The sequence below is a fragment of the Somniosus microcephalus genome, chromosome 17 (assembly GCF_052327205.1).
Source record: "Somniosus microcephalus isolate GS21.2 chromosome 17, FLI_Smic_1.0, whole genome shotgun sequence".
Lineage (NCBI taxonomy): Eukaryota > Metazoa > Chordata > Chondrichthyes > Squaliformes > Somniosidae > Somniosus > Somniosus microcephalus.
In genome coordinates this window covers 47,760,080-47,832,168 of record NC_141003.1, presented here as the reverse complement: position 1 = coordinate 47,832,168, position 72,089 = coordinate 47,760,080, and the positions used below count along the sequence as shown (strand labels likewise).

The 72,089-nt window shown below is 46.4% G+C and overlaps 1 long non-coding RNA gene across 1 annotated transcript; it reads left to right on the top strand.

Moving 5' to 3' along the window:
- Positions 1-41,159: 41,159 nt before the first annotated feature.
- On the top strand, positions 41,160-49,510 carry LOC147105697 (uncharacterized). The gene is made up of 3 exons (XR_015081653.1): positions 41,160-41,346; positions 42,807-42,946; positions 49,329-49,510. It is a non-coding gene; the product is annotated as an uncharacterized LOC147105697 (long non-coding RNA).
- Positions 49,511-72,089: the final 22,579 nt, after the last annotated feature.

Below are 72,089 nucleotides of genomic sequence, written 5' to 3'. Positions count from 1 at the left end.
AGCATTTTCAAATCCTGATAAGATTCATCTTTTGTTTAGCTATCAATTTGGTTTTATTTTTAAGATTCTTATTCTTAAAAGGATTTGCCTTGAAATACTAAATCGATGTATGATTATGGTATTAATATTAATTTTTATGGAGCAATATAACCCAGTTGTTCTTTTTATATATTTAAATGGTATACTGGCCTTCATAGTGAGAGGGTTCAAGTACAGGAACAAGGATATCTTGCTGCAGTTGTACAGGGCCTTGGTGAGACCACACCTAGAGTATTGTGTGCCGTTTTGGTCGCCTTATCTGAGGAAGGATGCCATGGAGGGTGTGCAGCGAAGATTCATCAGACAGATACCTGGGATGGCAGGAATGACGTATGAAGAGAGATTGGGTCGATTAGGCTTATATTCGTTAGAGTTTAGAAGAATGAGAGGGGATCTCATTGAAACTTATAAAATTCTAACAGGACTAGACAGACTAGATGCAGGAAGGCTGTTCCCGCTGGCGGGGGATTCCAGAACCAGGGGTCACAGTCTAAGGATAAGGGGTAAGCCATTTAGGACTGAGATGAGGAGGAATTTCTTCACCCAGAGAGTGGTGAACCTGTGGAATTCTCTACCACAGAAGACAGTTGAGGCCAATTCATTAAATATATTCAAGAAGGAGTTAGATATATTTCTTAAGGCTAAGGGGATCAAGGGATATGGGGAGAAAGCAGGGACAGGGTACTGAGTTTGGATGATCAGCCATGATCGCATTGAATGACGGAGCAGGCTCGAGGGGCCGAATGGCCTACTCCTGCTCCTATCTTCTATGTTTCTATGTTTCTATCTTCAGTGTTGCTGCACTTCTACCGATGAGTTTATATATACATACATATGCGCACATACACATAATTGGCATTGATTTTTATTTCTAAAGAAAATCATTATAGAAATGTATTTTTTGTACAGCATTCATTATTCCCCTTGTGCACAACTACATATAATATTGCCTTGCATTTGTTTTATTAACTGATTTTATATTTACAGTATTTTATCAATTTGATAAAAAAAATATTTTTCCTCAGTTACTTAAACAACCACACACCTTAACCCTCTTCAACGCAATAGGGCCAGAACTAGCAATACATTGACAATGAGTACAAAAATATACAGTAATGGTATTTCTGGTTGGAGAAGGATTAAAGAGTAGGGGGAAAAATTCAGTATCGCCCCGTTTGGGGCGCCATTATCGGCTGTGTGCAAAGTTTAGCGCCTGGCGCTAATTATCGCCTCCGATGGCAAACTTGGCTTTTATCGCCCCTGGAGGTGATTGGAGTGCTAAATCAGGTGCTTCACACCTGTCTTAAGGCGCAAAGGCCGAGGAGCGAGGCGCTACCTCAGAGCGCTGGCGAAGCAAGGCAGGGCAAATCAAAATGAACCTGCAAAGTGCTACTCAGTACCCAAAACTCTTTCACACAGCGTTGAATCTCTCCAGAAGTCTCTCTCTCTCTCTCTCAGAATGCGTGGTGCAAAAATGTCACCAACAAAAAAAGGCAGGAAGCGGTCGTCTTTAAATAGCGCTCCCCTAGTCCCTTTCTGACTGCAAAACGTTCCCCTCAACCTGTCGTTGCTAGCGGCAGGCGGTAAGGCAGGGGGTGCCACTCAATATCTGGTCCGGGGCCCTACCGGGGTGCTGTGCACTCGACTGACGTGACGGCAGGAGATCGTGGTGGTAGTGTTTAGCGCCGCCACAAAATGTCTAGTTAATTTCGCGAGCGGTGCAAACATCGCCACACCCGGACGCTAGTTGCTTTGTGCCACATTAGCACCCTCTTTTAAGGCGCTAATGGGAGGTGCAAACAACTGAATTTTTCCCCCTAAATCTATAAGATATAAGGGTTCTATAAAAAAAAGACGGGCTTCCATTTTACTTGTTCGACAACATTCCATAGATCACAAAGGAAACCAAGAAAAATACAGCCATATTATTGCAATTGATTTCAAAGCCACACATTATCAACTATGTATTTATTGTGACAAATTATGACTTGAAAATGTATGAGAAATGCTTAGTAGGAAGGTTTTTGGTAAATTGGCTAAAAAAAGCATTTGATTCTCCAGAAACTATGACATGAACTTTGACCAGAGTCAATGAATTATGTAAAGGGTTAAATATACCTTTGATGTTAATGAGGAGCTAATAAAAAGGAGCCAGGAAGAGCTTCCTTCAGGTAACAAAGGATCAGATGCAGCAAAAAAAACAAAGAAACATTGAAGAGCTGGAAAAGGAGGAAACTGAAGCTGCAGGCAAGCTGAAGAGTTGCTTTGTTTTTCAACTCATTAAATCCAGACAGTAACTCAACCCTGGCCAGCTAGTGAGTGGAATTTTTCAGTCCTCAATCACATGCTTAGACAACATCAACATTTATTTTCAGAGCATGTGCTGTCACTTTATAAGATGCAATTTTCTGCCAATTTAGGCCATTATTTGGTGAGGCTCTCATTCAATTCAACAAGTCAATAATCTAGAAATTCATGCCGATGCATTTAAAGGGAAGTGTCGTGGGCATTTTTGGCCTTGTTAAAGGAAACCTGAATTGCCTTCTTAATTACATTTTTTCTGCAAATGTCCCCTTTATTCATGTGGTTGATAGTTTAGTATTGATGCAGTATTCTTCAGCCAGAAAACAAGATACTCCAAGGTCATGGATTTACCCATGTTTGTGCTGTTTAGGATTGATGCAAACAATGTCAGTTTTGTTCAATTTTTCCAATGTAGATTCATCTATTATAATGAAGGACTTTCCTGATCATATGGAGTTTGGTAAATCGAAGTGCATGGGGTCCTGGGACACTTGACTTTTAATTGCAATTTAACATGCAAATTGGCAGGATTGAACTGAGTTTAGAATCAAGAGTTACAAAAATAAATGTAACAAAAGGGTTTTAGTGACTCATGTGCAGGTGAATTACATATGTAATTTGTTTTATACTCCCTGGTGATACTAAACAGCATGGAATATCTACAATCCCACACTGCCACTGTAACTATGGCAGAGAGCGAATCGCGGTGCACTGCTGTGTAGAGATTCCCAGAGTTTCTGGGATGAGGGCAGGATCAAGGAATCTGAATAAATCAGACACCCACAGCATTTTGGACACATCGACACATCCTGTGAACCTTGGATTGGGGGCAAGGTATTGACTTTGATAGAAAACTGGCTGGCAGACAGAAAGCAAAGAGTTGGAATAAATGGCTCTTTTTCCGAGTGGCAGGCAGTTACTAGTGGGGTACCACAGGGATCGGTCCTTGGACCCCAGCTATTCACAATATATATTAATGATCTAGACGAGGGAACTAGATGTAATATCTCCAAATTTGCAGACGACACAAAGCTGGGTGGGCGTGTGTGCTGTGAGGAAGATGCCGAGAAACTCCAGGATGATTTGGACAGGTTGGGTGATTGGGCAGAAGCATGGCAGATGCAATATAACGTGGATAAATGTGAGGTTATCCACTTTGGAAGTGTAACGAGACCTGGGTGTCCTTGTGCACCAGTTGCTGAAGGTAAGCATGCAGGTGCAGCAGGCGGTTAAGAAGGCAAATGGTATGTTGGCCTTCGTAGTGAGAGGCTTTGAGTACAGGAACAAGGATGTCTTGCTGCAGTTGTACAGGGCCTTGGTGAGACCACATCTTGAGTATTGTGTGCAGTTTTGGTCGCCTTATTTGAGGAAGGATGTTCTTGCCATGGAAGGAGTTCAGCGAAGATTCACCAGACTGATACCTGGGATGGCAGGTATGACGTATGAGGAGAGATTGGGTCGATTGGGCTTGTACTCGCTGGAGTTTAGAAGAATGAGAGAGGATCTCGTTGAAACTTATAAAATTCTGACAGGACTGGACAGACTAGATGCAGGAAGGATGTTCCCGATGGTCAGGGAGTCCAGAACCAGGGGTCACAGTCTAAGGATAAAGGGTATGCCATTTAGGACAGAAATGAGGAGGAATTTCTTCACCCAGAGAGTGGTGAACCTGTGGAATTCTCTACCACAGAAGGTAGTAGAGGCCAATTCATTAAATATATTCAAGAAGGAGTTGGATATATTTCTTCAGGCTAAAGTGATCAAGGGGTATGTGAAGAAAGCAGGGACCGGGTACTGAATTTGGATGATCAGCCATGATCACATTGAATGGCAGAGCAGGCTCGAGGGGCCGAATAGCCTACTCCTGCTCCTATCTTCTATGTTTCTATGTAACCTGGTTGCTTGGTTGGTTTGGGGGCGGGGGGTGGGGGTCGTGTGTGGAGGAGTAGTGAAAAATGCAGTGCTTGATTTCCGCATGCAGACAAAGCCAGCATAACTGACTATTACTGGAAGGCCAATTTAAGATTTCAGGCAGCAATCTTCTGGGGTGTTCCAGCCCACAATCGCAATGGAAGTTCCGATAAACAGCGGGGAAAAATAGTTGAATTAAAGTTAAAGGGTTGTTTGCAAAACTGCATACACACATCACTAGAAAATCTTGTAAGAAATGTTAAGTTCAAACCCCCTGTGATCCAGAACTATTTTCCTTGTCATCGCACAGTTTTCATAAAAGGTCAGCTGTGAAACAGTCTGCTGGAAGTACAAGCTTCACCACGGGAACAGTAGAAGTTTTATTTCTCATTGTTCAGCTGCTAGAACTATCCATAGGCTTGGTTCTGCTATCAGAAGATCCAGAGGTATATTTGAGTTGCAGCAAACAAGGTTCCAGGCTCTGTTTCCACAGATCTTGGAAATGTAATAAAAGATTTCCAGGTAGAATTAGTTTAGTACCTGTACATTGCTTTCAAATTAAATCATTTTTCATCCAGCACTTCCGTTGCTTCGACTTAGTTCTGAATGATGAATCGTGTCAAAATTCCACTGCAAATGATAAAAGTTCTTTCTTTCAGCCTTACGTCAATAGGGAGTGATGCAGAACTCAGATTATCAATGAATAGAATATGTTACATAGAAACATAGAAGATAGGAGCAGGAGTAGGCCATTCGGCCCTTCGAGCCTGCTCCGCCATTCAGTGAGATCATGGCTGATCATGGCAGTATCAGAAGGTCTGCACACAGTCACAACAGTTCTGCTGCCAGTGTACACATTTTAACAATAAAAATGCAATGATTGAATTAATTAACATTTGATACCAACACTTTTTGCAGATAGTTATAATTTGTATTTACTATCCATAATCTCCTCTTTCTTGCAAATCAATTGTAGCCTTTAACTTCCATCTGACGGGTACTTAATTATTAATTTCACTAAGGAGCATATGTTCAGGCACACTAGCAGGTACTGATACTTTGATCAAATAATGTGTCTGCTGAGAATAAGGGGGCTGGCATTCCTCTGTTCAGGAATCTTTCAAAAAAATAAATGTGTTTAAAGAGTGGTATGTGAGGAGAAAGTTAAAGTGTACTGATTGTCTGTCCTACCAGGCAACAATAGATATCAGAAACATTTCCAAAGTGGGAAAAAAGGTTAATTGAGCTTATTGAGCTGTTCAAAAGGTTATGAATGAACAACTGGTGCAGTCTTCTACAGCTACAGAGGCACACTGAAAGTGAATGTTTTACAGGAGTTCAGATCTGGTATAAATGAAGGGCACTCAAGAAGTTATGAGAAACAGGATAGCAGCAACAGCAGTAACTAGTATCAGATATTTCTAACTGCGAGCATAGAAGTAGCATCCATTTCCAGGCATATAATGGTGGCAGAGAAGAGAGGGGATTGGATATGATATGGAAGTCTCTTCTAGGTATTATCTCAGACAGTCGGCCAATCGAAATTAGAGTCTACTACATAGGCATGATGAAGTGTAGCGTCTGAGAGGCACAGGCTCACCAGAAAGACCAGCACTGAGATGTCCCATTTGAGCCAGGAGGATCTGCAGAACAGTCAACCAAACGCAATGCACTACCCGTGGCAGTGAAGGTCACCACCTTAAATTTAAGCCACAGGGAACTTCCAAGCACCAACAAGGAACATTGCAGGTGTCAGTTGCTTTGCCATTAAGGGAGTATTTGAAGCCTGTGTCAACATGCTTGTGTGGCATACACTTCAATAAGAACCAGGAGCAGACAAGTTACTGCAGGAAGGGTACCTGATGAGTGATGGTTTCATTAGCTTCCAATAAACACTGCCGTTCAACACTGTTTTCTTTATGGGCATTATTACAATCACAGAACTGCTATTTGCTATCCTTATTTGATTTTTTGCTATTTAGTGTACATGTTTTGTTTGGCTTATGGACAATTGGGGCAGAAGTTTCCGTTTGGTTGCGCTGTTTCTTTTCAGCGCAATTCGCCCAAAATTGGCCAAACCAGCGCAAAAGATCAAGAAATTTCAAGCGCAAATCAGGTCCGGCGCAAATCAAGTTTCCGCGATCCTTTGCGCTAGTTTAAAAAACATCGCGCTGGAAGCCGGCCCCGCCCACAAAACTGGTCAATGATGGATTACATTCTGACAAATGCTGTGGATGTGCCACTGCAGAGATTGACAACATAGCTGTAGTGTATGTGCCTTTAAGTCAGAACTACTTTTTACAGCTCCTGTATACTGTAGTACCGGCAGTGACCACACCGGTATATAAGCTGTGCGCATGCCTCTGAACCCCAGTCTAGAGATTACCCTCCTCCAGTAAAGACCTGTTGTTTGTTTATGTACAGCATCCGTGTGATTATTTATCCACTGAACCACGGATCTAACAGTGGCGACGAGTGTCGATTCGAATCTACCTGCAACATAAAAAAAAATAGTCGAGCCCAGGAACATGGGCGTCGACCGCGAGCAACCGCCCAGCAGTCAGGCAGAGATCCAACTTCGCTGGGGAGGCTGTGGAGAGCCGGGCTTGGTTCCCCAGCCACAACGAGCAGTAAGAGACCGACGACAGGTCCAGAGCAGACCCTTCCCGAGCAGCGGCGGCTGGAGCCGACCGACGGCAGAGAGAGAGAGCCGAGCAGCGTCGACGGGGTAAGAAAGAGGGTGAAGAGAGCAGGGCGCAGCCGGGGGTTGATCACCGAGCGGCGTCGAGGAAAAATACTGCAAACCGGAGAGAGAGAGGGTAAGAAACAGCCGGGTTCTAGACTGAGCGGCGTCGACAAATATCAAGAGAAGAACGCGCAGAACACAGCCAGGGATCACGGGCTGATCAGGGTCCACGGGGCGAAGCAAGGGGAGATGCCATTGAGCCGCGGAGAAGAAGGAAGAGCGCGGGAGATGCCATTTTGCGAAGCTGCAGCGGAGAAGACGGGCGAGCGCGGGAAGGAAGGAAAGCGCGGGAGACGCCATTTTGTGCCAGCGGAGAAGAAGGGGAAGCGCGGGAGGCGCCATTGGTGATAGTTAACGCACAACCAAGGATGCCAAAGAGTGGCAGTATCTCTACATTTGACAATGAAGTCGAAGATTGGGTGACATATGTGGAACGTATTAAGGTGTACTGCAGGGCGAATGAAGTGCCAGATGCTAATAAAGCACTGGTTCTGTTAAATTCCATGGGTGCAAAAACTTATGGGTTACTGCGAAATCTAATAACCCCACAGAAGCCGGTAAACAAGAATTTTGAAAGCATAGTAGAAATCCTACAGGACCACTTAAACCCCACACTGCTGCTGATAGCAGAATGATTTAAGTTCCATAAGAACCAACACAAAGGTGAAAGCAATGCTGAGTACCGAACGGAACTGCGCATGCTATCGAAATACTGCCAGTTTGGAGCGGGACGAGCAGACACGTTAAGGGACAAGTTTGTGTGTGGGCTACAAAGTGAAGGAACCCAGAAACGGCTTCTATCAGAAAAGGACCTTACGCTGGACAAAGCTTTCAGTATGGCAGTATCACACGAAGCAGCCGCAAGGGGCGCTGCAGAGATACAACAGAGACTGCAAGAATATGGCACCAACGAAATGACCTATGGAACAGGGAAGTGCTATCGCTGCGGCAGAACAACACATGACCAGAAAGATTGTTGGTTCAAGGACCAAGTGTGCAGACAGTGTGGGAAAGCAGGACACATAGCAAGAGTCTGCAGGTCTGGGAAGAAAACCAACAGTAAGAAATCTCCACAGGAGAAGTACAAAAAGGTACACCAGGTGATGGACAGTGGTTCAGACGAACAGAAAAGTGACACAGACTCCGGAAGCAAGGAGCTGGGTTGTCTGAAACTACATAATGTAACCGAAATGGAGGATCACCAGAATATCTGGGTTACACTCAAGATAGACGGAGTCCAAGTGGAAATGGAATTGGACATAGGGTCAGCTCTAACAGTCATAAATCAAAGAGACTACAAGCGGCTATTTTCACACATACTATTGAAAGCAACAGAGGTTGTCTTGAAGATGTATACGGGGCAAAAAAGTCTACCCCAAAGGGAAAATAAGGGTGAAAGTGACATATAAAGGTCAGGAAATACCTAAAATGGATATATATGTATTGCCAAATGGAGGACCACCACTGCTAGGATGTGAATTGATCCGAAAGATACAATTAGATTGGCATTCCATACAAGCACTGAAGGTTGAGGCCAAAAAGGTTGACGACGTCACACCTGGACGACTGTCAAAAATGCTAACTGACGCAAATGAAGTGTTCCAGGAGGGACTCGGAACACTAAAAGATATAACAGCAACAATTAAAATAGAGGAAAATGCAAGCCCAAAGTTTCTGAAGGCCAGACCAGTGCCTTATGCGATCAGACAAGCGGTTGAAGCAGAGCTGGAAGGGTTGGAACGTTCAGGAGTACTGTCCAAAGTGGACTGGAGCGAGTGGGCTACACCCATCGTTCCTGTAATGAAGAGGTTGTTGAGTAATACGCCTGGGGAACCAAAGAAGGTCAGCATCTGTGGGGATTTTAAGGTGACAGTGAACCCAGTCCTTCACACGGTGCAATATCCACTTCCACGAATTGAGGATATTTTCGCCTCGCTATCTGGTGGTAAATGCTTCACCAAAATTGATCTAGCCCAGGCGTACTTGCAAATGGAGGTAGAAGAAGCTTCGAAACATTACCTTACGATCAACACCCATAAAGGTCTCTATCAATACAACCGGCTGGTGTTTGGAGTAGCCTCGGCTCCGGCTATCTAGCAAAGGGCGATGGATCAGGTCCTGCAAGGGATTCCAGGGACCCAGTGTTATTTGGACGACATCTTGGTCACGGGCGAAAATGACAGTGATCACCTCGCTAACTTGGAGAAGGTGCTCGCCAGATTAAAGGAATATGGGCTACGAGCTAATCGCCACAAGTGCGAGTTTTTCCAGGAACAGATCTCGCATTGCGGCCATGTCATCGATGAAAAGGGGTTACATAAGTCCCCATACAAGATTGAGGCAGTAGTCAAGGCTCCAGCACCAGAAAATGTGTCACAACTGAGGTCGTTCCTCGGGCTGGTAAACTATTACCACAAGTTCTTACCAAATTTGTTTACGGTATTACACCCGCTGAACATTCTACTGCAAACAGGGGTACCATGGAAGTGGGATGACGAACGTAGATGAGCTTTCCAGAAGTGTAAAGAATTGATCACATCAAAAGAGGTGTTGGCCCATTTCAACCCAGTGCTACCAATTCGTTTGGCATGTGATGCATCACCCTACGGCATTGGAGCGGTGCTGTCGCACAAATTCCCAGACGGGTTGGAGAAGCCAGTAGCCTTTGCGTCTCGGTCACTAACCTCAGCCGAGCGCAACTACGCCCAGATTGACAGGGAGGCCCTCAGCCTAGTATGGGGAGTAAAACAATTCAACCACTATCTGCATGGGCAGAAGTTCATCTTGCTGACTGACCACCAACCACTTGTCTCCATCTTTAATCCTAAGAAGGGCGTGCCAGTAATGACTGCACAGCGGTTACAAAGATGGTTCCTCTTTCTAGGGGCGAATCAATATGAAATAGAATATAAAGGCATGAAACAGCATGGGAACACTGATGGGCTATCGCGCCTGCCACTGCCTACGGTGGAGGAAGCACCAGCAGTGGACCCTATTGAGATATTTTATTCGTCGATAATTGAACGATTGCCAGTAACAAACGCGGATATAGAGAAGGAGACCCGCAATGATCCGACGCTGTCACGGGTATATGAAGTGACGGTGAGGGGATGGCCAATACATGGCGACTCACTGTTGCCAGCGTTCTCATCCAGAAGAGAACAGCTGTCAGTATGCCAGGGGACAGTGATGTGTGGATCCAGAGTGGTGATTCCACCCAAGTTAAGGGAGAGAGTGCTAAATGAGCTACATGAAGGTCATCTGGAGGGAGTGAAAATGAAAAGCCTTTCTAGGGCTTATGTGTGGTGGCCGGGAATCGATCAACAAATCGAAGACCTAACTAAGAGCTGCTTAGGATGCCAGAAGGTCCAAAATGCACCACCACATGCCCCTCTACACCCATGGGAGTGGCCCTCCTCTCCATGGCAACGGGTGCACATTGATTTCGCTGGTCCATTCATGGACTCAATGTTCTTAATAGCAGTGGATGCTCATTCAAAGTGGCCTGAGGTGATAAAGATGTCTTCAACCACTACAGAGAAAACGATTGCAGTCCTACAGACCATATTTGCCAGAAACGGTTTGCCAGAGCAGATCTGCTCTGATAATGGACCACAGTTTGTGTCGGACGAGTTCCAAAAATTCATGGAAAGGAATGGGGTAAGGCATTACACATCCGCCCCGTATCATCCAGCCACCAATGGATTGGCTGAGAGGTTCGTACAAACCTTTAAGAAGGCGATAAAGGCCATGAGCAATGAGGAAATTCCACTACAGCATAAGCTGGACAATTTCTTATTAGCCTACCGAAACGCAACACATGCAGTTACCAACCAGACCCCGGCCATGATGTTCTTTAACCGAAGGTTGAGATCTCGTCTGGACTTGCTCAGACCAAATGTGCGAAGAAATGTTGAGGACAACAATTCCAGCACATCTCGAGAAGCCGACAAGGAGCTTCAATGTAGGACAACCAGTCTTGGCCCGGGACTGTCGAACAGAGAAGTGGCAACCCGGAGCGATATGTACAAGGCAGGGGCCATTAATGTACACAGTGGATGTCGGGGAGAACATTGTGAGACGCCACGTCGATCAGATCTTAGCATCACAGGAATGCGTCAACCCCATGTCTCGAGTACCTGGGGATGAACCCGACATACCGGTAGCATCTACTGCAGACCCAGTAGCAGTGGAACCCGATGAACTACCCAATGAAAAGGGGTCAGAATTGCCTCTGCACCAAGAACAAGAACCTCTGGAAAGGCGCTATCCCGAAAGGGTCAGGAAGCCGCCCCAAAGACTGAATCTATAAATGGACTTTTGTTATTGAATGTACATGTAAAAATGTAATTGTTATTTGAATGTTAAGGGGGTATTATTAATCTAAAAAGGGAGGAATTGTAGTGTATGTGCCTTTAAGTCAGAACTACTTTTTACAGCTCCTGTATACTGTAGTACCGGCAGTGACCACACCGGTATATAAGCTGTGCGCATGCCTCTGTACCCCAGTCTAGAGATTACCCTCCTCCAGTAAAGACCTGTTGTTTGTTAATGTACAGCATCCGTGTGATTATTTATCCACTGAACCACGGATCTAACAATAGCCATTTTAAGTTGGACATGGGAGGAACACCTCACACGTCACTGGTGTAATAGCTTAAGTTAAGCAAAATAAATTAATGACTTCTTCATTTGTCATTTGTGGTTACCGTCAACACGTGACAAAAACATGCATCTGCTGCAACAGAGCATCGCCTGCAAGGATACAACATTGTTGTGATTCACAAATTGGGAACAGCAACACACTATCACGTGAGGAATGGACATGGTCTCTAACCTCTCTTGCACTATGTCAGCAGTACTCACAGGTAATTATTTCAAAATGGGGATGCATTAATGTTACAAAAATGTGTAGGTTTGGTTTAATGTCTATTCCACTAAATTCCACACTGCAAAGGATGGCTATTGATGGTAGTTGAGGGGGTGCAGAGAGAGGTGCTGAAGGTGTTTGAGTCCCTGGGGGCGAAATTCATGATAGCCCTGTTTGGGCCGCTAAAACGTCTAAAGCTGAAAAATTAGTGCCAGGCGCTAATGATGAGAGGCTCCCGCGAAATTCAGTTGTAGCGCTCCAATAGGGAAGTGGAGCGCTAAATCAAGCGCTAACCACTTCTCTTAGGGCACTAAAGGTACTGGCAGAGTGCGAGACAATTTGCAGCGCATTCCAGACGGCACTCTTTCGTCACAGAGGCTGCTTCCCTTGCTTAAAGGGAAGGGACAAGACTGCACCAGAAGCTATTTGTCGGCACTGCAGTCTTGCAAGGCGACTGCCAATACAGCTCCAAACACTGTCACCAAGTGGAGGGCTTGGACATCCTGCAACAGTGAAAGAGTGAAAACTTTGCACAAGCACCAGATTGGTGCAAATAATAATGGTTCAGTGACCTGAAAAGCATTCACTTGAAATACCGCTCCCGAAGCGGCCATCCAACTTCAGAACGCTTCCTCTTGCTGGCGTTATCAGCGCGAGGCAATAATGCAGGGGGCGAAAATCAATTTCACCTCCGGGGTGCTAAAGGGGCGGTGCACACTTGATGATGTCACGCTCTACAAGGCGCTAGAGGCCCAGGTGTTAAGAGTTCACACCAGCGCTAAACATGGCACTGAATTTCATGGGTGTCACAGCATTCGCCGCGTCCAGCCGCTAACCCCTTAGCGCCCCGTTAGTGCACCCGCCAGGCGCTAACGGGAGGTGCAAACAAACAAATTTCGCAGCCAAGAATTCCTAAAAGAGGCAGATCATAAGAAAATAAGAATTAGGAGTAGAGTAGGCCACATGGTCCCTCGAGCCTGCTTCCCCATTCAATAAAATCATGGCTGATCTTCGGCCTCAACTCCACTTTCCCACCCGATCCCCATATCCCTTGATTCCCCTAGAGTCCAAAAATCTATCGATCTCAGCCTTGAATATACTCAGACTCAGCATCCACAGCCCTCTGGGGTAGAGAATTCCAAAGATTCACAGCCCTCTGAGTGAAGAAATTCCTCCTCATCTCAGTCTTAAATGGCCGACCCCTTATCTTGAGATTATGTCCCCTAGTTCTAGACACTCCAGCCAGGGGAAACAACCTCTCAGCATCAATCCTCCTCAGAATCTTATTTGTTTCAATGAGAGCAACATGCCATTTCCCTTCCGAATTGCTTGCTGTACCTGCATGCTAACTTTCTGTGTTTCCTGTACGAGGACACCTAAAACTCTCTGAGCACCAACATTGAATAGATTCTCACCATTTAAAAAATATTCTGTTTTTCTATTCTCCCTACCAAAGTGAACAACCTCACATTTCCTCACATTATACTCCATCTGCCACCTTATTGCCCACTCACTTAACCTGTCTATATCCCTTTGCAGGCTCTTTGTGTCCTCACAGCTTACTTACCCAGGAATTTTGCCAAGTTTGCCTTGAATCAGTTCTTGGAGCAGCAGTCTTCCTGGCTGCACTAAATGTTTCACAAACTATCTTCTCAAGGTCAGCGTCCACTTTATGCTCTGATTTTCATTTCACATTGACCTCCACAATCCACAATTAGGCTTCTTTCCATAGCAAAATTATGCAGCAAACAGCAATGATGTTAGAGGAGAGGCTGTACTGAAAGGTAGCCCTGATCCATCCAGAGACCTGAAATGCTTCATAATGATCCTGGTACATGGGATTTGCTTGTATCTGCACACTGACTCTGTCCAGGGCTGCCACAAGGTTGTAATTAACCAGTCTCCCAGAAGCCATCGTGCTAGTCTCCCTTTACCTTCCAAGCAGCCCGCTTGATTGGCACCCCATCGACCACCTTAAACATTCACTCCCTCCTCTGGCTGCAGTGTGTACCATCTACAAGATGCACTACAGCAAGTCGCCAAGCCTTCTTCGGCAGCACATCCCAAACCCACGACCTCTTCCACCTAGAAGGACAAGGGCAGCGGGCGCATGGGAACATCACCACCTCCAAATTCCCCTCCAAGTCACACACCATCCTGACTTGGAAATATATCACCATTCCTTCATCGTCGCTGGGTCAAAATCCTGGAACTCCCTCCCTAACAGCACTGTGGGAGTACCTTCGCCACACGGACTGCTGCAGTTCAAGAAGGCGGCTCACCACCACCTTCTCAAGGGCAACTAGGGGTGGGCAATAAATGCTGGCCTTGCCATCGATGCCCAGATCCCATTCTGCCAGCGCAACTTACACTTCATCTGGAGCCATCCTTTGTTTCTTAACCTGTTCCATTACCATCTCCTTTTGCCTTGAATATCTCTTAATGGCCCAGTAATTTCTGTCACAACGTGTGAGTACGGACGGGGCACTCACGCGTGTGCCCGGAGGAATTGCCGGTTTTCAGCATGCACAGCGCTGAAAACCGGCATTTCCTGTCCTCTGACCCAAGGGGTTAAGAGGCAGAACGCGTGCAACTTGTGATGCAGTTCATGCGCGCTGAAATTCCTTTTTTTTTTCAGAGTTGCCCGAGTGTAAAGGCCTCTGGTTTTTACGCGTGGAAAAACCAGACGTAAGCACTTAGTTTTACAGGTAAGTGGTCTTTTAGTACAATTTAGAATTTTTTTTTCCACAGGTTTATTATTTTTAAAGAATTTACAGTAAGGTAAGTTTCGTTTTAGACCCTATTTTAAAAATTTTTATTTTTTTCAAAAATTTGATTAATTGTTTAAAATATTTTTTTAAACTTATTTATAGTTAATATAATCAGTGGGATGTTTTTTAAAATTTTATTTAAAGTTTAAGTAGTGTTTTGGCAGCCCATACTTTTCATGAGTTTGACAGTTCTTACTCTCAAACTCATGAATGAAGTTGCCCCTCCCCTGATTGGCTGCACAGTGCTCACCTGATCCCAGCCGGCACATCACACTAACTACGCCGCTGGATCAGGTAAGCACATCGCGCCGACGTCTGAACCGGGCCAGTGACAGGAAATGCAAGCAGGCCCGGGCTTCAGATGTCGGCGCGCCGGGTGAGTGCACATCGGGGGCTTGCACGCGCGGCAAGCACCCGATCCTAATTTCAGGGCCATTGTCTCTCAATGTCTCTTAATCTCTCCTGCTTTCTATCCTACCACAGGCCTTCCCTTTTGTTCTTTCATCCCCTCCCCCATTTCCCAGCCGCTACACTTGCTTAAAAATCTGTTCTATTTCCTGCTTTTTTCCAGTTCTGATGAAAGGTCATCGACCTGAAATGTTAGGCTCGATTTTGTCATTGGGGCGGGCTGGGGTCGTGTCATCCGCTTTTCGTTTTAGCCACCTGATTCCAAATCGAGGTGGGAGAATGATGCGATTTTCACCTAATTGGGCAATTGAGTTCCAGCGTGTGTGAACCCATGGCCCAATTAGTTTTTTCAGTCTGAAACTCGTCTCCGATGATGTCATCATTGCTGCTGCATTTAAGGTCTGCAAGAAGCCTTGCTTCTTCTGCAGACTGCCAACCTTTTGACCTTTGCTGTGAGAGGGCCCTGGAGGCAGAATGAGCAGCGGGAGACCTAAGTCTGCTCCCAGATTTGATGATGTCGCCTTGAAAGCTTTGGTGGAGGGAGCAAGAGCTAATAAGGAGGTGCTCTTCCCTTTTTCAGGGAGGGAGAAGCCTCCCCAGCAGATGAAGGCTGTGTGGATCCAGGTGGCCCAGGAGGTCAACTCGTTGTCGCTGACCAGCAAAACCTGGCTTCAGTGCAGGAAGAGGTTTCATGACCTTCTGCGAAAAGAAAAAGTGAGTATGACTTTCCCATCACCCTCAATCTGATCCCCATTGCCTCTCCTCACCAGCACTCAGCTTTAGCAACCTCTTCCCCCACATCCCACTTGACACTGACATCCCTGCACCCTTACCCATTCCCACTCTGTCATGGTCACATTCACCTAACTATTCGACTATGCAGCCCTCACACTCCCTATCGCTGTGCTGCTATGAAAACAACTTAGAAAACACAGGGAGGGCCCTTGGTCTTGCCACCTCACTCCATCTTTGTCTCCTTCTAAGCATCTATGCTATGGATTCTCTACACTCACTCCTTCATTCTCACTCAACCTCCACTTGTCTCCCTCATTGCAGGAAAAGAGAGCTCACAATAAGAGAGAAAGAGCGAGGACAGGAGGAGAGCCACCATCAGTAGCCCACCTCACCCCCTGGGAGGAGGCGGCCCTGGAGATCGTGGGAGTCGAGGACGATACGCAAGTGGGGGATGGACAGACGGGTGCATCAGAGAAAGCTGGCGACAGAATAGTTTTTCATCTCTCTCATTGACATTGCATGAGTCGCTGATAATGATTCTGAAGCTCTAACAGATGGACTTATGATCATCTGCAATATGCAATGTGCATGTAAACTTGGCCTCAAATCTCTGACTCCTTTACTCACCCACAGGACAATCGCAAGCACCCGTCCCCACTATCCAGGAGGAACAGCCTGAGCCTCCAGACACCTCAGAGGAAGCTGCAATCTCTGAGGGCGCAGCGTCAGCAGAATTCAGCAAACCCAGCACCAGCACAGACACTCACACCTCGGTTGGACCATCGCGAGATAGAGTAGTTGTCACCTGGTGTATCACAGCTCACAAGTGAGCATCAGCAGATTGTGGAAACAGGGACAGCAGTGGAGAGTCCTAGTCGGAGGGCGCAGGACTCTCCCAGCTCGCCTCAGCTGTATGTCGACCCTCTGCCTCTGGGTCCATCCAGAAGAACAGCAGTGCTGGAACTCCAGGAACAGGTGCAGGAGTCTTTGGCAGGTTTTGTCTCTAGGGTAGCTGCGAGTGTGGAGCGAATGGTGGAGTCCCTCGCTAACATGAGCAGAGCCTTTGTGGAGGCATTGGCGCATGAACGCAGCACCACGGAAAGGATGGCTACCTCCGTGGAAAGGATTGCTACCTCCGTGGTAAGGCTGGCTACCATAGAGGAGCGGATGTCTCTGGTAGAGGAGAGGATGGCTACGGCCATGGAGGAGCTTAGTCGCCAGGGTATGGAAAACATGGTCATTGTTCAGAATAGACTGACATCTCTGGAGGAACGATGGTCAGCTATTGAACAGAGAAACCAGACCTTCATGGAAGTCCTTCTGAGTAGGACTGCCAGTGCAGATATGGGTCCCCATGGCCCCCCTGATGTGCAGCAAGGTGCTCTCAAGCCACTTGCAAACACTGAGGTGGACCTGACCCATGAGAGGGATGTTGGTGGCAGAGAAGTGGGGGCTCCTCTCCGAGCGCTCACATGACCATGCCACTGCCAAGTCCTCGGTCAGAGCCCCACCAGAGTCCCCACCCAACTGAGATCGGCGTCTCAATCCCTGCACAGCCGCAGGAACAGCAGACTGTTGACGAGCCCTCAGAGGTTCACAACCCCAGAGGACGCCCGCCAAAGGTGTCGAGACACGAGCAGCAAGAAAGTTAGCAAGGGGCCTCCACATCTGCTGATGCCAAGGGGGAACCACCACGTAGGAGCACACGTAAGAGAAAGATACTGCACAAATAGTCACAAGGGTAGTCACTTGGGTGAAATGTGATGCTTAATGTTGAAAAGCCATCAGTTGGTTATTGTAAATAAAAATTCTGATGGCAACTGTTGCAGTTGTGGTGTGTGTCATTTCGCTAATGGGACTTCCACATTGAGGGCTTAGGATTACTTGCAATTGTCAGTATGGTGGTCAGAGTGCTAGGAATCCGCTGGTTCTTGGCCATTGTCGATGCTCTGGTAAGAAGCTGCGAGGCAAAAGTGCTTGATTGGCTAGGCTAAGCAAATCTGGTCAAGATGAGTGCATTCCTTGCATCCCGGGCAGCAACGTTCTCGCGTACTGCTGCCGCTGGTTGATGGGCCTCTGCAAGATGTTCGTTTTCGCTCTCCTCCTCCTCCTCCTCCTCCTCCTCCTTCTCATCTGAGCAGGATATGTGAGGAGCCATTTGGTCCTCAGGAATCTGTAAGCCACGACGCTGTGCCATGTTGTGAAGTGCACAGCAAACCACGACGATTCTGGAGACCCTGGCTGCTGAGTACTGCAGGGCTCCACCTGATCTATCCAGGCATCTGAACCGCATCTTCAGCAAACCGATGGTTTACTCATTATGGATCTGGTGGAAATGTGGCTGGAGTTGTAGCTCTCCTCAGCTTCATTGGCTGGCCTCCTCAACGGCGTCATTAGGCACGTCCTCAGGGGATAGCCCTTGTCTCCAAGTAGCCATCCGTTAAGGTGGTCTGGCGGACTAAAGAGCGGAGGCACACTAGACTGGCACAGGATGAAGGAGGCATGACAACTGCCAGGGTATTTGGCACAAACATGCAAAATTTCCTTCTTGTGGTCACACACCAGCTGCACATTGAGGGAGTGGAAGCCCTTGCGGTTGACAAAAATACCTGGATTGCGATGGGGTGCCTTAAGGGCCACATGTGTGCAGTCAACGACGCCCTGCACCCTTGGAAAGCCTGCCAGATTACCAAATCCAACCGCACGCGCCATGACACTTGCTTGATCCTTGGAGAAATGGATGTGATTGTGCGCGATGGCAAAGAGGGCATCGGTTACCTGCGTGATGCAAGTGTGTGCAGCCGCCTGGGAGATGCTGCTGATGTCTGCTGCTGATCCCTGGAATGAGCCAGAGGCAAAAAAGTTGAGTGCGGTGGTGACTTTGACGGGCACTGGTAAGGGGTGTCCACCTGCTCCTCTGGGCTCCAGGTCTTGCTGCACCATTGCGCAGATGTCACCCAGTACCTCTCGCGAAAGTCGGAGCCACCTTTGGCACTGTTGCTCAGTCATGTGGAGGTAGCTGATCCTCTGTCTGTAGACCCTGTTTGGGGGGTATCTCCTGTGCTGGCCTGTGCAGCTTCAGGTGGGTGAGCAGCAGCTTGGCGCTCCTGTTGTTGCTGCTGCTGTTGGTGCTGCTGTTGTTCATGGTTCTGCTGCTGCCGCAGCTGGTCTTCGTCCGAATCTGATGTCCAGGAGGAAAGAAAATAAATGGTTCCCATGCTTCTGGTATATGTCTCAGTTGAGGAAGCGCTCAGTCAAGGTGGGGAGAGGGGTTTCCCAGGAGGTCACACTGGAGATGGGTGTCAGGCTCCAAACTTCCACAGCTATGGTTATGCCTGCTAAAAGTTCCCCCAGACCTGAGACAACAAAGTTCTGCCACCTGCAAATGATGACTGATCAAATCTCCTATTTAATGGAGGAGCTGCAGCTGATAGTCAGCAATCAAATTGTGCTGCCGCCAGGTTTCACCATCGTGTTTCAGAGGAGGCGTGCATCACGTGGGAAAAGTCTTAAAATTGGAAAGGCCTCTGAAAATGGGATTATAGAGGCAATTCAGTGGTTGTTAACGGCCTTAAGGACGGGATCAGAAACCATTTGAGAAAATTGCTTGGATGCAGGATGGAGGCAGGGTCAGGCCCGCCCACCACTTTTTGCAATTTTAACACCCCACACGCCTCCATTCCCGCCTCCTCGGGCCTGGCAAAATTGAGCCCGTTAACTCTGTTTCTCTCTTCACAGATGCTGCCTGACCTGTTGAGTTTCGCCAGCATTTTCTGTTTTTATTTCAGATTTCCAGCATCTTCAGTATTTTCTTTTTGTTTAAAAAAAAAGTAGGTTGGTATAGATGATTGTAGCCAAGTGAAAACATCATGAGCACTTTGGGAAAGTAGATATTTACGGGCATGATACCATGTTGGTCGTCACTAATGAGCTGCCATTGACAGAGTTGAACCACTTTCTGTAGTGTAGGCCATAGCATTATGGCTAGGGACCCGGATGGCCACTGTCACCCCCTGTAATTTAGTAACACCAGCAGTCTAGTGGAATTGGGCAGCCCTGGAATGCTGTTGCTGCTGGTCAGTGGGAAAGGAGTTGAATGTATCAGTACTCCTGAATAAAACATCAGTCACCTGTTTGATGAATCAATGAACAGCAAACTGCTACTGATGTCCCCTGCATGAGCCTATAAAGGAGCTGGAGACATAAACATTGTAGGTTGTGATCACGTTACTGGCTCCTGACAGTTATGGCCATATGTTTGAGGGTATCTGCAGGTTTTCTTGAAGCAGATGGCATAGCTCTGTAACTCGCAGCTAAACCCAAACCTTTAGAAGCAGTGCCCTTCAGTCAGTGCCAGATAACTGTACCTGTGCTTGTCGATGTGATGCACGGTATGGTGGCTGGTCTACACAGTATGTTTTCGGTGCTCTGTCAGAACCTTTTCTGCACCTGCTCATTCATCTTTACTAAGTCAAGTGACAAGGGAGCCCAGAAAGCAAATTCATTTTGCAGTGAACTTTCTGTCTCTACTAACTAATGAGGCTCCATGCTGGGATTGCAACCTTGCAAGTTTGGCCATTATAAGTATACTGGGACAAAACTGAACTTTGCGTATAAAGAATTTCATTTCCCTTTTAAATGACTGACAATAAGACTAAAATTCTTGCTTATAATTGGGGGAAGAGGCAAACTTCATTCTTTTCTGGACACAAATAAATTGAAATGGTAAATATTTCAAACAATCTCTCCTTTTCCTTTCAGGTTACATTTGAATGAACCTTGTATTTAGAGTTTTCTATGCTTTTAATACTCTGACAGAACATTTTGCCCAAAGTTTTCAAAACAAAGAAAGACTCTTACATGGTGGTTGGGAAGGGGGTGGGGGGGGGGGAGCGGGTACGCAGGAAGAGGAAAAGTAGATAGAATAGTACCTCACTAAAATGGTGAGGTCTCAGTATCCCTCAGTCCAGGTTCTGCTGTGTGATCTACTAATATTGAGTATCCGAAGGACAGTTGAGGAAAGACATCAACACTGGTAACGGATTGAGCAATACCTGCAATAATATCCGCAATGACTATTAAAAGTACTGAAATGGACAGAACAAGAGAACATTATTTTTTTTAATAATAATTGTTTCACCGATTCTGATTTAACAACAATTGTAAAGTATCAGGAAAAGCAGCTGGCAATATTTAAAAGAAGTGGGCATGTAATGAATCTTCCGATGAATCTGGAATAGTATGGGAAGATTAGCTGACCAAAAGGATAATCTATTACCTTCTGCTTTATATAGCTAGCTCTCTGTTCCTTATTCTGACATACAGCCTACTAATTATACAATTATATTAATAATTTAAAAGATTTAGTTTCAAAATTTTATGGTAACAGTGCAGCAGCTGCTTCTATAAGTGGTTATAATGTTTTAAAAAATGAAAGGGCCTGACCTTTCTCCTTAAATGGACTCAAAATTTTGCATTAATTTTTAATTGAGCCTCAAAGGTCATTAATCACTTCCACTATGATACTGAAAACGTAAAACTGCCACAAGTCTTTTAAAGTATAGAAACCCCACATCTTGTTGTCACAATTTGTTTTCATCCTTGAAGATTATCACATAATACATGAATTCTTCTTATTGTTTTATTTCAACTGATAATTACATACATAATTGTTATCCATGATAAATAAACCTTTGTTCATTTTAATGCAGAAATTCTTCCTCACATTGAGCATCTAGTGAATGATCAGTATATTCCTACATTACAAAAGTGACTACACTTCAAAGAAGTACTTCATTGGCGGTAAAGCACTTTGGGAGGTCCAGTGGTCATGAAAGGCGTTATTTAAATGCAAGTCTTTCTTTCTATATAGTTAAACAAATACGAATAATTATAAGAACATAAGAACATAAGAAATAGGAGCAGGAGTAGGCCATTCGGCCCTTCAAGCCTGCTCCGCCATTTAATAAGATCATGGCTGATCTTCATCCTCATCTCCACTTTCCTGCACTATCCCCATATCCCTTTAATATACAGAAATATATCGCTCTCTGTCTTGAATATACTCAACGACTGAGCCTCCACAGCCCTCTGGGGTAGAGAATTCCAAAGATTCACCACCCTCTGAGTGAAGAAATTTCTCCTCATCTCAGTCCTAAAAGGCCGACCCTTATTCTGAGACTGTCTAACGTCTTGACTTTACCAGAGAAAGTAAAAGCAGCAGTCGATCAGAAGGCGAAAACATTGGAGTAGAGTTTCTGCAGGCTTCCCAAATTTCCTGCCGGAACTTGGGTGGAAGTTTGGCGGAAATCACGGAGAAATGGCGGCAATGGTTGTTTCACCAAAGTTATGGTGGGCGAAGGGGAAATCCCCCAAGGAAATGAATTATTATTGTGACTAAATTGGGTTCATGATGAATTTATAATTATTTGAAAACTTTAATTTCTCCCAAATGCGGTGCTTAATTATTAAACTTGGGTAGCAAACTGTACAAATGCACTTCACTCACCAAGCAAATCTCAGGACATTTCTGGCCTTGGAATTTGGACAAAGGTGCTGACGAGGTATCTGAAACCTCCTGGGGTGGGAGAGGACATTTCCTCTGTGCATCATAAAGTCATAAACTTATTCTTTATAGGTGGTTTTATGACATTTTCACACATAGCAGAGAAAACTTCCCTATCTGCCTATACTGAGCCTGTGTAAAATGGGAAAAGATAAAAAATTGCATGAGAGCTAAGACTTCAAGAAGACATAGACAGGCTGGTGGAATGAATTTCACATGTGGCAGATGAAATTTAACACAGAAAAGTGCAAAGTGATACATTTTAGTAGGAAGAACGAGGAGAGGTAATATAAACTAAAGGGTACAATTCTAAAGGGGGTGCATGAACACTGTGACCTGGGGAAATGTGTGCACAAATCGTTGAAGGTGGCAGGGCAGGTTGAGAAAGTGGTTAAAAAAGCATACGGGGTCCTGGGCTTCATAAATAGAGGCATATGGGCTGGATTTTGCCAGCCCTGGGGAGGCGGGTTTGGAGGCGGGACTGCCGGGAAAATGGCAGAATTTGGGGGCGGGTGCCCAACCCGCCTCCATGCCATCTTGCCAGGAGGCGGGTAGCTGACCCACGCCGGGTCACGCTTCCTCGAGGCGAGAAGGGGATTATTGCCAATTAACTGCCTGTTAACAGGTAGTTAACAGGCAGCTTTTTGGCTAATCCCTATTTTGAGCCCTGAAGTGTGGGCTTCCCAATTGCTCCGAACCTCGCCAGGGTCAGCGAGGCGGGCCATCGGTCTGCGTGGGTCGGAGGGGCCGAGATGTCCGGTGTGCAGGTGAGTAATGGGTGCATGTGTGCAGATAAAGTGTGTGAGGTGTGTGTAAAGTGTTTTAATAAGTTTTACTTACCTTTACTTCTTCCTGCAGGCTTCCTCCCTTCAGGTCTCGGGAGTCCCTCAGCTCACCGGCACAGAAAGCAGAATGGCCGCTGAACTGTCAAAAGCTGCAGCCTTCTGCTTTCTGGTCAGGAAGGCTTTCTAATTGAGTCTTGAGTAAAGATACAACTTAGAAGACAGATTGTCAGTGTTTGACAGCTTCACAGAGCCATCAAACGATAACATTTCATCTGTCAAAAGCTCTTGACAGATGAAACAGCACTTGCTGACGTCACCTGTAACTGGCTTTCCCTTAATTGGCCTGCTAAGCCCGCTGGGCGGGCTTAACAAGGTCAATCAAGGGAAAATAGCGTGGGTTGGCCACAAGTCGACAGAGGCGGGACTAAAACCCAACAAGTGGGAGTCCCGCCTCCAAAAGCTCCCCATTGAAAAAATCCAGCCCATAGAGTACAAAAGCAAAGAAGTTATGATGAACCTTTATAAAACACTGGTTCGGCCTCAACTGGAGTATTGTGTCCAATTCTGGGCACCACACTTTAGGAAGAATGTGAAGACCTTAGAGAGGGTGCAGGGAAGATTTACAAGAATGGTTCCAGGGATGAGGGACTTCAGTTATGTGGATAGACTGGAGAAGCTAGGGTTGTTCTCCTTAGAGCAGAGAAGGTTGAGAGGAGATTTGATAGACGTGTTCAAAATCCTGAGTAGTCTAGACAGAGTAGATAGAAACTGTTCCCATTGGCGGAAGGGTCGAGAACCAGAGGACGCAGGTTTAAGGTGATTGGCAGAAGAACCAAAGGTGACACGAGGAAAAACTTTTTATGCAGCGAGTGGTTAGGATCTGGAATTCACTAGCTGAAAGGGTGGTGGAGGTAGATTCAATTGTAGCTTTCAAAAGGGAATTGGTTAATACCTGAAAGAAAAAAATTGCAGGGCTACGGGGAAAAGGCGGGGGAGTGAGACTAGCTGAAGTGCTCTTGCAGAGAGCCGGCACGGATTTGACGAGCCGAATGGCCTCCTTCTGTGCTGTCACCATTCTATGATTCTATGATTAAACCTCAAAGATCCAATAAAGATTAATGGTACAAAGGCAAAATACTGTGGATGCTGGAAATCTGAAATATAAACAGAAAATGCTGGAAATACTCAGCAGGTCAGGCAGCATCTGTGGAGAGAGAAACAAAGTTAACATTTCAGGTCGGTGACCTTTCATCAGAACTGGAAAATGTTATGGATGTAATAGGTTTTAAGCAAGTCCAGAGGCAGGGAAAGAGAAGTGGGGGAGGAAAAGGGAAGGTCTGTGATAGGGTGGAAGGCAGGAGTGATTAAATGACAAAAGGGATGATGGTGCAAGGCAAAAGAAGGTGGTAATGGGACAAGTAAAGAAACACAAGATGGGTCCAGAGGAGGTGTAAATGGCAACAGTAGAATCATTACCAGCACCTGCTGTCTGAAAAAAATGGGAGCAGTGATAAGATTGATGGTGGTGGGCAAAGAATATCCTGAAACCTGTGTGTTTTGGACAAAAAAAGGTATGAAGCTCAAATAATTCCAGAGATAAAAGGTATGTATAATTATGCACAGTAATAGGTGAATGCTTACATTTTGGGCCAGAAATTCGGGTCGGAGGCTTCCCGCGGGTGCAAGCCCCCGACCTGCACTTACCTAGCGCGCCGGCCGTTGTGCTGTGGGCCTGCGTGGGATTCCGATCCTGGGCCTGCTCCAGCTGTCGGCGCACAGTGCTTGTGTATCCCAGGGGCGCAGTTAGTTCAAAGCATCCCCTGGGATCACGTGGGCCATGGAGAGCCAATCGTAGCAGTGAATCTCTATTCATAGATTTGACCGGAAGACCGGTCAAATCTATCAATAGAAATCGGCCCCAAAACCTAACTGAAACTTCAAATAATTTTTTTTTTTTAAATCACATTTTTAAAATAACTATATAAATTACATAAAATAACTATTTTAAACAATAATTTAAATTTTTGAAAAATTAATTACAGTTTTTAACAGGGCTAAAAATAAATTTACCTTTCTTTAAAGTATTTAAAAATAATAAACCTGTGGAAAAAATGTTTTAATTTTACTGAATTCACCACTTACCTTGTTAAAAGCAGGCCTTGCGACTGCTTTTTAAAGCATAGCTGCTGGAGACTTACTCTCCCGGAGAAACCTGGAAAATAAACGGAAGTTCTAGGGGTACGCACTGCCTCTCCAGCGCACGCGTTCGACCTGTGAACCCCTTCCTTCAAGGGAACGGAAGTTCCGGTTTCCCGCGTATGCGCAGTGCCTGCACGAAACCGGCACTTTCGTTGGGCCTGCGCGTGAGTACCCAGCGCATACTCACCTGTGGGAACCCGAATTTCTGGCCCAATATACCTTTAGAATCAAAGGGGAGAATGTACAAAGCCCTAATTATATGGATAATTTAAAATCTACTGAATAGATTCCTAAACACAAAAAGCATTCATGTCCATAAATAACAATTTTACAATGATAGATAGGTCTCATGAAAATGAACCTTTGAAATAATAAATAAAGTAAAGTTCAAACTGTTGAATTTAAATATTGTGATAAAATAAACAGTGAATGCAGGAATTCTGAAATAAAAACAGAAAATGTTAGCAATGCACAGCAGATCTGTTTTTGAGCAAGACAGGCTAATAACTTGGATGTGATCCTTCACCAGAACTCTGATGGAGGGCCTCACTTGAAACATTAACCTTTTTTCAGACACTGATCAACCGGCTGTGTATTAGCATACTCAGGACTTAAGTACTGCATATTTTAGTGGCAAATTTCATCAAGGCAAACACTAATTTTAGTGTTCTTCTTTAAAGGTTACATTTTGAATATTCCAATCCCCTCCTGAGAAGATTACTTGTTGCATTACCACCTTCTAGAGTAAAAATGTTTAACTGGGGTAAGGCCAATTTCAGTGGGATGAGAACGGATCTGGCCCAGGTAAACTGGAATCAAAGATTGGCAGGCAAAACGGTAATGGAACAATGGGCTGCCTTTAAAGAGGAAATAGTTCAGGTACAGCTGAGGCACATTCCCACTAGGGGAAAAGGCAGGGTAACTAAAGTCAGGGTTCTCTGGGTAATGAAAGAGACAGAGAATATGATGAAGCAGAAAAAGAGTGCATATGACAGATGTCAGGTTGCAAGTACATCTGAGAATCAGGCTATATATAGAAAGGTCAGAGGAGAAGTGAAAAAGAAAATAAGAGGGGCAAAGAGAGGGTTTGAGAATAGAATGGCAGCCAATATAAAAGGTAATCCAAAAGTCTTCTGTAGACATATAAATAGTAAAAGGATAGTAAGTGGAGGGGTCGGGCCGATAAGAGACCAAAAAGGAGACCTATGCATGGAGCTAGAGGGTATGGCTGAGGTACTAAATTAATACTTTGCATCTGTCTTCACCAAGGAAGAGGATGCTGCCATAGACATAGTAAAGGAGGAGGTAGTGGAGATACTTGATAGGATAAAAATTGATAAAGAGGAGCTATTAGAAAGGCTGGCTATACTTAACGTAGATAAGTCACCAGGAGCGGATGGGATACATCCTAGGATGCTAAGGGAATTGAGGGAGGAAATGGCGGAGGTACTGGCCATAATATTCCAATCCTCCTTAGATACGGGGGTGGTGCCAGAGGACTGGAGACTGGCAAATGTTACACCATTGTTCAAAAAAGGGTGTAACGATAAACCCAGCAACTGCAGTCCAGTCAGTTTGACTTCAGTAGTGGGGAAGCTTTTAGAAACAGTAATCAGGGACAAAATTAACAGTCACTTGGGCAAGTGTGGATTAATTACGGAAAGCCAGCATGGATTTGTTAAAGGCAAATCGTGTTTAACTAACTTGATTGCGTTCTTTGATGGGTTGATGAGGGTAATGCAGTTGATGTACTGTACATGGATTACCAAAAGTTGTTCAACAAAGTGCCACATAATAGGCTTGGCAGCAAAGTTGAAGCCCATAGAATAAAAGGGACAGTGGCAGCATGGATATGGAATTGGCTAAGTGACAGGAAACAGAGAGTAGCAGTGAACGGTTGTTTGTCAGACTAGAGGAAGGTATACAGTGGTGTTCCCCAGGGGTCAGTTCTAGGACCACTGATTTGCTTGATATATATTAATGACTTGGATGTGGGTGTACAGAGCACAATTTCATAATTTGCAGATGATACAAAACTTGGAAGTATAATGAACAGTGAGGAGTGATAGACTTCAGGAAGACATAGACAGGCTGGTGAAATGGGTGGACACATGGCAGATGAAATTTAACGCTGAAAATTGCGAAGTGATACATTTTGGTAGAAAGAATGAGGAGAGGACATATAAATTAAATGGTACAATCCTGAAAGGGGTGCACGAAGAGAGAGACCTGGGGGTATGTGTACACAAATCATTGAAGGTGGCAGGGCAGGTTGAGAAAGCAGTTAAAAAGGCTTATGGAATCCTGAGCTTCATGAATAGAGGTATAGAGTACAAAAGCGTGGAAGTTATGATGAACCTGTACAAAGCACTGGTTCGGCCCCAACTGGAGTACTGTGTCCAATTCTGGGCACCGCACTTTAGGAAGGATGTGAAGGCCTTAGAGAAGGTGCAGAAAAGATTTACAAGAATGATTCCAGGAATGAGGGACTTCAGTTACATTGATAGACTGGAGAAGCTGGGGTTGTTCTCCTTAGAGCAGAGAAGATTGAGAGGAGATTTGATAGAGGTGTTCAACATCATGAGGGGTCTGGACAGAGTAGATAGAGGGAAACTGTTCCCATTGGCAGAAGGGTCGAGAACCAGAGAACACAGATTTAAGGTGATTGTCAAAAGAACCAAAGGCGACATGAGGGAAAACTTTTTTACGCAGCGATTGATTAAGATCTGGAATGCACTGCCTGAAAGAGTGGTGGAGGCAGATTCAATCACTTTCAAAAGTTGGATGAGTATATGAAGGAAAGAAATTTGCAGGGCTACGGGAAAAGAGTGGGGGAGTGGGATTAGCAGAAACATAGAAACATAGAAGATAGGAGCAGGAGTAGGCCATTCGGCCCCTCGAACCATTTAATGAGATCATGGCTGATCATCCAAATTCAGTACCCTGTCCCTGCTTTCTCCCCATATCCCTTGATCCCTTTAGCCTTAAGAAATATATCTATAGAAACTTGCAGAGAGCCGGCATGGGCTCGACAGGTGAATGGCCTTCTTCTGTGCTGTAACCATTCTATGATTCTATGATAAGATTGTTTGACATAAAATGGCAGAATTTGATTGGTGAACTTAACGGGATCATGCCACATTCCTGTGTGTGCTATTTGTACACAAGCATTAACCTATTAATTTCAAATGGAATATTCCCGGTGCTCCTGGAAGCGCCCTGCATCCCTCTTGGGGCGCCGCCAGTCAATATTGCGGAGCTACGTCACTGTGGCATGTTGCACCGCGGTATTGCAGGCCTTCCTCCCCTTCTTAAAGGGGAGGGGCCTTGCGCAGTGCAACCTGGTGCCCAGCTGGGCCCCCGGGGATCAGGAGTGCCGGCAAAAGAGCCCGGCACTCAAGAGATGTGCCGGGCTTTGGAGCACAGCCGGCACTCCCCGGGGAGGGGGGGCGTTCAGGAGGCCGGGGATGGGAGCGCAGGGAGGTGCTGGCAGACAGCCGGCAACAAAAATGGCTGCCCCACACCTCGCCTTTAAATTCTGCCTCCCTGGCCGCAGGTAGGCCCCCCTGACCCCGTCGGACATAGTGTCCAGCAGTAAGTCAGGGGGCGCTCCCGAAGATCGCGGCTGGGGTGCGAGCGGGGCACTGCGCACGGCGATGACATCATCGCCGGCAGTGCAGTGCTGCAGGGCGCTACTGGTTAGCAGCGCCGCTAACCTCCCACTGAATTTCATGGGAGGTGTGGGCGGCACTGTGCCTCAGTGCTAGCAATTTTTTCCCCTTAGTCTTTTCTGCAACCTCGGAAGCCACTCCCACCACATTGCTAGTAACTATCACAACATTGACAGATTGGTCCTCTGATCTCTACTTGAACTGCCATCTATTACATCAGCATGGATGCTGCTTATACTGTCTCATCTTGGTCCTCAGAAGTGGACCAGGATGAGCCCCACCACCAGCAGCAGCAGCAACAACAACACCACCAACCTTCTCCTCAACGACCTGATGCTCCACAGGAGAGAGGGCATCAGCGCAGGGCTGCAGTGCGCCGGTGGCGATACCCCCAACACAGGATATACAGACAGAGGATGAGCTTCCTCAACATGAGTGAGCAGCAGTGCTAAAAGAGGTTCAGGCTATCGCACCAGGTCATCACAGACATTTGCAGCTTACTGGAGCAAGACCTTCAGCCCAGAGGACCTGGTGGCTGTCAAAGTCACCACCGCCCTCAACTTCTTCACCTCTGGCTTCTTCCACGGATCTCCATCGGACATTTTCAGCATCTTGCAGTCGGCCGCCCACAGATGCATCTTCCAGGTCACCGATGCCATGTTTGACAAGGCAGCCAATTATGTGAACTTTGCCACTGATGACGCCACAGTTACAGAGCGGGCACTCGGCTTTGCCACTGTGGCTGGCTTCCCACAGGTGCAGAGCGTCATCGACTGCACACATGTGGCCATCAGGGCACCCCCACATCACCAAGGTGTGTTAGTGAAACGGAAGGGCTTCCACTCCCTCAATGTGCAGCTGGTCTGCAACCATTGGAAGATCATCATGCATGAGTGTGCCAAATGCCTTGGCAGCTCTCATGACTCATTTGTGCTGCGCAAGTCCACCCTCCCTCAGCTCTTTGCACCGCCAAACACACTTACCGGCTGGCTACTTGGAGACAAAGCCTATCCACTAAAGATGTGCCTCATTACACCCTTGAGGATGGCAAGCAATGAGGCCAAGGTGCGTTATAATGAAAGCCACATGTCCAGCAGATGTGTCATAGAGCAAACAATAAGCATGCTGAAGATGCGCTTCAGATGCCTTGATAGACCTGGAGAAGCCCTTCAGTACGTACCAGCCAGGGTCTTCAGAATCGCCGTTGTATGTTACTGCACAACATAGCGCAGCAGTGAGGATTAGAGCTGCATGAGGAGCAAGGTGTATATCCCAGAGCCTCTTCAGAGGAGGAGCAGGTGGAAAACGAGGAGGAGGAGGAACAGGGGGAACCTGAGGTCCAGATGGCACCAGCAGCACAGCACATTGCTGCCCGGGAGGCCAGGGATGGCCTCATTATGGCCAGATTTTACTTAACTTCCTGCAATGCACCCATATGGCTGCCATATGCTGTGCCAAGTTCTCCCGCAACAATACCATAAAGCATCCCTGCAATGACCAAGCCATTACTTTCGCACTGACTCCCATTGCTGGAGGTTACGTAATGTCTCACCATTCACTCCAACTCACTAATCCACTTCCAAAGTAGCAGACAAAAATGGGCATGACTGGAAAGTGGTGAAAGTAGTTTTATCTGTGATATAACAGTAACGGAACCTTAACAAAAACACTTCTTTATGCATCCATGTGCTTACCCTTGTGCATCTGCTTTTGTGTCATTTTTCTTTTACACGTGCTTCTATGAGGTGCTACCCTTATGGCTTCAGCAGAGGTAGAGGAAGGCTACTCACTTCCCTGCTGTGACTGCATAGACACTTTTGGCGGATGTCCTCTGGGTTTTGGAGCCTGCGAGGGCCCCGCCAAAGTCTGCCCCTCGTGCGATTGTGCAAGAGCAGACTCGGCCATCGCGGTCGGAGGAAGCATCTGGGGTTCTGACTGGGGAGTGGTGGGGGTGGGGGGGGCCAATGGGGGAGAAGTGGGAGCGTTTGAGAGGAGCCCCCACATCCATGTCCTCTCTCACCATCATTCCTCTCATGGGCCACCCGCACTTCCCTGCTAGCAAGGAACTGGAGAGCACCTTGCTGCACATCAGTGGGGCCATGAGGACCCAAGTCAATGCTTAGATCCCTCCTAGAGAGGATGTCTATTGTAGTGTATGTACCGTTAAGGTGAGAACTACTTTTTACAGCTCCTGTATACTGTAGTACCGGCAGTGACCACACCTGTATATAACCCTGAGTAGGGATCTGTACTGCTTAGTTTTAGAGCAACCCTCATCCAGTAAACACCTGTTGATTGTTCCTCTGCAGTCTCTGTCGATTATTTGAAGGACCACTACCTAAAGATTCACGGATTCAACATTGGCGACGAGTCGTTTCGAACCTACCTGCAACTCTGAAGAAGGAGGCCGATTCCACCAGTGCGGGCGTCGACCATCCAGGGACGACTTGAGCATCGCAGAGGAGGCTGTAGAGAGCTGGGCTTGGTTCTCCAGTCGCGACGATCCAGCACAGCGGGCTGGCAGCAGGTACGACGCAGACCCTTCCCGGACAGCGGCGGTGGGAGCCGACCGGCGGCACAGAAAAAGGCCGAGCAGCGTCGACGGGTAAGAGAGAGGGTAAAGTGCACAGGGCGCAGCTGGGCTTGAAGACCGAGCGGCGTCAACGAGAGAAGCGTGCAGGAAAACGCGCAGAGCGCGGCCGGTTTCAAGGGCTGAGCAGCGTCCGCGGGGGAAGAAAAGAAAGCGCGGGAGACGCCATTTGGGTCGCAGCGGAGAAAAAAGGGAAGCGCGGGAGACGCCATTATGAGCCAGCGGAGAAGAAGGGAGAGCGCGGGAGACGCCATTTTGAGCCAGCGGAGAAGAAGGGAGAACGCGGGAGACGCAATTTTTAGCCAGTCTAACCACACCCAGGGATGCAGAAGAGTGGCAGGGTCACAGCGTTCGACAATGAAGTCGAAGATTGGGCGACATATGTAGAACGCATAGAAGTGTACTGCAAGGCGAATGAAGTGCCAGATGCCAGGAAAGCACTGGTATTGTTGAATTCCATGGGTGCAAAAACGTACGGCTTACTGCGAAACCTAGTCACCCCAGAGAAGCCAGTGGAAAAGGATTTTGAAAGCACAGTGGCAATCCTACAGGACCACTTAAACCCCACACTGCTGCTGATAGCAGAAAGATTTAAGTGTCACAAAAGGAACCAGCATAAAGACGAAAGTAATGTTCAGTATTTAACAGAACTGCGCAAGCTATCGAAACACTGCCAGTTTGGAACGGGATTGCAGATACTTTAAGGGACAAGTTTGTGTGTGAGCTTCAAAGTGAAGGAACCCAGAAACGGCTTCTATCAGAAAAGGATCTTATGCTGGACAAGGCTCTCAACATGGCAGTATCACACGAAGCAGCCACACAGGGCGCTGCAGAGCTACAATGGAGACCGCAAGAATATGGCACAAATGAAATGTCATATGGAGCAGTGAAGTGTTATCGCTGCGGCAGAACAACACACGACAATAAGGATTGTTGGTTCAAGGACCAAGTGTGCAGACAGTGTGGAAAAGTAGGACACATAATAAGAGTCTGCAGGTCGGGAAAGAAAACCAGCAGCAAGAAACCTCCACAGGAGAAGTACAAAAAGGTACATAAGGTGACGGAGAGTAGTTCAGACTAACAGAAAAGTGATACAGACTCCGGATGCAAGGAGCTGGGTTGTCTGAAACTACATAATATAACCAAAATGGAGGATCACCAAACTATCTGGGTCACGCTCAAGATAGACGGAGTCCAAGTGAAAATGGAATTGGACACAGGATCAGCCCTAACAGTCATAAACTGAAGGGACTACAAACGGCTATTCTCACATATACCCTTGAGAGATACAGAGATTGTCTTGAAGACGTACACAGGGCAAAAAGTCTACCCCAAAGGAAAAATAAGGGTGAACGTGATATACAATGGCAAGGAAACACCAAAAATGGACTTATATGTATTGCCAGATGGAGGACCACCACTACTAGGACGTGAATGGATCTGAAAGATACAGTTAGATTGGCATGCCATACAAGCACTGACGGTAGATGCCAAAAAGGATGACGACGTCACACCTGGACGACTGTCAAAAATGCTAACTGACGCACAAGAAGTGTTCCAGGAGGGACTCGGAACACTAAAAGGCATAACAGCATCGATCAAAATAGAGGAAAATGCAAGCCCAAAGTTTTTTAAGGCCATCCGCCCAGCCATTGAAGCAGAGCTGGAAGGTTTGGAACGTTCTGGAGTACTGTCCAAAGTGGACTGGAGCGAGTGGGCTACACCCATCGTTCCTGTAATGAAGAGGTCGTTGAGTAATACGCCTGGGGAACCAAAGAAGGTTTGCACCTTTGGGGACTTTAAGGTGACAGTGAACCCAGTCCTTCACACGGTACAATATCCGCTTCCGCGGATTGAAGATATTTTCGCCTCGCTATCTGGAGGAAAGCGCTTCACTAAGATTGATCTGGCCCAGGCGTACCTGCAAATGGAGGTAGAAGAAGACTCGAAACAGTACCTAATGATCAACACTCATAAAGAACTCTACCAATACAACCGGCTGGTGTTCAGGGTAGCATCAGCTCCATTTATTTGGCAAAGGGCAATGGATCAAGCCCTGCAAGGGATTCCAGGGACCCAGTGTTATTTGGACGACATCCTGGTCACGGGCGAAAATGACAGTGATCACCTCGCCAACCTGGAGCAGGTGCTCACTAGATTGAAGGAATATGGGCTCCGAGCTAATCGCCACAAATGCGAGTTTTTCCAGAAGCAGATCTCGTATTGTGGCCACGTTATTGATGAAGAGGGGTTACATAAGTCCCCTGAAAAGATTGAGGCAGTCGTCAAGGCTCCAGCACCGGAAAATGTGTCACAACTAAGTCGTTCCTCGGGCTGGTGAACTACTACCATAAGTTCTTGCTGAATTTGTCTACAGTACTACACCCACTGAACACCCTACTGCAAACGGGGGTACCATGGAAGTGGAATGACGAATGTAAACGAGCTTTCCAGAAGTGCAAAGAATTGATCACATCAAAAGAGGTGTTGGCTCATTTCAACCCAGCACTACCAATTCGGTTGGCGTGTGATGCATCACCCTATGGTATTGGAGCGGTGCTGTCGCACAAATTCCCGGACGGCTCGGAGAGGCCTGTAGCCTTTGCGTCTCGGTCACTAACCTCAGCCAAGCGTAACTACGCCCAGATTGACAGGGAGGCCCTCAGCCTAGTGTGGGGAGTGAAAAAGTTCAACCATTATCTGCACGGGCAGAAGTTCACCTTGCTGACTGACCACCAACCACTTGTCTCCATCTTTAATCCAAAGAAGGGGGTTCCGGTGATGACTGCGCAACGGCTACAAAGATGGTCCCTTTTTCTAGGGGCGAACCAATATGAAATAGAGTATAAGGGCACGAAACAGCATGGAAACGCTGATGGGCTATCACGCCTGCCACTGCCTACTGCGGAGGAAGGACCAGCAGTGGACCCTGTCGAAATATTTTATTCGACTATAATTGAACGCTTGCCAGTAACTAATGCGGATATAGAGAAGGAGACCCGAAATGACCCGACACTGTCTCGGGTATATGACTTGACAGTGAAGGGATGGCCAACACATGGTGACTCACTGTTGCCAGCATTCTCATGCAGAAGAGAACAGCTGTCAGTATGCCAGGGGACCTTGATGTGTGGATCCCAAGTGGTAATTCCACCCAAGTTAAGGGAGAGAGTGCTCAATGAGCTTCACGAAGGCCATCTGGGAGGGGTGAAAATGAAAAGCCTTGCTAGGGCTTATGTGTGGTGGCCGGGGATCGATCAGCAAATCGAGGACCTGACAAAGAGCTGCTCAGGATGCCAGAAGGTCCAAAATGCACCACCACATGCCCCTCTACACCCATGGGAGTGGCCCTCCTCTCCATGGCAACGGGTGCATATTGATTTTGCTGGTCCATTCATGGACTCAATGTTTTTAATAGCCGTGGATGCGCACTCGAAATGGCCTGAGGTGATCAAAATTTCCTCCACCACCACAGAGAAAACGATTGCAGTCCTACGGACCATATTTGCCGGGAATGGCTTGCCAGAGCAGATTTGCTGCGATAACGGACCACAGTTTGTGTCCGAAGAGTTTCGGAAATTTATGAAAAGGAATGGGGTAAGGCATTACACATCCGCCCCGTATCATCCAGCCACAAATGGATTGGCTGAGCGGTTCGTACAAACCTTTAAAAAGGCAGTAAGGGCCATGTGCGATGACGACATTCCACTGCAGCATAAGGTGGACAATTTCCTGTTAACCTACAGAAATGCGACACATGCAGTCACCAACCAGATCCCGGCCATGATGTTCTTTAACCGAAGGTTGAGATCTCATCTGGATTTGCTCAGACCAAATGTACGAAGAGGTGTTGAGAATAAGCAATTCCAGCACATCAATGAGAAGCCGACAAGGAGCTTCAATGTAGGGCAACCAGTCTTGGCCCGCGACTACCGAACAGAGAAATGGCAACCAGGAACGATATGCACACAGCAGGGGCCACTAATGTACACAGTGGATGTTGGGGAGAACATTGTGAGACGCCATGTCGACCAGATCCTAGAGTCACAGGAATGAGTCAACCCCATGTCTCGCGTACCTGGTGATGAACCCGACATACAGGTAGCATCTACCCCAGAAACAGTAGCATCGGAAGCTGATGAACCAACCGACGACAGGGGGCCAGAATCGCCTCCGCACCAAGAGCAAGACACTCAGGAAAGGCGCTATCCAGAAAGGATCAGGAAGCCGCCCCAAAGACTGAATTTATAAATGGACTATTTTCAGTTAATGTTGCATGTTAAAAGTGTTAATTGTTAAATGAATGTTATGGTACTGTTAATCTAAAAGGGGAGGAATTGTAGTGTATGTACCTTTAAGGGGAGAACTACTTTTTACAGCTCCTGTATACTGTAGCACCGGCAGTGACCACACCTGTATATTAATATACACCTGTATATTACCCTGAGTAGGGATCTGTACTGCTTAGTTTTAGAGCAACCCTCATCCAGTAAACACCTGTTGATTGTTCCTCTGCAGTCTCTGTCGATTATTTGAAGGACCACTACCTAAAGATTCACGGATTCAACATCTATGAGCCTCTGCCATCTATTCTCCACAGATAGCATGTGCTCATGTGACTGGTGCATTAGCTGCTCCATGCAGGTGGCCATCCTTTCCATGGAACAGCGCATCATTGCCATCGCATGTGACATGGTGGTGCTCACTGTTGGAGACAGACTCCTCCATTCTCTGCACATTTGCATACATCGCGACTGCAAAACCTGCCAGAGCCTCCTGCAATTGCTGCTGCTCCAGTTTCACCCTCTTCCTCGATGGCCCCGAGGCTCAGCGTCTGCATGCAGCTCAGCAGATCTTGGAGCGTCCTGCACCCTCTGGTGAGGAGTCTCCACTGCTGTTCCTGTCAACACCATCTGCTCTTGCTCACTTGTGAAGTGAGAGACACCAGGTGACAACATTAATCTATCTCACATAGGACCCACCGAGGTGTGCATATCTGCGCTGGTGCTGGGTGCGCTTGGGTCTGCTGACGCTGCACCCTCAGAGGCCGGAGGTTCCTTTGAGGGGTCGCCTTCCTCCTCCGACTGGACCCTAGGAGGACGGTTCTTGATGGACCTGTGGGAGAGTAAAGAGATGATTTAGAAATGTTATATTAAGAATGGGTAACAATACTATTATGTACATGATGAACATTCACTGGCTGCTGACATCAGTCACTATATGAGTGACTGCTGTATGCCATGTGGCTGTATGAGATGTAATTCTGTCACCAGGTTGCTGGGACTTCCCCCTCTCTCTGCCTCCCGACACCTCCAGGGCCACCTGCCCTGCTGCAGTCAAAGTGCGGAAGGCTGGAGGGGCACCTCTGGTTCTCTCCCTCTCCTTGCTGTTGTGGGCTCTCTTCTCCTGCAAGGAGGGAAAGAAGAGAAGTTTGAGTGAGAGTGATGGAATGAGTGTAAGGAATGTGTGGGTTACATCTGTAGAGGGTGACTATGAGGGAGTGTGGTGCCAATGCAAAATTGCCTCCTTCTGTGGTGTCACTTGGTATGATTACATTAGGATGAGGGTGAGTGTGAGGGGTGGTTAGTCAGATGGGGATGTGAGTATGTACATAGAGAGAAAGGAATGGGTGGATGTGAAAGGTTTGTTGGTGTGAGGAATGATGTGCAGGAGTAGGCTTTTTAAAATTTGTTTATGGGATCTGGGCGCCGCTGGCAATGCCAGCATTTATTGCCCATTCCTGGTTGCCTTTGAGAAGGTGAGCTGCCTTCTTGAACCACTGTAGTCTGTGTGGTGAAGGTAGTGCTGCTAGGTAGGAAGTTCCAGGATTTTGACCCAGTGACGATGAAGGATCGGCGATATACTTCTAAGTCAGGATGGTGTGTGACTTGGAGGGGAACTTGGAGGTGGTGGTGTTCCCATGCGCCTGCTGCCCTTGTCCTTCTAGGTGGAAGAGGTCGCGGGTTTAGAAGGTGATGCCGAAGAAGCCTTGGCGAGTTGCTGCAGTTATCTTGTAGAGGGTACACACTGCAGCCACGGTACACTGGTGGTGGAGGGAGTGAATGTTTAAGGTGGTGGATGGGGTGCCAATCAAGCGGGCTGCTTTGTCTTGGATGGTGTCGAGCTTCTTGAGTGTTGTTGGAGCTGCTCTCATTCAGGCAAGTGGACAGTATTCCATCACACTCCTTACTTGTGCCTTGTAGATGGTGGAAAGGCTTTGGGGTGTCAGGAGGTGAAACACTCGCTGCAGAATACCTAGCCTCTGACCTGCTCTTGTTGCCACAGTATTTATGTGGCTGGTCCAGTTAAGTTTCTGGTTAATGGTGACCCCCAGGATGTTGATAGTGGGGGATTCAGCGATGTTAATGCCATTGAATGCCAAGGGGAGGTGGTTAGACTCTCGCCTGTTGGAGATAGTCATTGCCTGGCTATTCTGTGGCGCGAATATTACCTGCCACTTATCAGCCCAAACCTGAACCTCGTCCAGGTCTTGTTGCACGCGGGCATGGACTGATTCATTATCTGTGGAGTTGTGAATGGCGCTGAACACTGTGCAGTCATCAGCGAACATCCCCATTTCTGACCTTATGTTGGAGGGAAGGTCATTGATGAAGCAGCTGAAGATGGTTGGGCCTAGGACACTGCCCTGAGGAACACCTGCAGCGATGTCCTGGGGCTGTGATGATTGACCTTCAACCTCCACAACCATCTTCCTTTGTGCTAGGTATCACTCCAGCCAGTGGAGCGTTTTCCCCCTGATTCCCATTGACTTCAGTTTTACTCGGGCTCCTTGATGCCAGACTCGGTCAAATGCTGCCTTAATGTCAAGGGCAGTCACTCTCACCTCACCTCTGGAATTCAGCTCCTTTGTCCATGTTTGAACCAAGGCTGGAATGAGGTCGGGAGCCGAGTGGTCTTGGCGGAACCCAAACTGGGCATCAGTGAGCAGGATATTGGTGAGTAAGTGCCGCTTGGTAGCACTGTCTATGACATCTTCCATCACTTTGCTGATGATTGAGAGTAGACTGATGGGGCGGTAATTGGCCGGGTTGGATTTGTCCTGCTTTTTATGGACTGGACATACCTGGGCAGTTTTCCACATTATCGGATAGTTGCCAGTGTTGCAGCTGTACTGGAACAGCTTGGCTAGAGGCACGGCTAGTTCTGGAGCACAAGTCTTCAGCACGATAGCCAGGATGTTGTCAGGGCCCATAGCCTTTGCTGTATCCTGTGCGCTCAGCCATTTCTTGATATCACGTGGAGTGAATTGAATTGGCTTCTGGCTTCTGTGATGGTGGGGACCTCAAGTGTAGGCCGATATGGATCATCCACTCGGCACTTCTGGCTGAAGTTGGTTGCAAATGCTTCAGCCTTGTCTTTTGCACTCACGATCTGGGCTCCACCATCATTGAGGATGGAGATATTCTTGGAGCCTCCTCCTCCCGTTAGTTGTTTAATGGTCCACCACCATTCACGACTGGATGTGACAGAACTGCAGAGCTTTGATCTTATCTGTTGATTGTGGGATCGCTTAGCTCTGTTTATAGCATGCTGCTTCCGCTTTTAGTATGCATGTAGTCCTGTGTTGCAGCTTCTCCAGGTTGGCACCTCATTTTTAGGTATGCCTGGTGCTGCTCCAGACATGCCCTTCTACATTTGTTGTTAAACCAGGGTTGGTCCCCTGGCTTGGTGGTAATGGTAGAGTGAGGGATATGCCGAGCCATGAGGTTACAGATTGTGGTGGAATACAATTCTGCTGCTGCTGATGGCCCACAGCACCTTATGTATGCCCAATTTTGAGCTGCTAGATCTGGTCTGAATCTATCCCATTTAGCATGGTGGTAGTGCCACACAACACGATGGAGGGTATCCTCAGTGTGAAGACGGGACATCGTCTCCACAATGACTCTGCGGTGGTCACTGCTCCCAATACTGTCATGGACAGATGCATCTGTGACAGGTAGATTGGTGAGGACAAGGTCAAGTAGGTTTTTCCCTCGTGTTGGTGCGCTCACCACCTGTTGCAGGCCCAGACTGGCAGCTATGCCCTTCAGAATTCGGCCAGCTCGGTCAGTAGTGGTGCTACCGAGCCAGTCTTGGTGATGGACATTGAAGTCCCCCACCCAGAGTACACTCTGTGCCCTTGCTACTCTCAGTGCTTCTTCCAAATGGTGTTCAACATGGAGGAGTACTGATTCATCAGCTGAGTGTCAGGAATGACCCAAGTTCTGCCTCGCCTCGCCACCAGAGGGCACCATGAACTCTTAATTGTTTCCTTCTTTCTTCCTAATTGTACTCACCTGTGCATGGTTATATGCCTGCTATTTAAGTGGTGCTTAATTTATGTTCATTACTCAGTCTTGAGTTTCACTGCCTTGTGATGCTCTTGCTGGCCTGCTAACCTGTATCTGTGCTGTTGTTATTTTGTTTATTTCAAGTAAAGTCTATCTTTGTTTTTGCAACCTAACCTCTGCCTCAGTTTGCCTTCCTGCAGTTGGGTTCACCAAGTTCCATTCCTCACACTGAGGGAGGGCGATAGGTGATAATCAGCAGGAGGTTTCCTTGCCCATGCTTGACCTGAAGCCATGAGACTTCATGGGGTCAATGTTGAGGACTCCCAGGGCCATTCCTTCCCGACTGTATACCACTGTGCCACCACCCCTGGTGGGTCTGTCCTGCCGGTGGGACAGGACATACCCAGGGATGGTGATGGAGGAGTCTGGGACATTGGCTGATTCTGTGAGTATGACTATGTCAGGCTGTTGCTTGACTAGTCTGTGGGACAGCTCTCCCAATTTTGGCACAAGTCCCCAGATGTTGGTAAGGAGGACTTTGCAGGGTTGACTGGGCTGGGTGTGCCGCTGCCTTGTCCGTAGCCGGTGCCAAGGTCGATGCCGGGTGGTCCGTCCGGTTTCATTCTTGTTATTTTGTTTTGTAGTGGTTTGTTACAACTGAGTGGCTTGCTAGGCCATTTCAGAGGGCAGTTAAGAGTCAACCACATTGCTGTGGGTCTGGAGTCACGTATAGGCCTGACCAGGTAAGGACGGCAGATTATGGAAGGCAGAGTGATGGGGATGTGATGACAGGCACAGCAGGATGAATGGGAGCGTAGCTTTGCACTGAGCTTTCCAGATCTCATCAGATCATTGAATCTCTTCCTGCACTGTACCCATGTCCACCTGATGACAACCCTGCTGCTGACCTCAGCAATTTCAAGCCAAGCCCTTTTGGTCTCTTGGGGAGGTCTCTTCCGCCCATCAGCAGGGATGTGGATCTTCCTGCGTGCTCTGACTCCCTCCACAAGAATATGTAGTGAATCATTCGAAAAGCAGAGTGCAGCCCTCTGTCTTTGTGAACTCATTTTTATAATTCTCAGCAAGAACCCACTCCTCTGCAATACTCTCTCTCTCTCCACACTCCTACATGAACCTTCAACTGCGATGTGGCCAAGGCGGCTTTAAATATCCCCACTGGAAATGAGTCATCGATGACGTCATCAGACCCGCACCATTTAATAGGGCCGGCAAACGCACAAGACTAGTTTAATAGGTGCCATTAACTGAAAGTCACAGTGGAGAACACGCTGTTCACAACTTCGGGCTCCCGACCCGCTACGCCGCCCGCATCCACGCAACCCGACTCCAAGGTGAAAATTCCAGCCAACATCTGTAAAATTATCTTCTGAAATCAGTGACTTGTGAAACATAGAAATCTTTATGTAAGCCAACCTGTTCCAACATTCACAGGAGGAGGTAAGAATATTCAAAATTTGACCTTTAAAGGAGTGCACTAAAATTAGCGTTTTGCAATAGACTCACAATCCGCCTGTAATTCATTGATTGCAGTGTTCATTTAAGTTACAAATGCAGGGCCTATTAACTGTAGTGGTATTGCAAAATACAATTTTAGATTTAAACTGCTGTTTAACATATTAAATGTATATATGCAATTCCACATGGTTAATGAGTTGATGGAAGATCAGGATCACTCACACAAAATCCAATTGCAATAGTCTTTGAAGTAAATAATCTTCCGGCTTTGATACCCAAAACTGCCAACAACATTTAGGCTACTCTTGGAATCAGAGATACCCTGTGGTCTCATATTTTGCTCTAATCTTACTTCATCTAACAGCAGAAAATTGATGGAAAATTATTTTTGCAGTTGTGACAAACATCCATATTTTGAAAGTTACAAAGAACAAGACACAAGAATGAATTAATTTTAAAATCAGCTCCAGGGCTACTCTCTGACATTTTCATTAAACCACATTACGTATACTATTAAAAAGCAATTACTGTTGTGGATATGACAGCATACAGACTCTTGTTATTTTTGTTACAAATATTCAAAATCATGGAGAATATTTTTAAAAGATTTTTCTGATTGGCCATATGCGTAGGTGAAAATAAGTTCAGATTCAGAAATAAATATTAACTAACCATCCTACACAGTTCTTTCTGCAATTCCCGCCTCAATAGTTGTGGAAAACAATTGGAGTTTTTAATATTCCGATGTTGATCTTCCTGTCAATGTTCGATGTTCTTAACAGCGATGGCATGGGCAAGACATGGATAGTGGAATATACAAACATGATGCTTAATTCCTCATCAAAACTAAGCCTTGCCAATTTATGCTCTTGGATGTGAAATGATTGTTGGACTTTAAAAATAAGGGTTTCAACTACTGTCTTGCCGTAACTCCGGCAAGAGACTGGCAGAACCTCTCAGAAAACAGTGGAGATCCCATTGTTCTAGGTCTCCACAGTTTCCAACAGTTTCCTGGTTGTCTTGTAAGAGGCAACACCTATGTCTGCCCAGTACAAGGCAAATAATGGCCAAGGGATGGAGACTTCCTATGGCATAAGTTTCTGCTCCTCAGTCTCCAGTCGTACCTGGGCCTAGAATTGTTTTGAAATAAATTGCACCACTGTTGCCCCTTTTTATTGAAAAAAAAAAGACATACACCAGTAGACGCTAGAGGGAGTTACATACGAGTTTCCTGTGTCTGCTCACATGCATTCTCATTGGTGTAAAACAGGTGTAAGCAGCTGAACAACCCATAAACGTCTGTGCTGCCTTTAAAAACTTCAGCCTGCTTCATCAGCAGACTGGGGGACAACCAGATAAGAGGAACAGTAGTTGACTCTTTCACTTCATTCTGAAATAATGTCACCACATCTCTTAGCAATATTTTTATTACACTTCTACAGAAATATGGCTGCTGAAGCATCATCTGTGCCCAGAGGGCAAAGCATGGCAATAAGCCAGAGAAGAAGAACACAGCGTCACTCATTCAGACCTGCAAGTTTTCTTGGAGGGGACTGAAGGCAGGACGAAGAGACTCCAGGGGGTAAGTGGCACATTTATCACTCATCCCACCTAGAGGAAGGTCACATTGACACTGACTGCTAACTCCCGCACCGCCAGCACTGTAGAACAGTGTCCCAAAGAGCTTCCCATCCTCAGCAGGACAGGCAAGGTAACACTCTGCACACCATCCCTTTTATTCTTTGTGAACCCTGGACACCAGCACACTCTTCACCGTCCCTCTTAAACCAACACTTTACAATGGGGTTTGGTTAAGGAGAGCTTTAACTCAGCATCTTACATTATGGTTACCCAGCTCCCCTCACAGCAATTACTCACATGTACAATCCTAAAACCCCTTCCTCCACTTTAACAGATTCATACACCCACATCTCTTACTTCACGTCTCCCATGATTCTTGGTACACACTCAACTTCTAGCCTTAATCTCATTCATTCTATCTCCTTGCAATAAAAATGGGCATACAATGCCCACTATAGGCAGGGCATCAGGATGGTATCCCATCTTTAAATCCCTCACCCATTCAAGAACACCATGGAACTTATGGGGAGGCACTCGGATCTTGGTGTGGGATAAGGCGAGATCAGTGGCATATTGCCAGCACCGGGTTACTGACTGAGCACTTATATTGTCATCCTGACATCCCTGTAAAGTATCACAAAGACACAGCCTTCCACCCAATTTTCTGTTTCCTTAATCCTAAAGGGGGCTGATGCTCACCCATTCTCAGCATCAACCCTCCTTTCCTGCAGATTCACCATAGCAATGGGTAGCACGGAAGGAGGAAGGTAATGAAGATGAAGAAGATGATGAGGAGTAAGACAACCAGGACTTACAACTGCAAAATACTGTCATCTCTCAGGATAGCAGCACAGGTCAGGCTTCTAGTCGTTGCCCCCCACCTCACCCCGCCCTTACAGCACTAAGTTAGTACCAAGCTGCCATGAGACAAGGGCCACTTCAGTTCACTAAGCCTTTTGTAGGGTATGAGCAACCAACCACCATGACCCTGGCCCTTAGGTGGCACCTGAAACACATGTATAGGTTAAATAAGGCAGGTGTAGACACTCAGGAGAAACATGGTAATGAGAAAGCGTAGGTTGGGTGTGGGCACTTTGGAATTCACTAATAAAACAGACTGTGCTCCAACATGACACTTATGGATAGAGGTTAGAGTAATACAGGAACAGGTGCACTTATATGGTGCTGACATCTTCACTGAGGTGATGATGATTGGCACGGTCATGTATGGGCAAAGAGGGCGAACATGTTCTCGTGGTAGAATAAGTAGTGGGCTGAGGGCAAGTCCCTTTGTTTGAAAGTGGGAGAGAAGGTGGTACGGCTGTGGTGTCATAAGGTACACCTTGTTTCAGAGAAGAATTCAGTGATGAAATGTGCTTTGATGCCTCTTGCAGCAAGTCTCATTTGCTCCACTGTATAGTACTTTCCTCCCCCTCCATGATAAACATAATGGTTATCATGACGTTAAAGGGTAGATTTTTGGCATAAGTGAATAAATAGTTATGCAATAAGGTGATATTTCATTCAATAAATGATATAAATACTTGCGAGAAATTCAATTGTTTGTCTTTTAGGTAGTTTCACCTGATATAAATTGTCTTTCTTAGAAATTTGGGATTGGGTTGTAGATAGAGACCATGGTAGTGAAATTGGCCATTGTACTGTGGAGTGAATGGGCTTCTTGGGCCTGAATGGCCTATTCTCATTCCATGGTTTGTTTCGGGCTAGCTGAGATGGGCCTCACTGAACCTAAACTAGAGAGGGAATCAAGCCAATCATGGTTTCTGCTAAGAACATAAGAAATAGGAGCAGGAGTAGGCCAATCAGCCCCTCGAGCCTGCTCCGCCATTCAGTAAGATCATGGCTGATCTGATCCTAACTGCCAATCTACTATCACAGAACCATCTCCTGAATCTAACAGAATTAGACACATGAAATAGGAGCAGGATCAGGCTACACGGCCCCTGGGCCCGCTCCGCTACCCACAGGGCCATGTCCGATCCGAACCTAGACTCATGTCCAAATTCCTGCCCGCTCCCCGTAACCCTTAATTCCCTTTACTTCTAGGAAACTGTCTATTTCTGTTTTAAATTTATGTAACGATGTAGCTTCTACAGCTTTCTGGGGCAGCATATTCCATGGACCTACCACCCACTGAGTGAAGTAGTTCCTCCTCATCTCAGTTTTGAAAGAGCAGCCCCTTATTCTAAGACTATGCCCCCTAGTTCTAGTTTCACCCATCATCGGGAACATCCTCCCCGCATCCACCCGATCCAACCCCTTCACAATCTTATATGTTTCAATAAGATCGCCTCTCATTCTTCTGAACTCCAATGAGTAGAGTCCCAATCTACTCAACCTCTCCTCATATGTCCATCCCCTCATCCCCGGGATTAACCGAGTGAACCTTCTTTGTACTGACTCGAGAGCAAGTATGTCTTTTCTTAAGTATGGACACCAAAACTGTATGCAGTATTCCAGGTGCGGTCCCACCAATACCTTGTACAACTGAAGCAATAACTCCCTATTTTTATATTCTATCCCCCTAGCAATGAAAGCCAACATTCCATTGGCCTTCTTAATCACTTGCTGCACCTGCATACTAACCTTTTGAGTTTCGTGCACCAGGACCCCCAGATCCCTTTGTACTTCAGTACTTTCCAGTTTCTTGCCATTAAGATAATAACTTGCTCTACGATTTTTCCTGCCAAAGTGCATAACCTCACACTTTCCAGTATTGTATTCCATCTGCCAAATTTCCTGCCCACTTACTTAGCCTGTCTATGTCCCCTTGCAGGTTTTTTATGTCCTCCTCACTCACTACTTTCCCTCCCATCTTAGTATCATCTGCAAACTTTGATATGTTACACTCGGTCCCCTCCTCCAAATCATTAATATAGATTGTAAAGAGTTGGGGACCCAGCACTGACCCCTGTGGAACACCACTAGTTACTGATTGCCAGTCTGAGAATGAACCATTTATCCCAACTCTCTGCCTTCTGTTAGATAGCCAATCCTCTACCCATGCCAGAATATTACCCCCAATCCCGTGATTTTTTATCTTAAGCAATAATCTTTTGTGTGGCACCTTGTCAAATGCCTTTTGGAAGTCCACTGCTTCCCCTTTAACCACCCTATATGTTACTTCCTCAAAGAACTCCAGCAAATTTGTCAAACATGACTTTCCCTTCATAAAACCATACTGACTTTGTCCTATTAAATTATGATTATCCAAATGTCCTGTTACTGTCTCCTTAATAATGGACTCCAAAATTTTACCTACCACAGATGTTAGGCTAACCGATCTATAGTTTCCAGCCTTCTGTCTACTGCCCTTTTTAAATAAGGATGTTACATTAGCAGTTTTCCAGTCTGCCGGGACCTTTGCTGAGTCCAGGGAGTTTTGGAAAATTATTACTAATGCATCCACAATCCCTACTGCCACTTCCCTCAAGACCCTAGGATGTAAGCCATCAGGTCCAGGTGATTTATCCGCCTTGAGTCCCATTATTTTACCGAGTACCACTTCCTTAGTGATTTTGATCGTGTTTAGCTCCTCCCCCCATAGCCCCCTGTTTGTCCAGTGATGGGATACTCTTAGTGTCCTCTACTGTAAAGACTGATACAAAATATTCATTCAGTGTTTTTGCCATCTCCATATTTCCCACCATTAATTTCCCGGTCTCATCCTCTAAGGGACCAACATTTACTTTAGCCACCCTTTTTCTTTTTATATAACTATAAAAACTCTTACTATCTGTTTTTATATTTTTTGCTAATTTACTTTCATAATCTATCTTCCCTTTCTTAATCAATCTTTTTGTTATTTTTTGCTGTCTTTTAAAGTTTTCCCAATCCTCTATCCTCCCACTAGATTTGGCTACCTTATATGCCCTTGTGTTTAGTTGAATACTATCCTTAATTTCTTTACTTAGCCACGGATGGCTGTCTTTTCTTTTACACCCTTTTCTTCTCAGTGGAATATATATTTTTTGGAAGTTGTAAAATAACTCCTTAAATGTACACCACTGATCATGTATCGTCTTACCCTTTAATCTATTTTCCCAATCCACTCTACTCAATTCCGCTCTCATACCTTCATAGTCTCCTTTATTCAAGCTTAGCACGCTTGTTTGAGATCCAACCTTCTCACCCTCTAATTGAATATCGAATTCAACCATGTTATGGTCACTCATTCCAAGGGGATCCTTTACTAGGACATTTTTAATTAATCCTGTCTCGTTACACAGGACCAGATCTAAGGTTGCTTGCCCCCTGGTCGGTTCAGTTACATACTGCTCAAGAAACCCATCCCTAATACACTCAATGAACTCATCCTCAAGGCTGCTCTGCCCAATTTGATTTGTCCAATTAATATGATAGTTAAAATCCCCCATAATTATAGATGTTCCCTTATTACAAGCCTCAACTATTTCCTGATTGATACTCCGTCCAACAGAGTTGCAACTGTTCGGAGGCCTATAGACTACGCCCACTAGTGTTTTTTTCCCCTTATTATTCCTTATTTCCACCCAAACTGTTTCATTATCCTGATCTTTTGACCCAATATCATTTCTCTGTATTACAGTGATTCCTTCCTTTATTAACATAGCCACCCCACCTCCCCTTCCTTCCTGCCTGTCCTTCCTGATCGTTAAATAACCTGGTATGTTTAATTCCCAGGCATTGTCACCCTGCAGCCATGTTTCTGTAATGGCCACAAGATCATACCCATATGTAGTTATTTGTGCCATTAACTCATCTATTTTGTTACGAATGCTACGTGCATTCAGATCGAGAACTTTCAAATATGTTTTGTGACACTTAGTTCCTGCTTTTGCCCTTTTTATTACTTTACCTTTTACTCCATACCTTCTGCCCCTTCCTGACATGCTCTGGTTTTTAATTTCCTCACTGCTACCTAAGTCTATGACCTTCTCTGTTGTCATTTTTATTATTTGCTCTCTAGGAACCTCCCCCCGACTAGTTAGTTTAAAGCCCTCTCTACAGCCCTAGTTATATGATCCGCCAGGACTCTAGTCCCAGCACTGGCCAAGTGAAGCCCGTCCCAATGGAACAGCTCCCTCCTGCCCCAGTACTGGTGCCAGTGTCCCAGGAAGCAAAACCCATTTCTGCCACACCAGTCTTTGAGCCACGCATTGAACTCTCTAATTTTATTTGTCCTAGCCAAATTCGCTCGTGGCTCAGGTAATAATCCAGAGATTATTACCCTTGAGGTTCTGTTTTTTAATTTGATCCCTAGCTGCTCATACTCCTTTAACAGAACCGGCTTCCTAGTCCTATCTACATCATTTGTACCAACATGGACCATGACAACTGGATCCACCCCCTCCCACTGCAAGTTTCTTTCCAGCCCAGAGGAGATGTCCTTAACCCTGGCACCAGGTAGGCAACACAGCCTTCGGGACTCTCGCTCTCGGCTGCAGAGAACTCTATCTAGCCCCCTAATAATACTATCCCCTACCACTACAACATTTCTATTTACTCCCCCCTCTTGAATGGCCCCCATTCCATGGTGCTGTGGCCAGGTTGCTCATCCTCCCTGCAGTCCCTGCTCCTGTCCCCACAGGGAGTAAGAACCTCGAACCTGTTGGACAAGAGCAAGGGCTGCGGCTCCTCCAGCTCTACCTCCTGGATCCCCCTACCTGCCTCACTCGTAGTCACACCGTCCTGTCCCTGACCATGGGCTACATCTGAATGAATTAACTTCATAGGTGTGACGACCTCCTGATACACAGAGTCCAGGTACTTCTCCCCCTCCCTGATGTGTCGCAGTGTCTGAAGCTCAGACTCCAGCTCATCAACACGGAGCTGGAGTTCCTGTAGCAGCAGACACTTGTCACAGACGTAATCACCGTGAGCCTCAATGGGGTCCACTGGCTCCCACATCTCACAACAGTAACACATCACCTGCTCCATTCTATGTAATTAATTACATTTTTTATTGTTAGTTATGGACACCCTCTGCCCAATTTTAGATGCTAGTATCCCCTTTAATTAAGTGGATTTAAATTAAATCAATCCCTCTAATTACACCAGTTAAATGGTTTACCAACAGTCACTCTGCACCAGAAAGGCCTTATTAACTACAACCCACAGAGTTAAAGTTTGAAAAGAGCACCTAACACCCCACTTACTCTAACTCACACTTACCCAAACTCACAGCACTCTCTGCAGACTCGCTCTTCCTGCTAGGATGTTAGGTCAGAATTGTCTAATTCCATATAATATTTTATTGTATCCATTTGCTGCTAAATTCTTTGAGTATATGTTTAATTTTACAGCTTAATTTTAATACACCTATCTCCACATCACATGCTGCTATAAATCGTATTTTATTTGTACATAATTTTTTCCCCAAGGCTGAACACATTAATATTTCATTCAACTGTAGAAGTGAATCAGATCTTGCTCTTCCCTCTGCATTTTGATGGGTTCAAAGGAGACCAGAGGGATGGAAGAATTATATAAAATGTTCTGAATGTAAAATGTTCTGAATATAATTGAAATTACTCTAATAAATAAACATTATTTTTCCATATCATATTGACATTTATAGCTAACCTATTGGAACCAATGTTTTATGCAAAGTTTGAAAAGGTAAGCATACCATGCACATATATTTTGCATCTGTATTTCCACTGAGCAGAATGTACCAAGGTGATTATCTCCCAGGCAACAAGATTAGAAAGTACAAATACTGCAGATGCTGGAAATCTGAAGTATAAACAGAAAATGCTGAAAATACTCAGCAGGTCAGGCAGCATCTGTGGAGAGAAACTAAGTTAACGTTTCAGGTCGGTGACCTTTCATCAGAACTGGAAAATGTTACAGATGTGACAGGTTTTTAAGTAAGTACAGAGGCAGGGAAAGGGGAGAGGGGAGTAAAGAACAGAAGGGACGGTCTGTGATAGGGTGGAAGGCAGGAGTGATTAAATAACAAAAGGGATAATGGTACAAGCCAAAAGCAGGTGGTAATGGGACAAGTAAAGCAACAATAGATGGGGCTAGAAGAGGTGTAAATGGCAACAGCAGAATCATTACCAACACCTGCTGCCCGAAAAAAATGTGAGCAGTGGTTATGATCTGAAATTGTTGAACTCAGTGTTGAGTCCAGAAGACTGATAAGTGCCTAATCCAAAGATGAGATGCTGTTCCTCGAGCTTACGTTGAACTTCATTAGAACAGTGTCGAAGGCCGAGGACAGACAGGTCAGAGTGGGAGTGAGGCAGAGAATTAAAATAGCAAGTGACCAGAAGCTTAGGGTCATGCTTGTGGACTGAACGGAGGTGTTCAGCAAAGCAATCACCTCATTTGCGTTTGGTCTCCTCAATGTAGAGGAGACCGCATTGTGAGTAACGTATACAGTATACTAAGTTGAAAGAAGTAGAAGTAAATCTCTGTTTCACCTGGAAGGAGTGTTTGGGACCCTGGACAGTGGGAAGGGATGAAATGAAAGAGCAGGTGTTGCATCACCTGCGCTTGCATGAGAAGGTGCCGGGGGAAGGTGTTGGGTGATGGAAGAATGGATCAGGGTGTCGTGGAGGGAATGGTCCCTCCAGAATGCTGAAAGGGAAGGAGAGGAGAAGATGTGTTTGGTGGTGCCATTGTGCTGCAGTTGGCGGAAATGGTGGAGGATGATCCATTGAATGTAGAGGCTGTTAGGGTGGAAGGTGAGGAATGGGGAACCCTATCGTGGTTCTGGGAGCAAGGGGAAGGGGTGAGAGTAGAAGTGTGGGAAATGGGACGGACACAGTTGAGGGTCCAGTCAACCACGGTGGAGGGGAATCCTTGGTTGAGGAAAAAGTAAGACATATTGGGAGTGCTGGTATGGAAGGTGGCATTGTCAGAGCAGATGCGACAGAGATGGAGAAACTGGGAGAATGGAATAGAATCCTTACAGGAAGTGAGGTGGAAGGAAGTGTAATTAAGGTAGCTGTGAGAGTCAGTGAGCTTATAGTAGCTATTGGGTGACAGCCTAACCCCAAAAATGGAAACAGAGAAGTCGAGGAAAGGAAGGGAAGAGTCAGAGATGGACCACGTGAAGGCAAGGGAGGGGGTGGAAATTGGAAACAAAGCTGATGAAATTTTCCAGTTCAGGCGAGAGCAGGAAGCGGGCACTGACACAATCATCAATGCATCGGAAAAAGAGGTGAAGGAGGGGACCCAAATAGGACAGGAACAAAGAATTTTCAACAAAACCCACAAAAAGGCAGGCATAGCAGGACCCATATAGGTTCCCATAGCAACACCTTTTATTTGGAGGAAGTGAGAGGAGTGAAAGGAGAAGTTGTTCAATGTAAGAACAAGTTCAGCCAGGCGGAGGAGGGTGATGGTGAATGGGACTCCATTCAAAGGAAAAAGTGGAGGGCCCCCAGAGCATCCTGGTGGGGGATGGAGGTGTAGAGGGATTGGATGTCCATGGTGAAAAGGAGACGGTTATAGCCAGGAAACTGGAAACTTTTTTTCAAGTGGTGGAGAGTGTCGAAAGTGTCACGGAAGTAGGTCGGAAGAGACAGGGGAGAAGGGGAGAAAAAATAGAGTCAAGATAGGAAGAAATACATTCTGTGGGGCATGAACAGGCTGAAGCAATGGGTCTATCAAAAAGTACATTTATTCCACCCAGCTATCAGAGTGCATCAGATAATAATTTTTGTGGGGGCATTGCTATCCTGACATTTTAATTTTTATAATGGCCCAGAAATTCGGGTCAGGGGCTTCCCGCAGGTGCCAGCCCCCGATCTGCACTTGTAGGATTCGCAAAATTGGACTTTGTATTAATAAGGGTCAAATGGCAGAAGAGGCCATGATTTTAAAGAATGTTTTAAAAGAAGCCCAGAAAAAGGGGCATACAAAATGGCCACCATACCATGTGACCAGCTTATTGGGACACTTTAAAATGGTTCCTGCGCAACCTCAGACAGCTTTGTGGATTCAACCTACAGCAAGTTCTGGAAGCCGTTTCTGAGAGAACGAAACCAGACCCACATGTATACATATGGATTAGATGCAGATCCAGTCAAGATCGGCCTGGAGACAGAGGCCATCTAAATGTTGACCCAGACAAAAGGGGACAATTTCATATTCATGTGAACAGCACCCAGGACTAGATAACGAGATCAGCAGGACATTAAAAACAATGAAGGTAATTCCAGACCAGAGATGGGCCTTTACTGGCCGTTTAAAACATTTAAAAATATAATAACTACCCCTCTGTGCTCCCAGCCCGCCAAAAGTTAAACAAAGACTAACCTGATTTTGGGCGGGAGACGGAAGTTTCTGGAAGAAAAGTATATCTGGAAGACTTTTCGGCAGTTGGGGCAGCTGGAGTGCAGTTTTGAATCCGGACACTCAGAGGAAGAAGCAGGCACTCGGAGAAGGAAGAACAACCAAGCCAACATTGAGAAGGCCGTCTCGAAGCCGGCGTCCCGCCCCGGGGAAACACATCGGGAGATCATCGACCATCCCCGGGCCGTTGCCGGAACGAGAGGCCATCGACCCAACTTGGGAGAAGAGACAAAAAAATAAAAACCCCAAGAGAAGAAACCTTCCAGCCACCCCGGTTGGAAGGAGAAGAGATAAAAATAAACTGAAGAAGCGATGGGAGCCAGCCCAAGCCTCCTCTAACAAGGGTTGAGCCAACGATCCTCGACCCCGCCGACATCCAGGCCCACCGGAGTCCAGCCGCCCCCGACCCCCACCTCAGGAGAGAGGTGTGGCGCAGCTCGCAGGGGCTCCACGATCCACGTGGAGACGAAACGCCTGAAAGGACCAAACACAGACTCGATTTCAAAACCTTGCACTTCCTAGTGGGATTGGTGAGCATGTTTCTGGCCCTTCACAATCAGATCTAGATAGGTTTAATAAGGGGGTGGATTTAAGGGTACAATTAACATGAGTTGTTGTCCCTCGATGTTCCGTGTGTTTCCTTATTTCATGATGATCTTTGTAGAGTATAAGATGCCTGTATTTGCTTTAGTTAGTACTGTGTCGTTATGATTTGTTTGTGTGTTTTTCCCTCCCATGTTGTAGGGGGTTTCTCTTGCTCGTTCTGGTCTCCTACCAGGCTTCGTGCAATAATTACCCTTGAGTGGTTCGACCCACTCTTCCCTACGGTTCTAGACCTTGGACTTAGGTGCAGGGAACTGTAGTGCAGAGAAAGACTCAATAGACCAGGTTGAATAGCACGAAATGGAGGCTTTTATTATTAAACAGTTTGCAGCATTATAAAATACATATCATAAGCACAAATCAAAGTGACTACGAGCATGCACATATCTATAAACTTGATTCCATGGAAATGGGAAACACACGGCACATCGAAAAAGGGGAAACACATTACGATTACCCTTACCCTCTCCCTCCCCTAGACCTAAACTAAGTTTCGACTTGAGGAACTCGGGATCATGCTCACCACTTTCAGATTCGCAAAAGAGGGGGTTCGCAGCCTTTTGGCACAGCTTTCCGTCGTCGCGTGGATTTGGAAACTTCTGGCGCAGCTTGTTTTTCTCTCTCTCTCAGGCGATGAGGCAGTGGACACAGCCTTGATGAGCGCTCGTCAAGGATGGATCAGTTAAAAAGCTGTTGTGGATTTGGATTCATGGGGAAGTCTCTGCCACCGATGTGATGTTGAATAACTGGATGCACATGGGAGAGTCCAGTGAGGAAAACCCTGAGAATGGGATGTTGAGGCACAGGAGTGCTAGGCCCGGAATGTCCTTTTCCTCCGGCCTGGATCGTCGGTTTTCCTGAGGGTGTCTTCTTCTTCAGCCTGGGTCGTCGATGATCTCCCGACAACGGTACCCGGGCCACCCTCGTCGTCTTCCCGTCGTGGCCGAGCCTTGTCTGGCTGAACACCGACCACGTTGTCTTTTACCGAAATGTCCGTCCGAAACGTCTTTAAAAGAAGAAACGTCCTGATCGAATCCCGAAGCTACCGAGGTAGAAGAGGCGCGCCGATGGACTTTTCAAATCCATAGTTATACCCTTTTGGGCCAGTCTTATCTCCCGCCAGATCATAGTCCAGTCTTTGTAATATTTTTGGCGGGCAGAAATCTCTGCAGGGGCGCTTTGTCTTGTAACGGGAGCCGGTGATATCTTAACTGGCCTTCCTGGCCGATAATGTCTTTTACTTTGTCACCGTAACTCGGTTCGCATACTGATTGGTCCGGAGATTTCCCTTGATGGCTGTTAAGCGGTTTTTCCTTTGTACCTTAAATGGGTTTAAGTGTTCATTCATTGTCCGCCCATATCTTGATGGGCCCCATCCTGTTGCCTGAAACTGTCTTGTACTTAGAATCCAATTGAATATGTATGCCCATTTCCCTGAGTTTCGGTTTCCCGATACTGGCTTTCGCGGGCTTACTGTTCTCAATCCACAAGCCTGTCTGGCTTGCAGTAACAGAAATCAAATAGTCCAAGAAACTGATCACGAGGTCCGGCGACCATTTTGTATGCCCTTTTATCAAAGGTTTATCTGTACAAGCTTCTTTTGGTCAATAAAGCTGTATTATTAATCCTGTTATCTTGTGTGATTATATAATGAAAATTTTCGAATCTTACAATGTACTCTCTTATCTGTTTGCATTTGATTTGATATTTTTCCTTATGCAATAAAATTTCATTTTGTTTCATCAAACTTGGTCTACAAGAGTTTTCTCTACATTGTAGTTCCTGCCCCTAAGTCCAGAGTGTAGAATCTAAGGGGCGAGTGGGTCGAACCACTCAAGGTTTTACTGTGCAAAAGAGAGAGGCCTCTAGAGAGAGAAACCTCAGGGAAATCTCTCAAGGAAAACCCCTTACACACTTACCTACTGCGCCGGCCGTTGAGCTCTGGGCCCCCATGGAATTCCAATCCAGGGCCTGGTCCAGCTGCCGGCACGCAGTGCTTGCGTATCCCAGGGGCGCAGTTAGTTTGATGCGTCCCCTAGGATCACGTGGGTCATGGGCAGCCAATCGGAGCAGGGAATGCCCATTCATAAGTTTGACAGGAAGTGCTGTCAAGACTTATAATTACTACGGCCCCAAAATAGCACTAAATCTTCAAATAAATTTTAAAGAAACATCACATTTTTTAAATAAACTATAAATTACATGAAATAACTATGTTAAACAATAATTTAAATTTTTGAAAAAAATAATTTTATTTTCTAATGGGGCTAAAAATAAACTTACCTTGCTTTAAAGTATTTAGAAATAATAAACCTGTGGAAAAAATGTTTTAATTTTAATTAATTCACCACTTACCTTGTAAAAAGCAGGCCTTACGCCTGTTTTTTATATTTCTAAATTCTGCAGGCTTACGTTCCCGAGAAAACCTGTAAAAAAAACTGAAGTTCGATGCGCACGCGCAGCCTCCCCCGCGCACGCGTTCGACCTCTGAACCCCTTCGTTCAGAGGAACGGAAGTGCCGGTTTCCCGCGCATGTGCAGTGCATGCAGGAAACTGGCACTTCCATCAGGCCTACGGGTGAGTACCCAACGCGTATTCACCCGTGGAGACCCGAATTTCTGGGCCATTATACTTTTTAAAAATAGGTGAACATTATCTTCTTTTTGATAATTGAACTGAAGCCAAATGTTTAGCTAAAAAAAATTAATATTGGACTGGAAATTCATTATAGCCAAGGAATGGGTGGTGTCAGTAGAAAAGTAGGAAGTGGCCCAAGACATCTTGGAAAGCAGTGTGCTCCTCAGGACTCTCACACAGTGCCATAAAAAATTCAACGACCTAATTCGGGTGGTCAGGGTGAGTACATGCTTCAACAAGTCCTACATCCCAGCATCTGAACCTCAGTCTGTACACACTGCACAAACCACCACACCCTCACCACTCACCCACCAAGCAGCTCCACCTACTAAAACTCACATCCACATCTCACGCCTTGCCTACAGTCACAGCTATTCAACTATGGCAGGCACAACTCCCAAACACATAGCTGCACACTCACTCACACACTTTCATTTCTCTTGCAGGCCAAACTGGGCCACAGTAGGAGGGAGCAGGAATGAACAGGCGGGGGTGAAGCGGACATCCAACAGCTTACAGACCTGGAGGAGCGAGTGCTGAGAGTCACTGGGCGCCAGGTGGTGGGCGCCGTGGCTGTCAGCAACATCGACCCCCTTAGGAGCTACAACGGAATGTTCACCCCCTCTCCTTCTCTCATCTCATTTCCCCTCACACTACAAGCCTTTCCCACTTTCCAGCTCATTATACTATCTGCATTCCTTGCTCCCTTCCTGCCCCCCTCACTTTAACGCGAGTCTTGTGCCTTTATGCTTTCAGGTAATCAGCAACAGATGACCAGCCTGTCCCTGAGCCCCCCAGTGAGAGTGAAGCGGGAGAAGAGGAGGAGGAGCAAAGCACCGCGTCACTGCATGTCTCACCCGCAGGCACCACCTCAGATACTGGGGCTACGTGATCTTTAGAGGCATGTTTAGTAGAGGGGTCTGCACTGGGTGATGCACCGGGGTCGAGTGAGCTGCAGCAAGGCCACGGGGAAAAGGATAGCTCAGGAGCCAGCTCCCCAGAGGGAGAGTTCGCTTGCGCGCGTTCTGCTTCACAGGGCTCAGATGAGGACCTCGATGGGGAGGCATTCACAAGAAAGGGGATGGGCATGCACACTGAGATGATAGCTGCAATGGCAAGGGTGTCCGAGAGCCGATTGGCAATGGTCAGGAGTGTGGAGGAATCCGCCTCCAACATTGCACAGCACTCTGCGCACACCATGGAGCCCATCCTTGGTAGTCTGCAAAGGATGATGAACTTCCTGAGAGACCATGGGGACCCAGATGTCATGCTGCATGTCATGGGCGATGTGGCAGCATCTATTGCAGCACAGGCGGAAATCACGCAACGTCTTAGTGCTGTAATGGAGTCTATGCTTGGTGGCGTCCAATCTCAGACTGCTCTCATGCAGTCTCAGCTTGATGCCACGCAAGCTCTGACTGCTGCCATCATGGCTGGGTCTACCATCATCGATCGGGGCTTTCACGGTGTCGCAGCAGGCCAGCAATCTGTGCTGCAACAGATTGCTAGGGGTGCTGAGGTGCTGCCCTGGGGGAGTGGCAGTGGGTCAGTGGAGGAGGAAGCTGCTGTCCTCTCTCAGGATAACTGCATTCCTGGTCCCACCACTGCCACTCTGCCATTGCCCTTGTCGCTGACTGTCATCCAGCCAGCCCAGACTGCTGCCCCCTATGCTGAGGTAGTGCAGTCTACAGCCGGGCCTTCCAGGCCCAGAGTTGGTCGAAGACGTCCTGCAAGGCCATCTGAAGTCTCCCGCATGGACGCTCAGCAGCCTTCCACCAGTCCTGCTGCAGCCACTGGGCCAATACTTCATAGGAGCACTAGAGTAGGCAAAGGCACAGTAACGACGGGCAATAGGGGATTGCACAAGGGTGAAAAGTAAATATTTTTGATGTAAATATGTGCCCACTACTTTGTGATAAATTTATTACTTCACTTACTATTCTTTTATGCTGTCTCTCATTTCAGCTTTGCGCTGTGATAGGGTCTGCGAGAGGGATGGAATGATGGGGATGGGGTGAGCAAAGGGGATCTGGGGTTTATGTCATTTTGGTGTGAGGCTGGAGGTCCATTTGGAGGAGGTGGCAAAGTTCTGTGACCACCTTCTTGGTGAGGCAGAGCCGTCTGATACACGGCTCCTCATTTAATTGAAGGTAGGAGAAGTGCTCTCGAAATACCCTCAGAGGGTAAGGCGTCCTGGTGAAAGCCCTGATGTCCCTCCTCATCTCTCTGCACACATGTTCCTGTATTTCTCACTGCCTACACTCCCTCCGCCGTAGATCCTGGAGTACGAGGTGGCATGCCAGTAGAGCCTCCATTAATGTTACCAAATGTAGCAGTTTGAATCTTTGAAGACTAAATTTAGCTACTTTTAGTTACTGGAAGACTCTTGATGCAAAAGAACCTTGAAATTACTGAATGAAACTGTTGCAGTGGGTGAAACTAACAAAAACTACTGAAACTGCACTAACCTATAGCTGCAAGTGATTACCGATTATCCCTTTAAATAACGTCCCTGGAGCCGGCTCCCTGCTGCTGCACACCAGCTCTCCCTGTCGGTGTTTACTCCAGGTGCTGAGATAAGTGGCGAGAATCAATTTAGCAAATTGGATGCTCAGTGAGCGTTGCACACTCACTGACGTCACAATCTACCTGGCGTTGACATTCCTAGCGATACCTCTCACTGGCGTCGCAACAGGCTGACCAGATTTAGCATGCAGCGCTGGATTTGCTTCACCCTGGTCTAGTGCCCCATTAGCGCCATCTACTGGCGTCAACGGGAGGTGCTAAGAGGACGAATCTTTCCCCCTATGTGTATTCATAATAAGGACTACACTTAAAAATAAGACACTTTCTGAAACAAATTAGAAGCAATTTCATATTTAAAATGACAATCTCATACATACATTTTCTACATATCTTGTTGGTCATATTGTATCAGCTCAAACACTCACTGGTAATGTACTGCATTACAGTACATCGGGCTTAATTTTGGCTCCAGGCAGGATTTGCAATTAAATCTCACCGCACTCCTGATATTCTTGAAATGTGTGAATAACCAGATGTTTAAAGTAATCTCAGACAGACCGCCTTAGGTTTAATTCTTGTTTGCAATCATGTTTGTCTCAGATACGTGTACCTAGCAAAGAACATGGGCTGAAAACGATTCGGGTATGGAGGAAAATTCAAAAATAAAATGACAAAAGGTCACTATTACTAATGATGGCTAAATTATTTTTGGTCTGTAATTTCTTTATTTGACTACTTCTTTAAACTTTAAGGCATGATTTTAACCTTTTTCTACATGCCTCCTGGAGAGTGTTCTTGTGCCAGAAATCATTATTCTATTCCATTTTGCGCTGTGCTGCAGAACATTGCCTAGACGCCAGAGAAATATTAGTCAGATATGGTTGGTTGTATATTTTAAACACCAAACTATCATTTTATAACCTTTGCCAGGGTGAAATGATTCTGTACAACTCTAATAAATTATTTAACTGCTCCTTCTTTTCCATTTACCTTTCTTTCAAAAAGAAACCTGACAATCCTGTTTTTTTTTCCATCTGTCACAGAACACTTGCTCCTTTGGGAATCAGCATCCTTTTTGACAACATCTATTTTACCATTGCAGCACTAAGCCATTTGCTTTTGGCTATTGTTCGCTAAATGAAAAGATATCAAATTGGCCTTTGAAATATTGACACGCTCCACAGCACACACCGTCAACATCAAAGCAAAGCATTTTCTTTGCAACCAGCCTGGAATACGCACATAATAGTTTAGAACAATAATGCAATGGCACAAAGGATTTATTTTTCCCCAGTGCAAAAATTAGTAACACATTAAAAGGATAAAATAAATGATAAACTGTGGGCCCAATTTGATCATGGTATTTACTCAGTAAGTTTAAAAAATATATTTCCTCCTGCAGGTTCTTCCTCCATCCTTACTACATTGAAATCAGGTCTCATTGCACCATTCCCTATTCTACTTACTTTCCCCCCACATCTTCAAATCTGGGATAACAACTTGCCTATAATATTGTCTACGCTTTTGAATATATTCATGAACATTTTTATTCAGAGGCCTCGATCTCTTTCAAAAGCCTAGGGTTTGAGGTGATATTCCTCGCAGAACTACCTTCGTCAGATGAAGAAAGTAAGGACTACAGCTGTGCCTGAAATTCCTGAGATGCCACAGTCTGAGCATGTGCGCTGTGTGGAAATCCCAGCAAGCATCAGTACTCAGTACAACAAATTGAAATGCACCTTCCCTCAGGCTGTAACAATAATTATGGGGATGGTTTTGCCAATGGGGACGTGATGGAGGCGGGACTGCTGCTTGTCAGATTTTAGTCCCGCCTCCATCGACGTCCAGCCAAGCCAAGCTATTTTCCCTTGATTGACCTTGTTAAGCCCGCCCAGCGGGCTTACCAGGCCAATTAAGGGAAAGCCGGTTACTGGTGAAGTCAGCAAGCGACGTTTCACCTGTCAAGACCTTTTGACAGATGAATTGTCATCGTTTGAGAGCTCTGTGAAGCTGTCAAACACTGACAATCTGTCCTCTAAGTTGTGACCTGGGGCACAGGCTTACTTAGAGATCTGTCCTGAGCAGAGAGCAGAAAGCAGAAGGCTGCTGCATTTGAGAATGCAGTGGCCATTCTGCTTTCTCTGCCGGTGAGATGAGGGACTCCCGAGACCTGAAGGGTTGAAGCCTGGAGGAAGAAGCAAAGGTAAGTAAAGCTTTTAAAACACTTAAGACTCACCTCACACACTTACCTCTGCACACATACACCCAGCACTCACCTGCACACCGGACATCTCGGCCCCTCTGACCCCGCCTTGCCTTGCTGACCCTGACGAGGTTCGGAGCCGTCGGGAAGCCCACACTTTAGGTGGCAAAATAGGGATTATCCAAAAAACTGCCTGTTAACTTCCTGTTAATTGGCATTGACCCCCTTCCCGCCTCGAGGAGGTGGCCCCCAGCTCGGGTCGGGTACCTGCCTCCTGGGAAGATGTTACGGAGGCGGGTTGGGGGCGGGATGGGTACCCGCCCCCAGATTCTGCCATTTTCCCAGCAGTCCCGCCTCCATACCCGCCTCCCCAGGGCTGGTAAAATCACCCCCGGAGTGTTAGTTTTTCCAAATAATTTCAAAACAATTGTTTGAATCAAGAGCTTTAAGACCTTTTTCCAGGTAATGCTTTACACAAAAAAATTCTAACTTTAAGATTATTCCCCCTTCAGTAACAGGTAAATACTTGAAGGTATAATTGGAGATGCCCTAAATGACCTTGTAGATAGAGAGGGCATCATCAGGGACAATGCTTCTGGAAAAGAAGGTCATGTCTTAAAAATGTGATTGAATTGTTTGAAGAAGTCACCAGGTTAGTGGATTAGGGTCATTGTCCACCTGGACTTTCTGAAAGTACCTCAAGAGGCTTCTCTACAAGATAGAATCTTGTGGAATCAGTGATAATCTGCTGCAATGGATTAAGAATTGGCTGAATGCCAATAGGCAGAAAGTTGTTGTCAGTGAATTTGGTGCCTGGAAACCAATGTCTGGAAACCGGTTAACAGTGGTGTTCCGAAGGCATTGGTGTTCGGACGTTAACTAATTACTATCATCATTAGTGATCTAGGTGTAAGTGTTGGGGGTGTAAGGGGTTTTCCTTGAGAGGTTTCCCTGAGGTTTCTCTCTCGAGAGGCCTCTCTCTCTTGCACAGTAAACCTTGAGTGGTTCGATCCACTCGCCCCTTAGATTCTGTACTCTGGACTTAGGTGCAGGAACTACAATGTAGAGAAAACTCGTGTAGACCAAGTTTGATGAAACAAAACGAAATTTTATTGCATAAGGAAAAATATCAAATCAAATGCAAGCAGATAAGGGAGTACATGGGAGGGAAAAACACACAAACAAATCATAACGACACAGTACTAACTAAGGCAAATACAGGCATCTTATACTCTACAAAGATCATCATGAAATAAGGAAACACACGGAACATCGAGGGACAACAACTCATGTTAATTGTACCCTTAAATCCACCCCCTTATTAAACCTATCTAGATCTGATTGTGAAGGGCCAGAGACATGCTCACCAATCCCACTAGGAAGTGCACGGTTTTGAAATCGAGTCTGTGTTTGGTCCTTTCAGGCGTTTCGTCTCCACGTGGATCATGGAGCCCCTGCGAGCTGCGCCACACCTCTCTCCTGAGGTGGGGGTCGGGGGTGACTGGACACTGGTGGGCCTGGATGTCGGCGGGGTCGAGGATCGTCGGCTCGACCCTGGTTAGAGGAGCCTTGGGCTGGCTCCCATCGCTTCTTCAGTTTTCTTTTCTCTCTTCTCCCGAGCCGGGGTGGCTGGAAGGTTTCTTCGCTTGGGACCTTTATTTTTTTGTCTCTTCTCCCAAGTTGGGTCGATGGCCTCTCGTTCCGGCAACGGCCCGGGGATGGTCGATGATCTCCCGATGTGCTTCCCCGGGGCAGAACGCCGGTTTCGAGACGGCCTTTCCGATGTTGGCTTTCTTCTTCCTCCTGCGATTGCCTGCTTCTTCTTCTGGGTGTCCGGATTCAAGCTGCATGTTTCCAGCTCTCCAACCCGGCGTGTCTGACTGTCCCGAGAGCTTGCTGCTGTGTCCAACTGCCGAAAAAATCTTCCAGATATACCTTTCTTCCAGAGGCTTCACTTCCCGCCCAAAATCAGGTTAGTCTTTGTTTTATTTTTGGCGGGCTGTGAGCACAGTGGGGTAGCCATTATATTTTAAAATGTCTTAAACGGCTGGTAACAGGCCCATCTCTGGTCTGGAATTACCTTCATTGTTTTTAATGGCCTGCTGATCTCGTTATCTAGTCCTGGGTGCTGTTCTCATGAATATGAAATTGTCCCCTTTTGCCTGGGTCAACATTTTGATGGCCTCTGTCTCCAGGCCAATCTTGACTAGATCTGCATCTAATCCATATGCATACGTGTGGGTCTGGTTTCGTTCTCTCAGAAACGGCTTCCAGAACTTACTGTGGGTTGAATCCACAAATCTGTCTGAGGTTGCGCAGGAACCATTTTAAAGTGTCCCAATAAGCTGGTCACATGGTATGGTGGCCATTTTGTATGCCCCTTTTTCTGGGCTTCTTTTAAAACAGTCTTTAAAATCATGACCCTTATTAATACAAAGTCCAATTTTGCGAATCCTACAGGGGAATGATCTGCAAGTCTGCAGATGATACCAAACTATGTGCAAGTGTTAGGCTTGTAGAGGATGTTCAACTAATGCAAGCAGATCTCATTGTGTGGAGGGAATGGCCCGTGTTTGGAAAATTAAGTTTAACTTAGAAAAATGTGGTGTTATGTAGGTTTAATGCTAAATATGCACACACCCAACAGGGAACAGAATTGAAGCCAGTGTTGAAAAATATTTGGGTATTATAGTGTACCACTCTCGAAAGGTTCATGACCAATGCCGCAAAGCTATAGCTAAAACAAACAGGGTCCTAGGTTGTCTTCACAGGACAATTCACTACAGAACAAAGCATACCATTTTGCCTTTGTACAATATCTTGATTAGGCCAGAGTTTTGGTCCTCTCATATGGTATGGGTGGCAGAATATTGAGGCTGCAAAGGAGGGCCACAAGACTTAAACTGGGAATCATGTACCTTAGCTACTCATATAGGCTCAAATAACTGGGTCTACATACTTTAGAGAAGTGCAGATTCGGGTGATTTGAGTGAAGTTTATAAAGAAATGAAGGGTCTAGATTGTGTTTACTTGGGTAAGTTATTTCAACTGGTTGGGTTAAGGAGGATGTGGGGTCACATTTACAAGTTAAGTAAGGGCAGGACTAGGTTGGATGTTAGGCTGTTATTCTTTTACCAGAGAATAATGGGCCTGTGGAACAGGTTGCCGGCTCGTGTGGTGAATGCTGATTTGCTGTATTCCTTCAAGTGAGAGCTGGACCCATTTCTCTCTGGGGCAGAGATCACCTCGTGCAAGAGGTAGGTATCATTTAATGTAAATCAGGGTTAACATTGTCTCCTGGACTAGTTTTGATCGCCTAGGGTCGGAGAGGAAATTCCAGAATGTTATTTCTAATTGGCTTGGGTTTTTATCTGTTTTTTCCGCTTCGCCCAGGAGAATAAATGGCTCCATATGGCTAGGGAGTGTCAGCATCATGATGCAGAAGGCATTTCAACTATATAGGACAGGCTAGATGGACCTTTCCTGCCTGTTATTTTTATATGCTCGTATGTTAAGGGGGTCAAGCCATTCTTGACTTCTTTCCTTTCCTGCAGATCCAACATAGCAATGGGTAGCACTGCAGGAGAAAGGTGACCATGATGGTGACGAGGATGATGAGGCCCAAGGCACTCAGGAATCGCAGCTGCATGATACGATATTGCTGTCTCTCAAGATAGCAGCACAGGCCAGGCCTCCAGCCACCACCCTCATAGGACTAAGTCAGTGGAACAGGAGGGTCAGCACCAAGCTGCCAAGGTGCAAGTTGACATGAGACAGCGGCCACGTTAATGCGTTAGCAGCTAACCGCCTCCTGAGATCCTGCCCCTCATTTGGCACCTAGATAAAGCATGAGAATTGGTGCCTAAAAGAATGCCATACCTGGTCTTGAGAAGCCCTGACTATGGGTAGGGTGTGTGTTGTGGGTGGGGGGGGGTAAGATTTTGCAATAATTTACAGCTCCAAAGATTAATTTCTTTGATTAATGAATCCCTGGGTGATGTGCCTTTAAAAGATTCCAAGGATCAAAAATGGCTGTCAGACCACATGGCCGAAGGCAAAGGACTTGGAAACAGCTTGTGTGTGTGTGTCTGTGAAGAAAGGTTCAATGGCAGTCAAATCTGTCAATCAAAGGGGAGTTTCCCCCGCTCTGCAGCAGGACAATCGATGCCTGTTTACAGAACATTCTACAATGTTGACTCTAAGATCAAGTGATTGAAACTGCCAGCATGAACAAAGGAACTTTGTTTGCTAAGCACTCAAGACTGTCAATCAATTGCGGTTCCAGATGACCACAGGACAATGCTTTGTTTACAAAGAAATTGAATGCTATTAGCATTTGTTTGTATATCAAGTGGACACATCCAAACTGAGGAGAAACCATTTAAATGAATGGGAGCACACATTCAAACCCATTACTGGACAATGGGGCAGTTGGATCCCTTTTGTTTTAGCCCAGAAACATCAGGATCTGGGTGGGCCCCAAATGGGGGTATAAAAGATAGCTTCCCAGAAGCATCTCTCTCTCTCTGGCCTTGCCTCTGTGTCCCTCTACAGTGTGGGAGTCTGCCTGTAGAAGCGAAACACCAGCAGTTTACTTTTAAAACACTGGGGTATTTTTCACTTCGGGGCAGTGAAGATCTAAGTTCACAGGACACGGAGCAGGCATTTCCAGTGGTGAGCATATATTCTTCTGGCCTTCCACAAGGCAACTTAGAATAGGTATAGGGGTGGGAGTAAAGTGGGAATTTCATTAGAATTGTGATTTTAGTCGATTTCCTTCATTGTGTCTGTTTCTCCTCCCCTATTTAAGCAAGACAGTGTTGCACCTAGCAGAGAAGTGCTATAGTGAACATTGAATTCGGTATTTAAAACTGTATTAAAAGGGGTGTTGCATCAAGCTAAAGTGCTGTGGTGAACGCTGTGTAGCTATTTTAAAGTACTGTATTTAAAATAAAGTAGTGTTGCACTGAGCAGGGAGCGCTCTAGTGGACACTGGGTGTACTGCATGTATTAAATAGAGGAGAGTTGCACTGAGCAGGGAGCCCTCTAGTGGACACTAAGTGTACTGCGTTTAAGCAAAAGTGTTGTACCAGGCATAAGAGCCACATCAATTTTTCTTTCTTTTGTTTTCAATAAATACTGGTCTGTTTTGCACCCAAACCACGAGTCACGTTGTTTTCTGTCTACATCGCCACCGAATAAGTCCGGGGGTTAGAACTCAGGAATAGGGGAGCACTTTGAAACCGCAAGGGGGTCCCTGGAGCAGCTCAGAGGCTTCTGACTGGCCAGAGACAAATAACCCCAGCCCCGCTAGCGTGTGGCTAATTCCGTACAGGGGGACGGTGGGTGCTAAAACGTACTGGTGGTCTGCTCCTGTGAGAAGACGTCTGAAGCACTACTAGCAGGTATCTGGAGGTAGAATTGCAAAAGTAAGAGCTTTAAAAATCAATTCCTAGCTGTATAAATCTGAATTCAAAGATCTCCAGCCTCCTCTGTTTCAGGAGCTCCTCACTTCGGCCTCAAACAGCTGAACCCGACAGCTGCTGTTGCACCTCATTGAACAGTGCGCAAGTTACCCAGAGTACAGCAACAGTCTGAATCCAGGAACCTTGCAGGTGCTTCGCCACTGGCTTTCACTGGCATATCCAAAAGAGGCCAGTGTTAACTCAGCAGCAAGATCATGGGAAAGAACTTCTTTCCACTCTTCCTCCACCTCCGCACCCCAGCACCCTCCCCAGTCCTCACACACCCCTACAGCTTTCCGCGCTGTCATTGCATTCGCATAGGTTACACATTTCAGCTGTAACTTACAATTGAGAGCCTGTTACGTTCAAATCGTCAAAGGGCTTCGCACACTACAGCGCTAACATAACTTAGCTGCATTCACTTAATAGGAACATGAGATGGCCATTCAGCCCCTCGAGCCTGTTCCCCCATTCAATTAGATCATGGCTGATCTGTGTCCTAACTCCATCTACCTGCCTTAGTTCCATAACCCTTAATATCCTGGTGTGGAGATGCCGGAGTTGGACTGGGGTGGACAAATGTAAGAAGTCACACAACACCAGGTTATAGTCCAACAGCTTTATTTGAAATCACAAGCTTTCAGAGCGCTGCTCCTTCTTCAGGTGAAGTGGAGAAATGCATAAAGACACAGCTTATATAGTCAGAGAATCATGTCAGATGTTTACAGGTAATCTTTCCAACTGCCATTTATCACACCTCGGCAGAGAGATAATCACAGCAGTCAAAGGTGTGAATGGTGTCCAAACAGGTCAGTCAGGGAAACATTACATCAAAGAACAATGAGGTGGGGTCACAAGGGGTCAAATATTGCAGATGCTGGGGTCTGTATGAAAAACAAAAAAAACAGACAAAAAACATTTTTTTTGGCTGGAAATCACAGCAGGTCCGGCCGCATCTGTGTAGAGAGAACAAGCCAATGTCGACTCGAGTCTGGATGACCCTGCGTCAGGTGGGGTTACATGTAGCGTGACATGAACCCAAGATCTCTGTTGAGGCCGTCCTCATGGGTGCGGAACTTGGCTATCAGTTTCTGCTCGACGATTTTGCGTTGTCGTGTGTCTCGAAGGCCGCCTTAATACCCTGGCCTAACACTAATCTAGCAATCTCAGTTTTGAAAATTTCAATTGACCCCCCAGCCTCAACAGCTTTTTGGAGTTCCAGATTTCCACTACCCTTTGTGTGAAGAAGTGCTTCCTGGCATCACCTCTGGATGGCTTAGCTCTAATTTTAAGGTTATGCCCCCTTGTTCTGGACTCTCCCATGGAGGAAATAGTTCCTCTCGGTCTACCCTATCAACTCCTTTGATTATCTTAAACACCTCAATTTGATCACCCCTTAATCCTCTATACTCGAGGGAATACAAGCCTAGTCTATCCAGCCTGTCCTCATAATTTATCCCTTTTAGCTCCGGATTCATTCTGGTGAATTTGTGCTGCACCCCCTCCAAGGCCAATATATCCTTCCTGAGAAGCGGGGCTCAGAACTGAAATGGGGTCTAACCAGAGTTTTATATAACTGTAAGGTAACTTCCACTTCTTTGTATTCCAGCTCCCTTGAGATAAATGCCAACATGTATTTTTTGCCTTTTCAATTCATTTTTATACCTGTCCACCAGCTTTTAGTGATTTTGGACCCCTAAATCTGCTCCTCCACAGTTCCTAGCTTCTCATCATTTAAGAAACACTCCAATCTATCTCTCTTAGGTCCAAAGTGGATGACCTCACACTTCCCCACATTGAACTCCCATCCGCTGCAGTTTTGCCCACTCACTTAATATATCAATGTCCCATTGCAACTTTCTGCTCCCATCGACACTATTTACTCTGCCACCTAACTTGGTGTTGTCAGCAAATGTAATGACAAAAATGGGTTGCACCATGGCAACTTATTATAAGGATAACGGACCTCCCTCAAACTATAGTCTCCTGTGGAGAGTCTAGGACATAATCTTTGAGACCTTTTACAGTACATATTCCATTGTATTTTAGGAAACTCTCGTTTAAACGACACCTAAATATCCGGAATTCTCTATTAACTGGCAAAATTTATACTCCGAAAACAACACCTCAATAACGGGCAATGTTGCCGAGTCCGAGTCTCCCGCGGTGACCGAGTTAGTCAGTGGGGTTAGTTCTCCAAACTGCCACTACTCGGCTTCTTGGCGCTATCGGAAGTCCGAACACCTCAATAACAGGAGTCTGACTCTCCCGCGCTGCCGGGAGTACCCAATTACTCTATACTGCACATTTCTTGATTTTCTTGATTTTTAAATTTTTGTTTGTTAAAAATAGCCTTGGTAGATAGCCCTCTCCGGAAAATTTAATCAACCGGCACCATCCCGGTCCCGTCGGTGCCGGATACCAAAGAGTTTCCTGTAGTTGCCATCTGGTTGTGCAAGCAGAGAAGTAGTTTTCACATGTTGTAAGTCGAAAGAGTGCATCCACAGTAACAGATGTTTTGAAGCTGAAACCCATCCTGTGTGTCATTAAGTAAATGGGAATAACGAAGCTAAATTCTGCTACACTCTGTGGCATGCATACGTGGGCCATGCCCCTGACAAATGGTGCTGCTGGGCAGGCTTACCTTACTGGCTTCTTTTAATATCTGACACCTTCTTCCACATCTGTTCCCAGGTCTTGTACTGCACACAATGTTGAGCCTAATCGCCGTAATCTGCCAGGCATGTTGCACTACAGTTCTCTGGGGACCGTGCCCTGGAAGCAACCCTTTTTTAAACCCATCTCATGCAGCAGTATGAAGGGCAAGTGTTTAGATCCTGGCACTAAAACTCATTACCTCACCATCCATCAAACAAGCGGTTGGATGTTACAGTGCTTCATCAATTGCTCCGGCTGTATTTTGGCTGACACTGACTTTTGGCTTCTAATGTTTTTCCATGTACAATCTTTTTAAAAGCTTTACAAATGTTATATCCCCATATGTTTAGTGGCCACATTGCTTAAAATATCTTTGATGCAAACTCAAAAATCAGGCCTCATACATAGCAATGAGTGAAGGTGATGAGGGGAAAAATTAGTGGAAAAAAGTAACAATTTTTCCCCAGGTAAAAGCTCATTGGGCTAGAAATTTGGTGCATTTGCACCACTCATTAGGGCTAACGGGGCGCAAATGACTTTTTGCCTGGGTGCAGCGCCGCTAACGACTCCCACTAAATTCAACAGGAGTATAGTGGCAGCGGTAACCGGTAGTGCCCCGCACCGCTGCGCAGGCGATGACGATGGCATCACCATGCGTAGCGCCCCATTTACGCCCTGCATGCAATATTGGCCCGCGCCCCCTGAATCTGCGCCGGGTGATGACAGCGACCGAGTCAGGGGGGCGGGAACGGAGTGGCAGGAGGCTCGCGGGGCGATAATTAAAGGGGAGGTGGCGGGCGGGGAAAAAAAATTGTCTGACTTACTTGCCTCTTTGAACACGAGATCCATGCCGCGATCTGGCAGCCTGGCACTCCCCTTGCGTGCTGGGTCGTGTAGTGTATGTAACTGTTCTACCTTTAAGAGAACTATTGTATGTAACCGTTCACCTTTAAGAGAACTATTTTAGGTGTGGCACTACTTTATCTTGGCTGCTGTATACTGTAATACCGACGGTGACCACACCAGTATATAAGTGCTGTGTCAGGATTTATTGGGCAGATTCGCCCTGACCTTCGAATAGTAAAGTCCTGTTTAAGTTACTCTTGTAGTCTGTGTATTACTTCGCTATACAACCCACAGACTTTACAGTGGCGACGAGTTTGATCTTACCCTGCGGCAACAATACTTCTGAAGAAGTAAACGAGCGTCGAAAAGAGGCACCCGCCCTCGTCGTTTTGCTGAGAGAAAACTCGAGTCTGCAGACCAAGAAAGGAGGAAGATTTCAAACACGAAGTCTTCCATCAGCAACAGGCACGGATTGTCCCTTCTGCCACGGTGGTGAGTGAGCCGATCAACACGAGAAGCAAGTCGGCCACGGTGACTGTGAGTAAAGGGAAAATAGAAACAAATAAACGGAGGATAAGGGCGGTGCACTCGACCACGGTCGAGGGGGAAAGGAGCCGGACAGAAGTCGGGCCCAGAGGCGCTGAGACTGGGGCAGCGTGGAGCAGAAGCCGCGGTACAAGCGGGCTGGGGAGCGTCGTGAGACGGCTAGACCGCGACGGCGAAAAAGGCCGGACAACTACCGTGACCACGAGGCGCTGCGACCGGGGTCATAAGGCGCGGGAAGATATAAAAATAAATAAGCCACGGAGAACTCAGCCGCAGCCGGGGAGGAAAGCACCGGACTGCGAGAAGCTGGGAGGCGCGATTGGGGTGAAAAAGGCCAGACAGTGATTGAGGCCACGAAGCGCTGCGACCGGATCGTAAGGCGCGGGACGATATAAAATAAATAAACCGCGGAGAACGTAGCCGCAGCCGGGGAGGGAAGCACCGGACTGCGAGAGGGCTGGAGGCGCGATTGGGAGCCTGAGCGAGCGGGAGAGACAGAGCCCGAGCGAGGAAGGCTGAGCGAGATCCAGCCCAGCGGCTGAAACTGTTCGCCGCCAACGGGTTGTACCCAGCACCGGCTGCCCTGCCGAGAGAAGGGAACGCGCTGAAGCCGACGCACAGGCTGCAAACCCGAAAGCCAGCGGCCGTCGCCCGAGGGAAGCTTACCCCTCCTGCCAGGGGAAGAAACGCGGGCAGCCGCCAGTAGGCGGGGAAGAAGACAGAAGCGGGAACCGCCATTTTTAAAGTGGGCGGGGAAAGAAGATAAGCGCGGGAAACCGCCATCTGGAAAAAAAAAGTTAAAGAATATTGTTGTTGTTTCTCAGGAAGAGTGTGAAGATGCCTAAGCATAGTAACAGCAACGGTTTCAATGCCGAGGTGGAAGACTGGCCCACGTATGTAGAACGCATCGAGATATATTGTACGGCTAATAAGATAGCAAATTATGAAAAAGCTCTAACCTTATTAAACTCAATGGGTGCGAGGACATACGGGTTATTGAAGCATCTTCTATCACCAGCTAAACCGGCGGATCAGTCTTTCGATAATATTGTTGCTGTCCTGAAGGATCATTTTAACCCCGCACCGCTGATGTTAGCGGAACGATCTAAATTTTACGGGAGAACGCAACGAAAAGAGGAAAGCAACACGGAGTACTTGGTCGAGCTGCGTAGACTAGCGAAATACTGCCAGTTTAGAGGAAATCTGACAAAGGCATTGCGAGACAAGTTCGTGTGTGGATTGTCGAAGGAAGGAACGCAAAAACGACTACTCGAAGAGAACGACCTTACACTTGATAAGGCTGTCCTTATTGCAGCATCGCACGAAGCCGCAGCAAGAGGCACAGCGGAAATGCAGCAGAAGACAACGGTACCCAGTGTGGATCAAATGACTTCGGGTACAACGAAATGTTCTCGTTGTGGGAAGACAACATACGACCAGAACCAATGCTGGGTTAAAAACCAGGACTGTAGGAAATGTGGCAAGCTTGGCCACATAGCTAAGGTATGCCGGTCAGGAAAGAAGAACAACAATAATAAGTCACCGCAGAAGAAGTACAGAAAGGTACATGAGGTGACTGGGAAGAGTCCAGATGAACAGAATTCGGACTCAGACTCCAACAGCAAGGCACTGGGTAGTCTGAGGATTCATAATGTGAGTAAAGAAGCTGACCGACAAACTATCTGGATCACACTACAGATTGCAAAAGTCCAAGTGAAGATGGAAGTGGACACCGGATCGGCGTTGACGGTCATGAATAAGCATGATTACAAAAAGTTATTCAAACATATTCCCCTACGGGATACGGAGATAGTATTGCAGACATACATGGGGCACAAAGTATACCCCATCGGAAAGATAGAAGTCAAGGTGAGATACAAAGACAAAGATCACCAAAGGATGGACTTGTATGTGCTGCCCGAGGGAGGTCCACCACTTCTGGGACGGGAGTGGATCAGGAAAATAAAGATAGACTGGCATTCACTAAACACAATGACGGTAGATTCCGGGAAGGAAGAGGTCAAACCTGAGCGGTTGTCCAGAATATTGGACGAAGCTAATGAGGTATTCCAGCAAGGACTGGGAACACTGAGAGGAATTAAAGCAAAAATCAAGATTGCAGAACATGCAAGCCCAAAATCTTTCAAAGCCAGATCGGTACCTTACGCGATACGACCTGCTGTGGAGGCAGAACTGGAAGAGCTTGAACGTTCAGGGGTACTGTCTAAGGTGGACTGGAGTGAGTGGGCCACGCCCATTGTTCCCGTCATGAAGTCTTCATCAAGTAACAAGCCAGGGGGACTGGGGAAGGTCCGCATCTGCGGAGATTTCAAGATCACAGTTAATCCGGT